The sequence below is a fragment of the Ochotona princeps genome, unplaced genomic scaffold, assembly GCF_030435755.1.
Source record: "Ochotona princeps isolate mOchPri1 unplaced genomic scaffold, mOchPri1.hap1 HAP1_SCAFFOLD_127, whole genome shotgun sequence".
In the NCBI taxonomy this organism is placed as follows: domain Eukaryota; kingdom Metazoa; phylum Chordata; class Mammalia; order Lagomorpha; family Ochotonidae; genus Ochotona; species Ochotona princeps.
In genome coordinates, this window is record NW_026698240.1 from 1,777 (window position 1) to 52,814 (window position 51,038).

The 51,038-nt window shown below is 40.7% G+C and overlaps 1 protein-coding gene across 1 annotated transcript; it reads left to right on the forward strand.

Moving 5' to 3' along the window:
* Positions 1-6,464: 6,464 nt before the first annotated feature.
* On the forward strand, positions 6,465-32,104 carry LOC131479074 (centrosomal protein of 128 kDa-like; the record flags this gene model as incomplete). Its single annotated transcript, XM_058659687.1, has 5 exons — positions 6,465-6,815; positions 26,548-26,621; positions 26,672-27,254; positions 31,717-31,881; positions 32,051-32,104. Coding segments are annotated over 5 exons (1,227 nt in total), but the record flags the coding sequence as incomplete, so codon positions are not given.
* Between the last annotated feature and the right edge of the window lie 18,934 nt (positions 32,105-51,038).

Genomic DNA, 51,038 nt, shown 5'->3' on the forward strand with positions numbered 1-51,038 from the left:
AAAACAGGAACCTTTCTTTGTTTTTCAAGTATTTTCTGACACTGAGGTCTGTGCAGCTTCTCATTCTTCAGGCTTCCTGGATCCCCAGCTTGACTAATTCTGAATGCTTCTTCTCACTGCAGTTTTTACTTTCTAGCTTCTCTCTTTAATAAACTGTGCTGTAAAAATAGGTATAAAATTTGAAGTCTGGTGACTACTTTTAGCTGTCAACAAATCTGAGAGCCTGAACACAACTCCCATCAACATTTTTCCCTGCTCGAAAAGAGAAAGATAAAAGAAAGGGAATTTAGATTTGAAAAGTTTGATGCTTGATTTGGGCTTTTATAAACCTTTTGGTAATATGTGGGAAGGGACTTTCCTGAACCATGCTGATATAGTAAGAAATAACAATGGGCTTAACTGGTATGAACTTTAACGATCCTACTTTTTAGCAGCTAGGATTCTTTCACATAGTGTAAATATAAAATGCTCTTGTGGTAGGGTACAAGATGTCTCCCGAAAATATATGTTGATAATAATAGAACTAAAAACATTAATAAATATGGAATAAAGAAGAAAAATGCTTTTTTGCTTAGCATTTTTTTAGTGCATGAGGAAGATACCATTTACAACTTATTCCTACAGTAAAACTTATTTACTGTAAATACCCTGAGAGGCCTTATCCCTGGATAGTGAAGATTGTACAGTTGCATTCTCTATCTGGCTCGCTCTCTCTCTCTCTCTCTCTCTCTCTCTCTCTCGCCCTCTCTCTCTGCTTGTGTACCTGTGTGTGTGACACATTATTATGAAGGTTCAATGTGTAATTTTTTGCTGAGAATCACTATAGTTGGATGATTCTGCCTAGTTATTTGAGAAGGTGGATTGAAGAATGTACTGGAACAATGGTTGGATAAGATCCATAGCAGAGAAATATAGGAAAGAATTCTTGACACATTTCATTTGAGGCATAATGCTGACTGATAGTAGCAAAATAATGACTACGTGTTTTCCATTCTCAGGGCAATTAGAGAACTGTGCTCATCAGTTCAGATTGAAAGCTGCTTTTCCATCAGTAGTGAAGCCACAGTTATTTCCAATAAGACCCACACCCTTGTCTGTTGATTTGCACTCATACAGCCAACCAATGACATGATATTTTCAAATACATTCACAGGGAGCTGTGTGCAGTTTTTAAATGTGGAAGCAAAGGTGTATATATGCTGAAGCTTTGGGCTTGTGAATGTTAACCACTTCTCACTGTAATTACTGAATAATTTATAATGAACTTGTTTCTCTGGGTTCATAGAGTTTGCTACAGAAATTTAAACAACTTTATACATTTTTGGGTCCATGTCTGTTGGAACCTTGTAACTGTTGATCCAAGCTTTAAAAATCCATCTTGTCCTTATTTGTTCCTTTCCCACAAAATAATTTCAGATCTTCTCATGGTATAAATATCTAATTTCACCTCCCACTTCTGTCTTCTTTCATTACAGAAAGGCTTCACTGACTTTAGTAGCACCATCTTTTGTTAGGAGTTTGACATTAATTAAATTCACTTTTTTGATATGCTATAGGGAACCTATGGAATATTGAAATATACAAAGTCATTATGTAATTCAACTCTGAAGCTTAGCGTCAGTTCGGTGATTGGCACTCACATCTCTGTCCCGTTGTTTACTCACCTACTAAGGATATTATATAGATGGGGTTATACTTAACACTGAAATCTTTTAAAGTTATACATTCAAGGATAAATAGGAGAAGAAACCCAGAGAGCAAATTCTGAAGGAACAGGAAATAGCAGAGAATTAGTGGAAAATGGTATCATGAAGGAGATACAAGAATGAACAAGACAGAATGGAACATTTCACATGCTACAGTCGGCGAGGAAAATTTTTAAAAATCTTTTGTATTTGGATATAGGTGATTTTTGGGGACCTTGTTGAGAACTTTTTACACTATATAATAGAAGTCTGAGGCCATTTACAGTAATCTAAGTGAATGAGAAGTAAAATTCTAAAACATGAAATATAGGCTACTCTTCAGTGATTTGAGCTTAAAAGTAGTATAGGGTGTTTGCACTGGGAATTGGAGTGCCTTTGGAGGCTGAGAACTCTGAGGTCACCCACCCCTGTTGGGATCTACCACATGGGATGGAAGAAGCCCAAATCCTTCCTCACAGGATCCAAGGTCATCAGAACAACATCCAGGAGCTCTGAGCGGTCTGTAGACACAGAGGAACAGTAAACTTCCTTCAGGACTAGCGAGAGGAGCTTTCTCTGGTCCTTACTTAGTTCCAACTTTGGATCCCCCATCCTCTCTTGCAATGACCATCAGGGTCGCTCTGGAGCCCCCCAAAACAAACAAACAAACAAAATTAGAACAGATAGACAAAGAACAACAAGGAAAGCTTAGAACGAGACAGGAAACAGCGTGGATTCACATATACCTTACTAGGTAGGACGCAGAGATTAGATACTCCTCACTGGGGAATGGAAGGTTTCTCTGCACACCCCTCCTAAAACAGTTCTACAGCTCAACTGTTGACATATGCCTTGCTAGAGTTATAAGCCAGTTTAGACTATCCTAAAATCTGCCAAGTTCCGTAGAATTATGCTTCAATGCTATAGACTGCTAAATATTAAAATGAGGATAGACATGAGACAGCTGAATAGTACCCTATAGCCATTTTAAGGTGTATAGCAGCCGGTTCTGTGTATGAATTAAAATTGAAATGTCAATGAAGTAGTCACAGGATGTGGTTAAGAACTTGCATCTTGTAACATATTGGTTACTCAATACCATAACAATTCTACATTGTTGTAAATTGTTGTTGATGTTACGTTGGGGCTTTTAATTGATCAGGATGATATTTTGCCAACTCTACCTTCAGACCAGAGATGATCTCCCCAAGAAACCGTTGAATGTAACTGGACAATAAGATGCTGGACTCTTTGCTGGTATATACTTGCAATGAAGGAATCTCAACTGAATTTGATCTGTAATACTGCAACAAGGTGGAGGAATCCACCATGGGGGAAGGGCATGGGGAGGGGTTGGCGGAATCCCAGAGCCTATGAGACAGTGTCACATAATGCAATGTAATTAATAAAAAAAAAGACAATTTACAGATGAATTAAGTTTTGTTTTGGTACAGTTTTATTTTCTAATCAATACTGTCACTTTTTTTAAGTTGAAAAGTAGAGCAGAATGATTCAGTTGGGAAGGAGAGATTCAAGACTTGGAAGAGGGAACTTCATTGCTGTAGATAGTAAGCTGTTAGTAGCTGTGGATGGAGACAGTTAAGTCAGGCTCATTTGTCAGAGTAGGAGGACCCTCCTTTTGCTCAGAGGGTGGGGAGAAAAGGAGAAGACACTACTGATAAATTTCAGGATGGGGCAAGTAAGACGTTTTGGGGAATCCTACACTGCCTCCATTTGCTCCTGCAGGAAGAATGATGGTAAGTGAGGGACAGAAGAGTCATTTTGTTAATAATGACCATTGTATGAGCTGGCTAGAGGCATAGGAATCTGTCAGTGTAAATTCTATCAGCTGATACTCCTGTGTGACTCTTGCAGGGAAACTAAGACTAATGCTTGTAGAAATTAGGGAATTTTTTAATCCCACCAGAGTTGGGAGTTGATGTAGAGGAGGCAGAGATGGAGGCAATGAGGAATAGGTCTAGCAGAAGGAAGGAAGTGTAAAGATAGATAGATGAATACTTAAAAGTCAGAAGTACAGGAAAGAAGAGGAGAGGAACTTTTTGCATCAAGAATGGCATTCTGATGCAAAAAAATTAGACAAACAATGGAAGTGGGTGACAAAAGTGATATGGAATTAGGGTTTTTTGGGAATCTGAAAATTTAGCCAAGGGTTGAAAAATGAGCTCTGGGATTAGACTTCGAATCTCTTCATTTATTCGGTATGTGATCTTGGCCAGATTCTTAACTGCAGTAATGTTGATTACTTATCACTGAAGTGGGGGTTGGTAAGAATAATAGTGCTTTACTTTTGTGGTGGGATTGAATGAAATGAGCTCTATTAAGTGTTTGTTCAATCTCTGCCAGGCTCCGTGTTCCGTAATTTTCCCTAGTAGTCATGGCTGTTTTATTATTACTGCCAGCTCCTTCTTTTTGTTTAGATCTTAGCTCATACATGACCTCCCCTAGAGCGACCCTTTCTACTCAGCACAGTGAAGAGCATGAGGCTGGTCCAGGTGACTCTGTTGTTTCAGTTCTGTCTACTCTGGAATTTGGCTGTTGGTGTGAATATTCCCAACCCCGTCTCCAAAGAGACATTAGTGTGTTTGGTATTGAAGCCACGTCTCATTAATCGTTCTATAGACCGTGTGCCAACACACAGCAAGTGTAGCCACTCTGAGTTGTTGTAAAAACAAAATATTGATTGCTGAGTGTCTCTCTCTCTCTCGGTACAGAATCATTCAATCAGGGCTTGTTGATAAGGTTGCTTTTGGCATATTGGCAAAACTTTCAGAATCAAGACAAAAGGTAAACCACAATCATTAGGGTTTTCTGATCTCACTTTTGAGTTTTCCACATAAACAAGTTTGTAGTTCTCAATTTATTATTTTGTTTGGGTGAAAGAAGGAGTGACTAATCTTTTCCAGGCTGTGTTGAATTTAACAAATTGAAGAAGTGCCAACTTACTACTTAGAAAATGAAATTTGTTTTTGAGGCATTATTTTAATTGTTGCTTTTCCTTTATGTCAAACATGACTTTAATTGTGGGAGATGATACATGAAGTTTTATTTGAGTCACAGATTATTCTGCTGTTGGGGCCAGAGGAACTTGGTAAATGTTATTACGCTTTTCATGTGTCAGTGTTGTGGTACAAAGTGAATGATAGATGCTGCTTATCCAGTTCACATGTTCATCTTCACTTATTTTTTACTTGAAAAGCATGGAGACAGAAAGACAAAAATGAGAGACAAAGATTTTCCATCCCCTGGTTCGCTACCCAAATGCCTGCAACAGCTGAGGCTAGGGCGAGTCGAATCAGGATCCCCCATCTCAGTCTGGTTTCCCATGTAGATGGCAAGAACCCTCTAGTACTGGGGCCATTACCTGCTGCCTGCAACATAAATATTAATAGGGGCCTTGGATCTAGGGGAACAGGAATTTAAACTCAGGCACCCTGATATGGTTTGTGAAATCCCAAGTAGTGTTTGAATTGCTGTCTCAAATGCCTGGCCCCGTGTTAGCTTCTTGAGATCTTTTAATTTGTAGCATCACCTTAAACCTTTTTTTAAAAGAAAGAATTATTTGAAAGGCAAAAAGAGAGAGAGGTAGAAGTAGAGAGAAAGAAATGGGGGAGGGGGAGAGAGCGAGCTAGCGAGCTACTGATCAGTTCTACATGCCTGTAACAGTTTAGGCTGTGCCACTTAGAAACCAGTAACTCAGTCACTTGGGTGCCAGGAACCCAAGTGTTTAGGTGGTCACCTTTTGTTAGGAGGGTATTCATTATGATGAAGTTGGATTCGGTCAACTGTGATATGGAAGGTAGATGTCCCAAGTGCTACCTTCAAGCTGTGCCAGACATGCGGTGCTGACACACGCATGACCTTGCTCTGTTGCTTGTGTGACGTCTTTGTATTTGGAAAGGAAGGCTCAGTCAAGAGCGACAGTTTCTGAATTTTTCATTTCTTTGCAACATTCGTAAGTTGCTCAGTGTTGATAATAATATCCTCTTATTTTTGGACTAAAAATAGACATTTCCTGGTTCTCAGTTAAAATATGTATGAATCACTGATGATTCTGTGTAATTTTCAAGCATATTAGTGACCATTGTCATTTTAGGGAAGCAAAATTTTAAGGTTCTTTTCTTGATTATACAAATAGTCCCACAGATTTTTATTTTCTTGAAAAATCTGTTCAGTATTGATTCATGACAGTCTGAGATAAATGATTCATGAATGACATGGTTGTTGTATCTGGAAATAATCCATCTAAAAGTATTTTGTCAGGGGCCATTTTATAAACTTTAAGTAATGATGCTTTTTTTGTTGTTACTGATTCTTTCTTTATTGTAATAAAATGTCATGTACTGCCAGGAGGTAGAAAGTTGCATATGATTGCTGCTGGTGGTTGCTGATAATCTGACAAGTTTAAGAACACTGCTATTTCGTCAGTTGCACAAGGCAATAAGTTCTAATTAAAACAAGTGTACTTTGTTTCTCTCAGCAATGCCTTCCTTTTTAGTGATAACTAGTTGAAAATAAATGTTTTCTTCCCTCACTGAATAACAGCTTAAAAGAGGTAATACTGCTGTAAAACATCATTCCCAAATAATGTGGTTATAAAACACACAGAAAAGGAGTCATGTTTTCTGAGTTGCTTTCTAATGAAATTTGGTATGGTTGATTTCCATTTCTGTGACATTTGAGATTGTTGTTTGATGAAATGTTACACATTGCCATTGACAAGAAAATTTTTCCTAATGTTTCATATGCTTTTATTCCTAGAATTTAACTCACGAGTTGGAGAGCAGGGAAAAACAACAGTTGCACATGCTGAATCAGCTCAGGGAGATCCAAAATCACTTTGAGACGAGCGAGGCTGAGCGCAAGCGAGCTGACCTCCAGATCGCGGAGCTGACGCAGCACGCCGAGGATGCCACCAAGCAGGCCAAACAGTACCTGGCTGAGCTGCGGCAGTCGGAGGCCCTGAGGGAGGAGGCTGAAAGACGCAGAGAAGACCTGAAGCTGAAAGCCCAGGAATCCATCAGGCAGTGGAAACTGAAGCATAAGAAACTAGAGCGAGCATTGGAGAAACAGTCTGAAACTCTTGATGACTTGACAGAAAAGAACAATCAGGTACAGATGTCAAATTCCTGGGGAGCAGGTTCTGCTGTCTCTAACATTCGATTCCTCCATTGCTTGAACAAACACTTGGGTGTCGGGCTCTACAGTCTCTCAGTTGTCTTTGAAGTGTCTTTCTGTCTTGGCTATATCAAGTAAAAAATAATTTATTTTTTCAAGGCTCTTTCAATGGTTTGTCATTCTATGGCTTTTCCCGAATTATCCCTTTAAATGAGTCATACTCTCTCCTTCCTCAGCTCTACGTCCCCATAAATCGACCTAATCGTTGATATCCTAATATTCAAATGGAAGAAAATCACTGTGTCACCATCTACCAGAATATCACATCGTTTTCCCCCGTACATCTTATTTGTTTTTTAAAATCCTTATTTTAAAATCTTACTTGATTATACATATTTCAGAGTAGGTATTAGTGAGATAGAAGCACTTAAAAAATGCAATAGTTACTACTGGTCTATTTTTCCTGCAACAAATATAATAGGCTTAGTTAAAGGAGTGACATTAACTAGCTCTCTCTGTAGTGTCACAAGATCATAAGCCTCCTTAAATCTGTTTTTATGCCCTTTCGGCAGCAACAGAAAGCATTTCACTGATCCTTGTATGCATGTCACATGAACTTTTCTCTTGTATAGTCAGTTATTTTGGATGGATTTTATGCTTCTCTATAGTTCTTAGCTGTATCTGTGGGTTGAATTAAGCCCGGGTGGTCTATGAGATAGTAAGCGGAAGAGTCATGATTGGTTTTCACTGATGTTTCATCTTGGTTTATCATTTGAGCTTTGTCATTTGTCACTTGTGAAGAACTCAAACATTACAGAAGACTATAATCGTTTTGATAAGTTGATTTCCTTGCAAAAGAAAAGAAAATGTAATGCAGTTATATTTTTAAAATCAATTGTCATCACTTTAGGAGTGACAGATACTTGTACATGAGCTGTCATGGTAAAGATGCTTTGCCTTTTACAAGGAATTTCTCAGAAAACGGAAGAGGTGCTCACTGTGCTCACTGTGGGTAGGCTTTCCTTTTCTTTTTTTAAATAAAAATGAACCTTGTTTATCAGGAATATAGACAAGTGTTATAAACAGTAATCGAGTAGGAGGATGACACTGCCTACATAGGGAAAGTTTTAAAATAATTATGGATCTCTAAAATGCAGTAGTATAACTTTCTTATCAATTAGTTTGATATGGGTGTTGAAGTTTGACAAACTGTGTTTGGAAATATTGATACATATGGGTATTTTTGTTTTGATTTTTTTGTGTTTTGATTGTTTTAATCTGTTTTTGAATTTTAGCCCCCCAAATATAAGGGCATACTGTATTTTCCTATGTCTGGTTTATTTCATTCAACATTATGTCTTCCAGTTGCATTCATTTTGCTGCATATGATAGAATTTTATTTTTTTTCTAGTTGAATAGTATTTCATTATGTGTATGTACATTCTTGGTACCCATTCATCTGATGATAAACAAATTTGGTTGATTTCATGGTTTGGATATTGTCAGCACTGCTGATGGTGGTGCAGATAAATAGCTGTTTGACACAACGTATTCCTGTCTTGGTATAGTCACAGAATACCACAGTGGTGGGATTGCTGGATCATATGGCAAGTCTTTTTGCCTTTTTAAGAAATCCCCACACTGTTTTCTAGTGTGATTGCGATAATTTACATTTCCACCCAGTGTATAGATGTTCCCCTTTTTCCACGTCCTCGAATTTGGTAATATTTCATTGTGGTTTGGATTTGCATTTCCCTGGTGACTTTTTTCTTTAAAGCTTCTTTAAAAGGTGAGGCGATCACAGATACATGATGGGCATGTTCAGAGTGGGCTCGGTCAGAGGGGAAAGGCAGGAGATAGGGAAATGTTTTTGCCGTTTCTTTCCATGTCCATGAGAAGGAAGAGATAGCCCCTCCACGTGGACAGTTTCTGGGGTAGGGGAGTGGTTTCATGATGTGGTGGCAGGTACCTGGTGAGGAAAGTATATCCCGAGGGTAGGGTAGTTTTATTGATCGGAAGGATTTCCAACCCTTAATCTAAGGGTGCTGAAGAGTGAATCAAATCTTCCATAGTTGTTTCCGGCTGCTTAGGAGTAGAGGGCTGGCCTATTCTGGGTTCAGAACCCTCTGTGTCATCTAATGGCTCCCTCTCCTTAGCTGGAGAACTCTAATCAGTGCCACTGGCTAGGTGTCCCACATCTTCATCATTACTCTGAAATGTCGTAGGCTTCTTTGCACAGGGGTGTAGTGTGTGGAACGAGGAGTCCAATGCATGCACACACCTACTGGTTCTGAGATCAGAGATCCTGATGTGTCTGAGGCTGGCATGCTGCTTGTCGATGCCAAAAGCCACTGGTGGGCCTCCTTGCCCAGAGGGTGCTGTTGTGTGGCCCATGGAGCCCCTGTGGACCAACTCCTTAGGGTCCCTGCCTGACTCACTGTGAGTCTTGGCTCTCATGTGTGCTGCCAGGTGCCTGGCCTGGGGAGGCCCTGTAGATTTCTGTCAGGCCCGACTGCCCTCAGCACTGGTACTCGCATATGCCCTTGGAATGGTTTATGGGGGGAGCTGTTGAGACCCTTCTTTCTGGCACATCTGAAGCTCCAGCTCCCATGTGTGCTGTCGACAGCCCTGGCTTTTGAGTATTCCTGTGAGTGTAGCAGCCTGGCCCAGGGTGGCCTGGGGTTGCATCTCTGTCCACATTGAAAGCTTGCCCAAGGACCCTGGCAAGCAGGTGGCAGCTGTCTGCTCCCCACTGCCCCTTCCATGGGGGTTTAATATTAACGAATAGGAACGTATTCACAGTTGTTATGAACCAGGCCCGCAATGCCAGTCAGCTATTGGCTTTTCCCCCCAGTCGTGTAACACTTGCCTAGGCACCAGGCAATCTAGACAGTTTCCTCCAGCTGCGGTGACTGGTGGTGTGGTGTTGAGCACTTTTTTTTTCTTTTCCATGTATTTGTCGGCCAGGTGGTATGCTTTCCATTTTAATCCATTTGCTAAACACTGACTGGCTGATTGCCCTGAGGAAAAATATACATCGGACTTGACTGTGAACTGATTGGATAACTGGAAATTGCTGTACTTTTTTTTTTTTTTTTTTTGCTTGAGTCAGCTTGGTCTGGCAACTGGTTCATTGAGGCTGCCTTTAAGGGAGTTAGTTGCAAAGCAGGGTGGTTTGAGGATACTGATTGATTGAGAATGTTCTAGGGACTTTCCTTAATTAGAGGAAATATGGAAGGATCTGTGTCATCAGACAGTATCCTAATCCACGGTGTGCTGAGAGTTTTCTAGATTAAATTTTCAGAATATTAAACTTGTTAAACAATCATTTATCAGAATACTTTTGATGTAATTACTTTTATCTCTTCGCATTGCTAATGATAAGTAAAGAAGTAGTTTTTTTTTTTTTTTTTTTAAAGATTTTATTCATTTTATTACAGCCAGATATATACAGAGGAGAGACAGAGAGGAAGATCTTCCGTCCGATGATTCACTCCCCAAGTGAGCCGCAACGGGCCGATGCGCGCCGATCCGAAGCCGGGAACCTGGAACCTCTTCCGGGTCTCCCACGCGGGTGCAGTGTCCCAATGCATTGGGCCGTCCTCGACTGCTTTCCCAGGCCACAAGCAGGGAGCTGGATGGGAAGTGGAGCTGCCGGGATTAGAACCGGCGTCCATATGGGATCCCGGGGCTTTCAAGGCGAGGACTTTAGCCGCTAGGCCACGCCGCCGGGCCCAAAGAAGTAGTTTTAAAGTGATTGCTACAGTTAGGATAGTATCATGTTATCACAGCAGGCGTTGTAATTTCTCCTTTTAAGAGCCTTTAAAATTAATGCAGCACATCACAGAGCAGTGGTTAATCAAGGAAGAAGGGATAGCAAATGTTTCACTGAAAATTCAAGTGTCCAGTAAATCTGTGAATATACATGATAAATAATGTTGCAAAAAGAGTATTTAAAAATAAAATCTTGAACATTACCTCTAAGGAATATTGAGTATTTAATAAAAACACAAATGCTCCGTAAGCCAATAGTATTGTAGTTAACATTTTTAAAAGGACTAATTACTTGCAGAAGTGACTTTGGGGTTTATTTGGAAGTATATATTAAAATAAATCTTGGCTTAGTTATTATGATACCTGCTGCCTGTATTGGAGCACCTGAGTGTGAAACATGGCTGTTCCTGTCTCCAGCGTCCTCCTGTTGAGGTTACTGAGCTCTCCCTACCCATGTGGGAGATGTTTGTGGGCCCATGTGAACTAGCTAATGCGGGTATGTGCCCTGTCTCTATTTCTCTCACTTTAAAATAAACAATTACATAATTTTAAAAAGTAAAAATGTATGTCCTTTGTATTTGCACAATGTTTTTGTACATCCATTTTTCTTTTTCTACTATAATCTGGTATCTTCTTTAATATTACATTAAATATTGTTTAATTTAATATATTGTCCTAAAAGACATATTAAGAGGCCAAAGCTTTCATTCCCTTCCAAATTGCTGATTTGTGCCTTTCTGTTGAGGTACATATGTTTGTGATATGTTGGTAAACTATCAGATATGTTATATAAAATTAATTAGTTACTGAATGGTATGTAATATTAGATAATTATCATATTACAGATGAAATAATTATATTACATAGTTCATATTATGTTTCAAATAATTTTACAGCAGTAGGAAAAAACAGAAAATCATATTCTATACTTTCTGAAATGATAATAGCATGGATATTTACATAGGGAATCATGATGTACATTACCGATGTATAGAAGAACACGTTTTTGGAAAGTTGAAAAGCTGCCACTGATAAAGGAAAGCATTTAAAGGTGTTCTCTGATCATTCTGCATGCTTTTTGATTGTTTCCCAGTGCTCTCATGGTTTTTTTTTTTTATAGTATTGGTAATGGCAGTGTTTCCTGGTCAGTCTGTCTGTCTGTCTGTCTTTTTTTATCTTCTGAATTGTTGGAGTAATTGGCTTGCCTAAGTGTTAGCTTTTTGCTTGGTAACATTTGACTTCAAGACTGTTAAATTGCCGTCTTTTCATTCTGTGTATTTCCCTCCCACTGAGAAAACAGCTACATGTATTATGTGCTTGTAAACTGGAAATTTCAATGGCTTAGAGTGAGAAAGCCCAGTGCTGAAGTGCTTTACCTGTGGAATGCGTATGTAATGCTAGTATATTGCAATTCAGAAAAGCTACTGGACTGACCTGTTAGGAAAATCCATCTAGAAATAGAATTTTTTTTAAAAGGTTCACCACCATCTACGTTTCAGTTAGATTTAAGAGCATCCTTACATAGTTTGGGTCAGGCCTTTAAGCATTTGTCTGTTGTTCCCAGAAACATCAAGGGTTAAGGCATTACCATCCTTAGGATTTTGCATAGCTTTATTCGTGCTCTTTTTCTATTATTATCCCTTTTGTTTCCTTTTCCTTGGAAGCTGAGCTTGCCAGTTTAGAAGTTTAGAACTTTTTTTTTTCTGTTCTTCTTTCTTACTGATGGTCACCCCTCACCCTTCCAAAATCCTTATGGATTTTGACATTGTGTAATTCCTGCTGTTGTGTTTAGTGACTTTAGATTTCAAGGCAGCAATCCATTGAGCTTTTTTTTTTTTTTTGAAATTTTTTCTTACTTTATTTTTTTTTAATTAATATTTAGCATTATATGACAGTTTCATAGGCTTTGGGAATCCCCCTCCCCCTCCCCTCCCCCCAGTGGATTCCTCCACCTTGATGCAGCATTACAGTTCAAATTCAATCAAGATTCTTTCCTTGCAAACATATACCAAGCATAGAGTCCAGCTACTTATTGTCCAAATGGGTTGAACAGTTTCTTGGGGAGACCATTTCTGGTCCGAAGTCAGAGCTGGTATAATATCATCACAGTCAATTAAGAGTCCCAATATAACATCAACAGCAATTTGCAATATTAAGGAATTGACATAGTTTTGAGTAACCAGTATGGTAAAGAAAAAAAAAAATAATAAAAAAAAAAAAACAAAGAACAAAATAACAAAAAAACAAGTCCTAACCACAACCTATGATTAGCTCATTGACATCTCAATTTTAGTTTATATACAGGACCGGACCGGCTGCTATATACCCCGAAAAGGCCACTGGGTACCATTCAGCTGTCTCATGTCTATTTCATTTTAGTATTTAGCCATTTGTTGTGTTGAAGTATAATTTTGTTGATCTTGGCAGATTTTGGGATAATCCTGACTGGCTTGTAACTCTAACAAGATATTTGTCAACATTTAAGGTGCAGAACATTTTTTGGGGGGGGGGGAGGGGTGTGCAGGGAAATCCTCAACACCATGGTGAGGAGTGACCAATCTTTGTGTCCCACCCAGCAAGGCATGAGCCAATCCATGCCAGCTCTTTCCTGTCAGATTTCAAGCTCTACTTTCTATTGTTTGTCTATTTATTTTAGGGTTTTTTTTTTTTTTTTTTAGTTTGTATGATTGTTTGTTTGCTGTGAGGGGTTTTCGAAGCAATCCCGATGGTCACTGCGAGGGAGGGCGGGGTCCAGAGGTGGAGCCAGGCTCGGACCAGAGAAAGCTCTCCTCCCTGGTCCTGAAGGACATTAATTGTTCTTCTGTGTCTGCTGACCACTCAGGGCTTCTGGCTGTCTTTCCGATGACGTTGGTTTCTGCACGGTAGTGTTTGGACTTCTTCCATCCGCTGCGGAAGCTCCAGTTGGGGGTGGGTGACCTCAGAGTACTCGGCCTCCGAGGGCATCCAATTCCCTGTGGCCTCCTTGGCAGTTGGGGTATAGTCCTTGTTGCTCGTATTAGTAGTTTGTGTTGAAGATCTGGGAGTCTTCATGGTTGGGATCCAAGCTTCCTCCTTACCACCTGCTCCACTCTGGAGTGCTCCCCTGCTCCACGCACATGACCTCCTGTTAAGAGGTTGTCAGGATCGCACCCGATTCCCCCCTCATGCATTGGTATAGTAGTTTTATTGTTGTTTAGTGCCGCATTGAGTCTGCTGTCTATGAAATACCAGATTTGACCTTGATAAGCTATATTGTACTTTTTTTTCTCTCACTCTTTTTATGGTCTTGAAAGATTTCCCTGCACTCCCTCCCCATTACAGGTTAACATAGCATATTGAGGGTTTAGTAGGTTTTACACTTTTTTGATGTAGATCTTAAGTATTCTGACATTAATTGTTGGTTTATAGATTATATCGCATTATCTTATTGCATTGGATACAGGTTGTTAGAGATTGCACTAATATTACAATATACAGGTACTATCTTTCAAGTTGTCATCTTTTCATCTCAGATTAAGGCGAACATGTGGTATTTAACCTTTTGGGATTGGTTCATTTCTCTTAGCATGATGGATTCCAGTTGGGCCCATTTGTCCACAAAGAACTGCATTTCATTTTTTTTAATAGCTGAGTAGTATTCCATAGAGTAGATGAACCATAGCTTTCTTATCCAGTCTTCTATTGATGGGCATTTTGGCTGCTTCCAGGTTTTTGCAATTGTAGATAGTGCTGCTATGAACATAGGCGTGCATGTTGGTTTCTTGTGTAGGAGATCTTTTGGATATATTCCTAGGAGTGCTATTGCTGGATCATATGGTATGCTGATTTTCAGTTGTTTGAGTATTCGCCAAACTGATTCCCATAGAGGCTGTACAAGTCTGCAGTCCCACCAGCAGTGGAGAAGGGTTCCCTTTTCCCCACAGCCTCGTCAGCAAGTGTTGGTGGTATTATGTATGTGTGCCATCCTTACTGGAGTTAGGTGGTACCTCATTGTTGTCTTCATTTGGATTTCCCTTATTGCCAAGGAACTTGAGCATTTTTTTATATGCTTGTTTGCCATTTGGGTTTGTTCTTTTGTGAAATGTCTGCCCATTTCCCGTGCCCATTTCTTGAGCAGTTTGTTTGTTCTGTTGTTTTGGTTTCTCTGGAGATCTTTGTATATTCTGGAGATCAGCCTTCTATCTCCTATGTAGTGTGCAAAGATCTTCTCCCATTCTGTAGGTTGCCTTTTTACTTTGTTGATTGTTTCTCTAGCTGTACAGAAGCTTCTTAGTTTGATGAGGTCCCAATTGTTTATTTTGGTCTTGATTTCTACTGCATTTGGAGTCTTTTTTAGGAAGTGAGGGCCTACCCCTAAGTGTTCCAGTGTATTTCCAACATTTTCTTCCAAAAGTTTGAAGGTTTCTGGATGTAGGTTTAGATCTTTTATCCATTTAGATTCGATCTTGGTGTATGGTGAGAGATGTGGGTCTATCTTTTTGTTTCTGCAGGCTATCAACCAGTTGTCCCAACAGCATTTATTGAACAGACCTTTCCATTTGCTTGGGTTGTTGTCTATCTTTTTGTCGAAGATTAATTGACCGTATCTGTGTGGGTTTCCATCTGTTGTTTCTATTCTGCTCCACTGATCTTCCTCTCTATCTTTGTGCCAGTACCAGGCTGTTTTGATGACCACTGCCCTATAGTATGTCCATAGATCCGGTACTGTGATTCCCCCTGTTAAGTGTCTGTTCTTCAGAGTGGTTCTGGCTATTCGTGGTTTTTTGTGTTTCCAGATGAATCTGTGTATGATTTTTTCCAGTTCGATGAAGAATGCTGTGGGTAATTTGATTGGGATTGCATTGAATGTATATATTGCTTTTGGTAGTATAGACATTTTGATGATATTAATTTTGCCTATCCAGGAGCATGGGATGTTGTTCCATCTTTCGAGGTCTTGTTCTATTTGTTTTTTGAGTGTTTTGTAGTTTTCTTCATAAAGGTCATCTACGCTTTTGGTTAAATTTATTCCCAGATATTTCATGCTTTTCTCTGTTATTTTGAATGGTAGCTTGTTGGTTAGATCTTCTTCCATCTTGCGGCCATTTGCATACACCATGGCTATTGATTTTTGTTCATTAATTTTGTATCCTGCCACTCTGCCAAATTCTCGTATGAGTTCTAGGAGTCTTTGTATTGAGTTTTTTGGTTCTTCTATGTAGAGAATCATGTCGTCTGCGAATAGTGAGAGCTTGACTTCTTCATTTCCAATTTGGATTCCTTTGATTTCTTTGTCTTGTCTTATGGCTTCTGCAAGTACCTCTAGGACTATATTGAATAGCAGTGGTGATAGTGGGCAGCCTTGTCTTGTTCCAGATCTCAGTGGGAAGGGATCCAGTTTTTCTCCATTTAGTATGATGCTGGCATTGGGTTTTTCATATATTGCTTTGATTATGTTGTGGATTGTTCCTTCTATCCCCACCCTGGTTAGGGTTTTTAACATGAAGTGGTGTTGAATTTTGTCGAAGGCTTTTTCTGCATCTATTGATACTATTATATGGTTTTTGTTTTTCAGTTTTTGGATGTGATGTATCACATTTATGGATTTTCTTATGTTGAACCATCCCTGCATTCCCTGGATGAAACCTACTTGATCTGGATGGATGATCTGTCTGATGTTTTTTTGTATTCTATTGGCTAGGATTTTGTTGAGAATCTTAGCGTCAACATTCATCAGGGAGATCGGTCTGTAGTTTTCCTTCTCTGTTAATTCTCTGTTCGGTTTGGGGATTAAGGTGACATTGGCTTCATAGAATGAGTTTGGAAGAACTGCTTCCTTTTCTATTGTTTTGAAGAGCTTGTAAAGGATTGGGGCTAGCTCTGGTTGGAATGTTTTGTAGAATTCTGTGGTAAAACCATCTGGGCCTGGGCTTTTCTTTGTTGGGAGCTCTTTAATCACTGATTCTATTTCTGATTCAGTAATGGGTTTATTCAGGTCTTCTGTTGCTTCTGGGGTGAGTTTTGGTAATTGGTGGGATTCTAAAAATCTTTCCATTTCCAAGTGGTTATCGGATTTGTTGGCGTATAGTTCTTTGTAATAATTTCTAATTATTTCCTTAATGGTAGTAGTGTCTGTTGTTATGTTGCCTTTTTCATCTTTGATGCTGCTAATTCTTGCTTTGTCTTGTTTTTTTCTTTGTCAGTCGGGCCAGTGGGGTATCTATTTTGTTTATCCTCTCAAAGAACCAGCTTTTTGATTAATTTATTTTCTGAATGGTTTTTTTAATTTCTTTCTGATTTAGTTCTTGTCTTGTTTTGATAATTTCTTGTTTCCTCTTGTTTGTGGGGTCCTTCTGCTGTTGCTTTTCCAGTTCCTGGAGGTGTGTGCTTAATTCCTGCATTTGTTGCCTTTCTTGAGCTTTGACGTGCGTGCTAATTGCAATAAACTTACCATGTAACACTGCTTTGGCGGTGTCCCATAAGTTTTGGACATTTGTATCTGGGTTTTCGTTGGTTTCCATAAATTTTTTGATCTCGTCTTTAATTTCTTCTCTAACCCATTGTTCGTTTAGTAGCATATTGTTCAGCCTCCAGGAGTTTACATGTTTCCTGGGACATTTTGAGTTGTTGATTTCCAGTTTCACTCCGTGATGGTCTGAGAAGGTACATGGTATGATTCTGATATTTTTGTAGTTAGTTAAACTTGCTTTGTGTCCTATTATGTGGTCTATCCTGGAGAAGGTACCATGCACTGCTGAGAAGAAGGTGTAGTCTGTGGCCTTAGAATGAAATATTCTATAGATGTCTACTAGGTCCAGTTGTTCTATTGTTTGTGTGAGTTCTGTGGCTTCTCTGTTGAGCTTTTGCTGCGTTGATCTATCTATTGGTGTTAGTGGGGTGTTCAGATCTCCCAGAATTATCGTATGTTCATCTATGTCTCCCTTTAAGTCCAAAAGTAGTTGTTTCACGTAGCTGGGTGCATCTGGGCTAGGAGCATATATGTTAAGAATTGCGATTGGTTCTTGTTGGATCCTCCCTTTCAAGAGGATGTAGCGCCCTTCCCTGTCCTTTTTGACGTTTGTTACTTTGAAGTCCGTATCATCTGAGAATAGGACTGCCACGCCAGCCTTTTTTTCTCGTCCATTGGCATGGAATATTTGTTTCCATCCTTTCACTTTGAGTTTCCTGAAGTTTCTTCTGGTTAGATGCGTTTCTTGCAAGCAGCATATAGTTGGGTCCTGATTTTTAACCCAGTCTGCTAATCGGTGCCTTTTCAGTGATGAATTTAAGCCATTTGTGTTGAGGGTTAATATTGAGAAATTATAATTTTGCCGTGACATATGCCTGTGTTTTTGAGGTTGTTGGTAATTGATTGTCGTTTCTGTGGATGGACTTTATTGAGATCTCCCTGATTGCTATCCTTGCTTATGGCTTGCTTCCTTTTTCTCTGGGAGTAGCGCATTTCTAAGGAGATTTTGTAGAGTTGGTTTTGTGTTGGCATATTCTTCTAATTTCTCTTTGCTGTGGAAGTATCTAGTTTCGTTCTCGTATACAAATGAAATCTTTGCTGGGTAGAGTATTCTTGGTTGACAGTTGTTCTCTTTCAGTACTTGAAAGATTTTGTTCCACTCCCTTCTTGCCTGGAGCGTCTGTTCTGAGAAGTCGGCAGTGATTCTGATGGTCCTGCCCCTAAATGTAAGCTTCTCTTTGGATCATGCTAACCTTAGGATTCTTTCTTTGTATTCATTGGAGGGTAGCTTGATTACCACGTGTCTTGGGGAGGATCGTTTTGGGTCCACCCTGTGGGGAGTCCTCTGGCCTTCCTGAATTTGGATTGGACTCATGTTCCAGGTATTTTGGAAGTTCTCCTGCATAATTTCCTCAAGTACTGGTTGTATGCCTGTTTCTCTTTCCACTCCTTCTGGGAGCCCCATGATTCTGATATTTGACTTCTTGATGTTGTCATTCATCTCCTGGATCGTCTTGGTTGCCTTGTGTAGTTGTGACTCTAGTTGGTTAATAATCTGCCTGCTTTCATTCTGGGAATCTTCTAAGTCGGATATCCTGTCTTCTGCTGCTGTAATTCTGTTGGCTAAGCTCTCAACTTTATTCTTCAAGTCCAGGATCTCGTTTTTGAGTGATTTTGTTTCTGTGATTATGTGGTTTTTAAAATTTTTGAGCTCGTCCCATCGTTTTTCATTGTCTCTGAAGAGTTTTATAATTATTTTTCTGAACGCCTTATCAGAGACGTCTTCAATTTCTTCATCTGTAATCTCTGCGATCGACCAGGCTTTATGGTGGCTTTTTGGGATGGCATTAGCTGCATCTACCTCACTGGCTCTCCTATTGCGCCTCATGCTTGTGGCCCCAGGTGTTGCTGAATTCTCACCCTTGACCTCTGTTGCCACCTAGTGGGTGTCCTGAGGTCTTGCTAGCCTAGGTTTTTGTTTTCCTTTGGCCCAGGGAGTTGTTTTTGTTTCCCTTCTGGGTTTCAGGTTTCAGCGCCTTAGGTTTCAGCCTTAGGTTTCAGCGCCTAGGATTTTTTTTGTTGTTGTTTTACTTTGGTTTTTTGTCTGAGGCACGGCCGCTTTCCTTCGGCCTGGGTTGGCCCAGAATTTAGTTTAGCTGTGGTCCCGGGGTAGCTGCCGGCTACCGCACTTCAGGATCCTAGCGCCCTTCCGGTACCGTAGCGTTCGTTATGTGGGAATGTGTGTTACTTAGCCGTCCCTGTCTTTGCCTGGGTCCCACCAAGGTCACTAATATCGCCACCAGTGCTAGAGGTTTCAGCACTCCTGCAGTTTCCAGCCGCCACTGGCGGGGCCTTGTGCAACGATCTCCCAAAGTTGGCTGTTCAAAACTCCCGCCGGCCTTCCCCCCCCCCCCCCCCCCGCTGGGTTCCCAACTCACCCGTTTTCGAGCTGCGGTGAGACTGAGCCGGCCGCTGAGCGCTTCCTTGGTTTATTTGTTGTTATTTTTGGTTGATTCTCCAAATTGCGTGGATCTTGTTGATTCCTCAGTGTCCTGTGGGATTCGCACACCCGTGTATACTATTTTTAACTAGACTTGCTCCTTCTTCTGGCACTTTTTGGCCCTCTCTCTCTGCCTTCCCCTTTACATCAACCCTCCGTGGTCGGCCATTTTCTCGAGCTCCCCAATCCATTGAGCTTTTTGTCCTTGCAGTTCATACTAATTTTCTGTTTATGATGACCTTCAAATGACTGCTTCGGCCCATTTCAGTGGTTGATACTTGAATTCATGTGTTGTACTATGCTCAAACTCTCAGGTCTAATATCTGTTCTGTTCTTCCAAGGACGTTTTATTTCCTTTTTTTCTTTTTTTTAACCATTAACAACTGGTTAATGGATTTTGATCTTCCTACTTTCCTTTGGTTGCCCAGCCATTTCCTGGATTCAGTTTTTCCTATCAGATTGTACTTTATTAAAAACTACGTTGATAGTGCTGCTGCTGCGAGTTGCAGGCTAATCCTCCACCTGTGGCACCAGCAGCTCAGATGGGTATTGGTTTCGCTTCCTCACCTGCCTTGGGGAAGCAGTGGAGGATGGCTCAAGTCCTCGGGCACTGCCCCCATGTGGGACACCTACCTGGAACAGCCTCCTGCCTCCTTGCTTTTGATTCCCTTAGCTCTGGCTGTCTCAGCCATTTGGGGAGTGGACTGGCAGATGGGAGCTCTCCCTCTCATTGTCTTTCGCTTCCCCTCTCTAACTCTGATTTTCAAGTCTGAGTGTTACAGCTGGAGTGACTGAGGCACTCTTGTTACTACCATTCTGAGAATAAAGGTAAGAGGTAGGTAGGTATTGCTTGGAAAATTGTGGAGGTGGAGATGGAGGTTTAATATATTGTCTGGATCTGTTCTGCCTGAAGTGGTAAGACATTTCCTTGTCATTTAAGTCAGTCTAAAGTTTTGTCTGTCAGCGGAAGAAATGCCACTGACAGCCAAGTCAGTTTCCTCTATAGACACTGGTTCATGTTCTGGCTGCTCCCTGACAGATCCAACTCCCTGCCAATAGCTTGGAAAGTGGTGGAAGATGACCCAAGTGTTTAGATCCTTACAGCTTTGTTGGAGACCTGGATGAATCACTTGGCTCCTGGATTTGACCTGGTTCAATCCTGTTGCAGCAACCTCCAGTGACCCAGAGCCTGGAGAAATTGATCTCTCTCTCTCTAGCTGTGACCATCAAATAAATAAATAAGTGTTGAAAATTGATATTCTAGGAGTTAGGAACTCTGACTTTAAAAATTCCTTCAATTGTAGGATTAACTGAATTTGGGTGCAGCAGTGGGATGAGGGATGAGTATGATCTTACCCTTGTGAAGGGAAAGTCGAAAATCCTTGCTAAGCAGTTGGAAGCCTTTGGTTATAGTGTTTATCTGCGCCTGGTTCCTACGACAGCACACCTAGGAGAAGCTAACTTTATTTACCTTATGGAGTTTCATTGGCGCAGCACCTGCTGTAGTATCCCAGTATCTGTTGGGAGAATGTCCAGGTAGCACAAAGCATCGCATGGCATGAGTGAGCATCCATATCCTTGTCTGTCCTTGGAAATCCACCATGATTCCCTGATAGGTGCTGTATACTAATAAGCCAGGCTCCTCCAGCCACTTCTCAAAGACCCCACCTCTAAACACTGCAACTAAGTTTGCATTCTGTAAGTACCATTAGCATTAGGCTAGCAGGATCAAGCTTGTTAACACATGCTTCTTTCAAAGACACTGCAACTAATATTCAAATCATAGCATGGAGGATTGGGTACTGTGAATTCAATGATCAGTAATGTGTCTGTAGGTTGTTGTAATATGTTGTGTTCATATTTCAGCTGTCTGGTATGACTAAAAACAGAGAGAGGGTTTTGTTTTTTGGGGTGGGACGCCTGAAGCCTGCGCTATTGAATCTGGCTTTTAAACTGAGTCTGATGATTTAGAACTTTTTCGTTTAAAAGGGGCTGGAGGAGGGTACGATTATGTTGCTCTAATGTTAGAAAATTCTTTCACTCAGAGCTTTATTAAGCTTTCCTGACCAGACAAAACGAATCTGAATCCATTATTTTGAATTATCTCATGACAAGCTATTCAGCTGCGAACCCCTGGCATTGTCCAGGATATTGAGGTTTTAATATTTTCAGGCCCCAAGACAACATCTAGAAAACTTGCACTCTTGCTGCTAGCCATACAATTAAAGAGTAACAAATTAATGGAGGTTATTTAGCTCTTATGGTCTATATCGCCAGACAAATTTCAAACTTGACCAACGTAGTCTGTGACTATCTTCAGACTCCTGTTTTTTAATGAAGCCAAGAGATGCTTGAAATCCTGGGATGGATAAAGTAGCAGCGCTTGACTTTCGAAGGACTGCACTTGAACCACCCTACTGTCTGTTTCTTATTACTTGAGAAAAGTAAATATCCTTGTTACTGAAACCAATTTTGGGAAGACATAATATTTTGTATTCAGACATATTCTGATTTTAAATTGGGGCTGTGTAGGAGTGTCCTAACTCATAACCGGACAGCTGTATTATCTGTTCTAAATGTTCTTTGTTTAAGCCACCCCCCTTCACCTTACTGAGGCTCCTCCCACATGCTCTTTTTCTAATTAAAAAAAATTTTTTTTCTTTTTTACTTTTTTATTATCATTTTATGATATAGTTCCACAGGCCCTGGGATTTCTTTTACCTCCTCCTCAAGACTTCTACCCCTGTACTGCATTCCCCTGAAGCATTACTCTAGTATAGTTCTTCATAACCAATCATATGCCCATCATTGCAGGCATGGACAATGGCAGAGTCCAGCCATCCTATTGTCAAGATATACTTAACAGTTTTTCTGGGAGTCCTTTTTTGATCTGGAAGTAGAGATGCATACTACATTGTATGCTCACATCTGGATATGATAGTTTCCATTGCAGTTACTATACATCCCCTTCGGTGAAAAGCCACAATACAAAATCAACAACAGGAGAAAAAAATAGAAATTTGAAACACAATGAAGGTCCCAGCATGGTGGCCTAGCAGCTAAAGTCCTCGCCTTGAATGCACCAGGATCCCTTATGGGCACCGGTTCTAAACCTGACAGCTCCACTTCCCCTCCAACTCCCTGCTTGTGGCCAGGGAAAGCAGTTGAGGACGGCCTAAAGTGTTGGGACCCTGCACCTACATGGGAGACCTGGAAGAGCCCCTGGGTCCTGGCTTTGTATCGGCACAGCACCGACCGTTGTGCTCACTTGGGGAGTGAATCATTGGATGGAAGATCTTCCTCTCTGTCTCTCCTCCTCTCTGTGTATCTGACTTTATAATAAAAATAAATAAATCTTTAAAAAAATCACCATGAAGTTAAATATCATGCTTCTGGATATGACAGTCTCCATTACACTGTTAATGAATGTGCATCCTCTAAATGAAAAGCCACAAAACAATACAACAGGAAGAAAAATAGAAATTGAAAACGCCATGAAGTTAAATAACATGCTACTGAATGACTAATGTGTTGCTGAAGAAGAAAAAGAAAATCAAGAATCTTCTTGAAGAAAATGATGCTGCTGAATGATCTATGGGTCAGTGAAGAATTTAATGAGAAAGTGTTTTGAAGAGATGAAACTACTAAAAAAAATAAAAATCCATGAGATACAGTTTCCGCTGATTTTTGTTGGTGAAATGTGTCTCCTGTAGGCAATAAATAGATGGATTTTGTTTTTTAATCCAGTCTACTTATGACATATGATGAGTTTAAGCCATTTCATTCAGGGCTAATATGAATGGGTGGTAATTTGGTCTTGTCATTTTAACAATGGGCTGTTCATTGATTTAGTCTTCTGTTAGTTTACTGGGATGTTCTTCACATTTGCCTTTGGCTTTGTGGATGCTATTGTTGTTCTCTGTCAAGAGCACATCTATAAGTACCCTTTGTAGGGCAGGTTTGGACGAGGCATATTCTTTTTACTGTGGAAGCATTTCATTTTGAAAGATGAAGGAAAGCTTTGCTGCATATATTATCCTGGACCAACAACTTTTTGCTTTCAGAATCTGGAATATGTTGCTCCATTCTCTTCTGGCCTGTAGAATTTCCTTTGAGAGGTCTGCTATGAATTTAACTGACATTCCTTTAATATGTCAATTGATTTTTTTTCCACATGCACATTTAAGGATCTTTTCCTTATGTTCAATTGAAGAGAGCTTGATTATCATGTGTCATGGTGAAGATCATTTTTTGTAAAACCTTTGGTGCTCTGTGCCTCTCCTGGGTGTTGTTTCCCAATTCTTTCTCTAGATTAGGGAAATTTTCCCTTGTTATTTCATTAAATATGTTTGTAAACCCAGCTTCTCTTTCTGCACCTTCTGCACCTTCCCATAGCTCTTATATTTGGCATTTCATAGTGTCTTTCAGTTCTTGAATACTTTTTTCTTTAGCTTCCCCAGCTCTGCTTCCAGGTTTCCCTCCCTCCCTCCTGGTGACAGGAAAAATCTTTCAATTCCGAGATCCTTTCTTCTGCTTCCTTCATTCTATTTTGGAGACTCACTACTGTACTTTTAATTTACTTCACTGTATTCTTCATTTCTGATATATCAGCTTTCATTTGACTCATTTTCTGTGTGACAGGTTCCTTAAATTTATTGAACTCCTGTGTTATGTGCTTCCCATTGTTGATAAGTTTTTTAACAAGTGTTTGGATTTCTGTATCCCCCATTTTCTCACTGTCTTTCTCAGTTAACTCTGTGATTGGCAAAGGTTTTTTCTCCTTTGCAGGGGACTCTTCAGTAATATTCATTGTGTTTTTGTCTTTTCTTTTGCTCTTGTTCATTGTACTTCTTCTCTTTGGGGTAGGTTTCTAAGCTGTGTTCCCCACAGGTCTACAATTCAGTTTTCCTTATTGTGGTTAGTTCGTTGTTTGCAGTTACTTGTGCCACTCCCTCCAGCAAGTTCCTGGTCTGGGTTCTTATGTTAGAATTCCACCATGGTCTCCGTAGCCCCAGCTCCTGGCTCACCAGTCTCCACTTCCTGTGATACCGTGCTGAGGCTGCACTGTTGTTGTACAGCTCCTCTCTCATGTTCTTATAGCCACACTTGCTGCATTTGGTTTCTGTCTTTTCTGATGAGTTGAGTAGAATCCTTGGAACCTGTCATAACTTCCATGATCATATTGGTCCAGTTGATTTTAATGAGTTTATGTGGCGGTCTTAAGTCAATTCTATGAAGCTTAGAAGAGAGTTGTCCTCCCTCCCCCCACCCCCCCCCCCGCCAGTTGATGGGAGCAGGGGAAGTCAGACTGAAGCAGAAGCAGGATTCATTGTGTTAATGCTGCCTTTGAAGGTGGCACAGTGTCTGGTGCCTCCTGGAGGCTCAGCATAACACGTTGCCAAAAGCTGGTGAGGAAATAGGGACCCAAGCCCTTATACCACATGAGTGAACTTGAAAGTGGAGTCTCCTCCAAAGCTTCCATGTAAAGTTCTGTGGTAGCTGATAACTTGGTTTTGGTATTCGGTGACCCTTGCTTAATACCCCGACTGTCCTTTTGACTCTGCTAATAGAGTGATGCAGGAATATTGTTCTAACTAACGAACATTCTTGGAAATTTTTTTATAGTCGTAATAATAATAAGAAGAATATTTACCCTTAAGCTTATCTGTATTTTCATCATTTTTTCTGATTTATGTTCATTGAAAGGTAAACTTATTCCTCTGTGCTCTAGAGTACCTCTCTATCAGGGAAATTACTGGACCAGTTAATTCTTGTTTATGCAGTTTTTAAGATACATCTCTTAGACCCTTCCTCCTTGAACTTCAGTTTCACCCCGCAATTTGTTTTATTTTCGTGTTAATGTTTGTCACAACCCAAAAACTTTGTTATTATCATTATGATGGTAAATTGTTTCCATAACATTACATGGTTGGAGTGAGAATCAAGTCCAATTCTCTTTGTCCCATACTTGGCAGCTTAATGAAATGGTTTTACTATTTCTCATTTATTTGGTACTGTTTCTTCTGACTTGCCAAAGTTAAGAGGAATTTGAGGAAACTTTGTGTGGAGTGGTTAACTGATTACATTTTATCATATATTGTTTCACACTGAGGTATACTATGAAAGTATAGAAATGCATCAGAAATATTTGCATTTTAATTCATTATTTCTAATTCTGAAATCAGATTTGGTGCATTTTTTTTCCCTGAATGGGGAACATGGGAGCCTGAAGTCAGGGTGGCATTAGTAAGCAGGCACAGGTAGACCGTATCCTTGGTACCAGTTTTGAAGAGAAAAAGAATCATGGCTGCCTTGAGTGTCCACATGTCCATTTGCAGTGATTGACCGGATGGAGGGCTGATTCAGGGCTCTGAGGATTAGTGATTGGCTTCTGTCCTTCGGTGTGTTACTAAGTCTTACAACTGGCAGAGGCTGGTGGACATCTTGTTCTTTGGCTTTTCTCTGGAGTGCCTTCCAAGCCTCCCCTTCAACAAATGCCATTTGTACCTTCAGTCCTCTGTTTTGCATATTTCTGTATCTACTGTTGACATTAAAAAAAGGTTATTTTTTTATAACCTCTCTTAGATAGTATTCGCATACTTCTCATTTTTTTCCTATGTCTGTTTTGAGTTTTCTCCTGGTAGTTGTTTCATTAGGATGAACATAACTGTTACTTTTGGTAGTGTGTTATTTCAACTTCTGATGAATGTTCTTTTTCTTTTCTCCATTTCTCTGCTTTATTTTATATGAGATTTAACTAATTTTTAAAAGTTCTGGTTGATGTAAGTTTTGATAAAAATCTGGAATGTATTTCAGTATGGTACTCTATTGTAGTAACTATTTACCCCTCCTTTTTATCTTCAAAATAATAGTCATTCAAAAATGGAAAATTACAAAGCATTATTTAAATAATTTTTTTTTGGCTCAGTAGGTTGAAATTCTATTATCTGGCACTTTTGGGGGGAATTTAATAGTAATGTTTCTTCATGTTTTTAATCTGATAGATTTTAAAAGAAAAGGAGGAATTGAAAAGCCAGCTTTATACAGCCTTACAACAAACAGAGAATCTGAGAAAGGAGTTGAATCTGAGAATCTTTATACAGCCTTACAACAAACAGAGAATCTGAGAAAGGAGTTGAATGATGTCATAAGTAAGCGCATCCTTCAAGAGGAGGAGCTTCACTCCAAGGAAAAGAAGTTAAATGATGTTGAATCTCATCAAGCTGAACTTGAACTAGAAGTCAAGAATTCGCTAGAGAACATCCATAGATTAGAAAGTGAATTGAAAAAACACAGTAAGATTCAAAGACAGATGAAAGCTGAGAAAGCCCACCTGGAGGAGGAAATCACTGAGCTGAGGAAGAGCCAGGCTCAGGACAAGGCGAAACTCCTTGAGATGCAAGAGTCCATCAAGGACTTGAGTGCCATTCGAGCAGATCTTGCTAACAAATTGGCTGAGGAAGAGCGAGCCAAGAGAGCGGTGCTTAAGGACCTTGCTGACCTCACCACACAGGCCAAGTGCAAGGATGAAGAAACAGCTACGGTCATCACACAGTTAAAGCTAGAACGAGATGTTCACCAGAGGGAGCTGGAGGATCTCACAGCCTCATTGCAGAGCGTGAAAACGAAGCACGAACAAAATATCCAGGAGCTGATGAAGCACTTTAAGAAAGAAAAGACCGAAGCGGAGCATCACATTAGGACGCTGAAGGTACCTGTACTGAGTTCTCCTGATAACGCTCAAGGAGTTGTTTTCTGGTGGCTCATGAAGTTGATAAAGTGTAAATGTTTAGAGATGATTTCTGTATTCCCAGGCACCGTAGGGAAGATAAAACCAACAATAATGAGGTTTACTCATGCCTGTTGGGCCAGGTAGAGTTATCGCAGCACCTATTTCAGAACACTGAAACCATTTAAAAAGAACAGTTAGCTATTTGGGGAGATCAGGAAAGGCAGAGATGGCAGTAAGTTGTTGATTCATTCAACATTTATTTTCTCCTAAAATATAAAGAGGCAAAGACTTGTTAAGGCCATAACAACCCAAATCACAGTTCCTTGTTAGTGTTGTAACTAAGGTATCAGCTTATGGGCTGTGTAAATTGGAGCTTTTTGAGATTTATCTCTTGTTTGCCAAATCAGAGATGCTGCATAAATGCCTCATGGAGCTCTGGTTTTGGGGAATGTTTCTAAGGTGTTGCCATTGTGTAATAGAATCATTTCGCACTGTGATTCCCAGTGGTGTGATAGATCTACCTGTACCCTGTTTTATTTTCCCCATAATATTTAGCATATCATAGGCTCCATGTGAAAAATGAATTTTTATCTTTGTTAAAATGAAAATCCTGTAATAACTGAGCTTTGAAAGCACTGCGTTTATAGTGAATGTATTTTGTTTATAGCTGTATCCCAAATACTTAGAGCAGTTTCTAAAACACAGCACATAACTGTTGGATAGAATGAGTGGGCAAATCTTAAGGCTCATTTATAATTACTTTTTGCAAAAGTTTGAAGTGTAGCTGCTACCTTAAGAGTATTTATGATGCATGATAGAAATATATTGGGAAAAATGAAATTTGTATACACTATATTATTTTATAAATTGTTTCCTAATCTTATATTGCCTCTGGTAGTATTGAATGTGGGGGGAAAATCCTAATACTTGGAGGCCCGATGAATTCTTTACCTCTTTTATGGATCCACAAAATTTCAACAAACCTCAGCTGTGGCTGGAATAAGGCTCGATTGCAATTGATCCAAATCTCTCTCCTGTTTCCATTGTGCTGTATTGATATCTCTGATACGGCACGCGTAGGTTGCCTTGTACTTCCGTTGGCTGTCTGTTTTTAAAGGAGGAATGAGCATTGTGTCTTAGCCATTTTTATATCCCTGCTTCTTAGAGTAGTTAGCACAATGTTCTGCACTTACATAACTGGCTCCGTGGCTATTGGGTTGACATATTTAAATAGCTGAAAATGAAAAGACTTGCTCTGTGATCTGCTTAGCTTGAAATTTTCCATGTAATGTGGAAAATTGATTTTTTTGTTTTCTTTAAGAAGTTTTTAAATTCAATTATAGTAAATGACAATAAAGGCTTGCTAAATGAACTGTGTCAAAAATTATGACTTTCTCATACTTTTTTGAATCTTCTGAAATCTTAAGGCCTTTTGGTTTTTTAGTTGGAAGAACTAGAGTCTAAGAAGTGAAGTGTAGCTGTTCTAATGTGGCCTGGCAGTGGCACACACACCAGGAGCAGACGAGCTTAAGGAAGAATCAGAGTTTGGGACAGCACAGTTGTTTGCTTTGAAAGCAAATAAATTACCCATTGTCTCAATCTCATGCTATTGTATTGCTGTATTCCTATATTTTTACTTTTTTTTAAAGGATGTATTTGTTTTTATTACAAAGTCAGATACACAGAGAGGAGGAGATATAGAGAGGAAGATCTTCTGTCCAATGATTCACTCCCCAAGTGACCATAACAGCTGGAGCTGAGCCGATCCAAAACCAGGAGCCAGGAGCTTCTTCCAGGTCTCCCATGCGGGTGCAGGGTTCCAAGGCTTTGGGCAGTGCTCAACTGCTTTCCCAGGCCACAAGCAGGGAGCTGGAGGGGAAGTGGAGCTGCTGGGATTAGAACCAGTGTCTGTATGGGATCCTGGCACATTCAAGGCGAGGAGTTTAATTGCTAGGCCACTGCAGCATGCTCAATATATTCTTATATTTTTACTTTTTATATTCATTAGAAGTTAACAGTGTTCCTACTCAGATTTAGTATACTTAAGTATACACAATGAGGCTTTGGATAAGTAGCTTTGTATATTTGTCAGCTTTACATGGAGTTCATTACTTTTTCTAGGTTTTGGTTCATCATATATATATGTGTGTGTGTATGTCTGATTAATAGGCATATGCATGTGCTTGCGTGCACACGCAAATACTTTGATCTGTTGGTTCATTCATCTAAAGCTCACAACATCCTGAAGCCAAAAATTCTGTCTGCGTCTCCCACATGGGTGAGAAGGCCCTGAGAAAGGAACCGTTTTCTGCTGCCCTCTCAGATATATTCATAGGGAGCTGGCTTGAAATCAGAGTAGCCAGTAGGACTTGAATAAGCATTCTGAAATGGGATGCCATCGTCCCTAGCGGCAGCTTAACTGGCTGCACCACAATGTGAGCTGTCACCTGTGTACTTTTCCCTGTGCAAGCTGAGTGTATATTTTTGCTATCCAGCATCATTCTTCTCCTACCTTAACTGAAAGTATTGCAATGGCCTCCTGGAACTGCTAATATTTTCAGAATATGCCACTGTTACCTCATTGTGATTTCAGCAGTTTTGTAGAGCACCTCTTCCTGGAATCAGGGATGGAGGGTTGGAATTATGTACTTTTTTTCACTTGCTGGCTACACGATGTTGGTCAAATTACTTGCCCTTTTTATGATTCATCAGTTCCATAGGAGAAGGAATGTCTTGTTGCTAATGCAACATAAATTTGTAGTCCTGAACACAAAATGTGACTAATAAAAATTGCAGGAATAACTCAGGTTTTTTTGGTGAAACTTAGCGAATGCTGAGGTAATACATGTGTAAGAGTAGGCTGCCTGGTGGAAAAACATGTCTGACCCGTAGGCCGTATTTCCTGGTGTAGAGCTTCCCATCCTGGCTGATTTTAGGATGTCTAATGAGACCCCCTAGAGGAAAGAACTTGGTAGGAGATGAACATCACCAGCTCTTGAGATTCTCAGCGAGCTGCAGCCAGCCATCTGATGACCACGTGAGGAAATCTTATTTACCTGAGCTTTCTCTAGGATAGGAAAGTGAAAGAATTCCGGTTGAAAACACTGTGATTGGCCAGTTATCCTGATGACAGGCTTTATTTTGTAACTTTATTTTTGGGCTGTGAATACAAGATTGCTCATAAAAGAAAATCAGTTCCTTTGTTAGTTCTAAATGATATCAGCTCTTAGGTGAGTTTTATGGGGTAAATGAAATATAAATTGTCTTGAACTGACAAAATATTCTTTGTGTAGGAAACTTTCAGATGATTGTGGTCCCACGTTAGCAATTTAACAAATGTAATAAACTTAGAAGTAAAAGAAGCAGATGTATTTTAGGCATAAACATGTATATCTTAATGAGATTGTGTGTAGTTTCTTTCACAGTTAATAATTGTGGGCAGCTGACACTGTAAGTTGCCTCTCTGTGATGTTTGTAAACCTTATGATATTGTGCTTTTTGGAGGCCATATGTCATAGTGGTCAAATGCATAAATGGCAGAAAGAATTTTGGGGCTCAATTTCTGATTCTGCATTTTCCCATTATAAACCTTTGGGCAAGTTATTGTTTCTCTTTGTTTCAGTTTCACAAAAGAGGCAGTCAAGCAATAATAATGGCTTTCTTGGCAAGTTTTTATGAAGATAAGATAAAGAGAATCTGAATATCCAGAGGTCTTAGAATAGTGCCTGACACAAAGTCTTTCCATTGCTGTTGTCATTTGAAATGTCTTTAAGTTGACATCTGTGGGATACTCACTGAATCTCATCTACACAACAGATTATTCTAATGTTCATTTTTGCAAAGCTCTTTCCAATTTTATTTCATGTAAGTTGGTTAATGTTATTTCACGATATTGAAAGAAGTCAGTGGTAAACTCTGATAGTAAGTTGCTAAGTTGCTTGGCTAGTAAAATCTATACTGTTATCTCAACAAAAAAAGATATCAGCAATTACATTATATAAAATGCTCATAATTTATTTCCTAAAATTGAGGTAGCAGAGGAAATTTCCTCCCTGTGTGGAAGAGGACGTTGCTCAGTCAGCAATACCCTCTCACTGTTTTTCCCTGTGGGTGTGCTTCTCTAATAATTCGATCCCCTTTTAGTGGCATTGGTATCTCTTTGGATTGCCACAATACCTGGTTACTACATTAACTAAGCACTCCTCATTCAGTGCCTTTTGTATCTGTTCCCTTTGCTTCTAGTCCAGTACCTGTCACTTAGTAATTCTTGCTAAGTTCTCATCAGTGCTTCAATAAATGAACATTTTATTGGTGTTTAGTTTATTTTTTACATAATACTTTGAGGTAGCTAAAAGCTGGACTCTTTCACCATTGATAAAGTGTGTAATTTGCTTGGTGTAATTTGTGGTCATTAAATTTTTTCTTTTTTACTTTTTCTCAGGCCGAAAGTGCAGAAGATAAGAATATAGCTAAAGCCCATCGTTGTCAGCTGGAGAAGTTGAAGTCACAGTGTGAGAAACTGACAGAGGAATTAAGCCAGAATGAAAATGAGAATAAGAAATTGAAGCTAAAATATCAATGTTTGAAGGATCAACTAGAAGAGAAGGTAAACATTTTATTCTAATTTAAAAGACTTCCGTTTGTTTGTTCTTTTAGGGCATAATTGTAGTCTTTCATAGAAAAAATGGTAATTTATTAGAATACTGTGAATTTTACTCTTTCAGGCAATTTGTTACTTTTGAATGCTTTTCAAGTTTCTTCTGTGTCTTAAATAGGCATTTAGAGGCATGGTGGGAAAGAAAGGAATGATGTTTTATGGAGGAATTTAATCCACTCATTTAATTCTTATAACTTTGAGTTGGTGTTTTACTCTGAGCTGTGTAACATACTGAGTGACTTAAAAGCAATAGAAGTTCATTTCTCATGGCTTTAGAGCTTGATAAGTTCAAGGTCAGGATGTTAGAAGCATCAGAGTCGGTGGTGCCCGTTTTTAGGTTCATAGATAATACCTTTCAGAAGGGGCCAGGGAACTCTCTGGGGTCTGCTTACTAATGGCATTGAGCTCATTGCTGAGGGCACTACCTGAACATACCAATCACCTGCTACTATCATTGCTTTGGGGATTAGGGGATTAGGTGTCAACATTTGAGTTCTGGATGGACATTAACATTCTGTAGCAGATTTAAAAACAAAATTCCTTGGATTTATGAAGAGACTGAAGATCAACATAAAATCGTTAACGCGCAAGTGTTCACTATGTGCTAAGTATTGTAACTTTTAATCCTCAGATTAGTTTTGTTTTTAATTGAAATGATTATGCTCATTTTAGTGAAGGCAAAGTGAGGGTTACGAAGATTGTAATTTTGATACTTCCCCACCAAGCTCACTGTCTTAACATTTTGAGTGATTGCCATATATCGTGTGATGGGTAGAGTACTAGAAATTGTTAGAACTCACTACTTTGGAGATTCTTTTGTGACAAAAAGTCATCTAAGAATTGAATATATTCTGTTTAAATTTTCTTTGTATGTCTTCTACTAATTTCCTAAAAGGATTTGCAAGGGGGTGTGACAGAAGTCAGGAGTAAAAACAAGCAGTAAAGGAGGGACAAAAAGGGTGAGACAGTACAGACAAGGTCCCAGTGAATGCTGGGTTTGTTCATTGTTGGAGTCTATGATGAGGGATCCGTTAAGAAACGGTATGTTACAGAAGTGTCAATAGCCTTCTAGAATACCTTGCTTATGTTTGCTGTTTTCTTCATAAGGCTTAACACACACTTATATATAAATAAAGCCTCTTTCAGTTTTTAAATCTAAGGAAATTAAATATAGGTTAATGTGTAGCTTGAGTTGTTGCATGTTTGTCCATAGTGACAATAGCTGTAATTTTGTTTTTGTGTCATGCTTTGTTGTGATTGTGTGTAATGTAATGTGTATGTTTCCAGGATGAAATTTCTGTAGAGATAATGAATTTTCCAACTTTTCCATAAGTCAATTTTAGCTGAAAGATTTTATTACTGTTTTAGATTTCCATATCTGCATTTAAGAAACTGTTCCAAATTATGATACATTGAAATTATTGTTTTCTTTGCTTTACCTGAAATCATTTGGTCCCCGATTCTGTTTGTGATGTTCCAGATGTTTGTGTTACCACACATTCAAATAGATGCAGAATTCACCTTAGATCAGTTTGAAGATTCCATCATTTTACTGTGCTGCTTTGTGTTACGTATCTTTGTGGCAGTCCTTGTGCAGGGTCCTGAGAATAAAATAGAGATAGGACACAGATCTGCCATCAGTCAGCACATACAGTCACTCCAGCTTCCTCCTAAAACTGGAGGAGGAGGATGAGTTTTTGGTGCAATGATCAAGTCGCTGCCTGGGATTCCTGCCTCCTCTATAAGAGTTCCAGGATGTCAGAGAGCTTGGGTTTAACTCCTGGCTTCACTCTACATTCAGCTTCTCCGTAATGTGTGCCCTGGGTTGCAAGAGCAACCATGGAAGTGGTTGGATCCCACCCATCCACATGAGAAAGTCAAATTGATTTCCAGTCTTTTTCCTTTGGTGTGGCCCAACCCTGGCTGGCTGTTGTGGACACATGGAGGGTGGACCAACAGATAAGAGATGCGTTTCATTGTTTTCGTTTCAAAAAAACACAAAAAAAGAAAGAAAGAAAATAATTGAATTTTAGGAGGATACTTCACAAAGATCATAGAAAATGGAATTAAAAGATAACTTTATTGTGGTGCATACAATTTTGGAAATCTGTGTCTAGCCTTTTCATAACATGGATTTCCATGAAGTGATCTCTGTCACCTGTAATAGTCTGTTACCATGGTCACCCACAAACAATCTCAGGTGATTGTTTCCAGTATCTCCACTGATGCCCCAAGTCCTCTGTGCAATAGAGCCTTCACGCATCCCCCATATACTTTAACTCCTCTCTAGATTATTTATATTATCTAATCTAATGTAGACGTTATGCAGCTAGTTACTGTATTGTTTAGGGAATGATGACAAGAAAGAAAAATTTGTACTTACTCTGAACGGAAAAATTTTTTGCCCAATGTTTCTAATCTGTGGTTGATTGAAATACTGAAAGTCCAGTTGTAAAGCTTGTATGCTTACTTTTCTTTCACATTTATTTTGGCTAAATATGATTCTGTGTTTTTGATTTATTTAATTATATGTGTTGACTCATTCTTGGGTGCAATGATTATGAATCTCAATTTCATCGGGTCAAGCCATCTCTTATATAGTATCTTTTTTCTTTAAAAGGTAGTGCAGCATTAGTGGACATGGGCAAATCCTTGAGTTTGAATTCTTTTCTAGATTTAGGTGAGTTGCCTAAATTCAAATAAGTGTGTTATTATAGGACTAATTGTAAAAAAAAAAATATTAAGTGTGTGTACAGTTTTTGGGATCAAATAAGATTCTAGTTAATGAGAGCTGCTCTGTTTTGTTACTGCTTGATTCTAAATATATGACGATTAGTCTTCCTTCCAAGAAGTCAACCAATCGGCAAGTATTGATTGACCACATATGTGTTGCCTAATGATCTGGTAATAATGATGATGTACCTAAGATCTTCCAAATAGAAAAGCCACAGAGCTGTGGTTATTGGGGGTTTAGAGCCCGATTATGTTGCATCATTTTAGACAGATGGTCCACAAAGAAAGTATTCATGGGAAAAGAGTTGGCAGTTTTGTCAAAGTGATTGAAGTCATGATGTTACATAAAGTAACAGGTGAGCAGTTTGTAATTTTACTTGTTATTTGAGCAGAAAAATCACATTTTGTTTCATTTTTCACCTCTAAAATAAGGGACTGAACCTGCATGATTTGTAGGTAAACTGTGGAAAAAGAGTATTTCAAAGAGGATGTAGGAAAGTAGAATTAATTCAAATGTAAGTGTTTTTTTGGCACAAAATATTTTTGAAATCTATGCATAATTTTTTCATGACATGTATTTTTTATGAATTTTTTGAAGACCCAGTATATAAACATGTCTCCAGGTACCTCACATCTTCACACCGAGGGAACTAACACAAACAAAACCGTACAAATTCATTGCCGCAGGAAGAAAACTGGCTACCTGTCCCTGTGTTACTCTGTGAGCCGTGCAGTGAGCTTTATTTAGTAAATGGAGCATGTGATTGAAGATAGTTTATATAATGCAGCCTTGCTTTTCTAAGAAGGGAAACATTTCTTGTTTTCTCAGCAAAGTGGTATTCTGGCATAGTTAACTGGCATAATGAGGTGATGCTACTTGGGCAAATACATGCATTTTTTAAAAGAAAAAGATTGTATTACGTTGTATCTTTTGTGTCAAGTTATGTTTCTTGTCATGTTGATTGGCTTATAAACTAAGAAGTGTTTTAACAGCATCAATGTAAAATATTAGCATTAGGGGTTAACAGGAATCACGGGTAGAAGATTGTTGTAAGAATAGATGGGTAGGATAACTAGTTTCACAGCTTTTCCCTTATATTCAGTGAAGATATGAGGTAATGAAATGCGTTGTTTTCAACATCTGATTTTGCTTTACCAAATGTTAGTTTTCAATTTAATATCACAAAAAGAACCAACAGAATTTTTGCATATGGATTTTATTATGAGCACCTTCCCTAGCAGAATGCTCTTAAAACGTTACAGGAAGAATTTTTATTATGACTTTTGCTTAAATTTTATAGGAAAATATTTGCTTTCCTCTCTTGTTTCAAAAGATTTTTGTGAAATCACCCTTTGAAATTTTTCTATCATTTATCTATAAATTCAAAATGCTATATATTGGAGATATATATATATATGTGTGTATATGTTGGATTCACAGTAATCTGTACATCAAGTTAATGGATATTCAAATAATTTTGATCAGCAAATCAGTATCAAACGTTGCATAGTGTAAGCTTCAAATATTCTGACCTATACAGATCTGTATCTTATGTTGTTTAAAAAAGTTTTTTGGGCCTGATGCAGTAGCCTAGTGGCTAAAGTCCTTTTCTTGCACATGCTGGGATCCCATATGGGTGCCATTTTGTGTCCCAGCAGCCCTGTTTCCCATCCAGCTCCCTGCTTGTGGCGTGGGAAAGCAGCTGAGGATGGTCCAAAGCTTTTGGGCCCTGCACCCATGTGGGAGACCTGGGAGAGGCTCCTGGCTTTGGATTGGCTCATGTCTGGATGCCTCGGCCACTTGGGGAGTGAGTCATCAGATGGAAGATGTTTCTCTCTGTTACTCATTCTCTCTGTAGATCTGACTTTCCAAAGAAAATAAATAAATCTTCATAAAAAAAGTTCTTCATAGTCAGCTAGGTATAAGGTTTGATAAACTGCTTGCCGCATGGATGAGGGAAGTTTCTTCTGCCAAATACCATTTGTATGTTTGTAACATCATCTGAGGTCCGTACAATATTATCAACCCCTGTGTGCCACTACATTATACTGTCTATAGGTTGAACACCCCCCACTCCTCTTGGAGGTGTCAAGTAATTCCGTAGTAAACTTATTTAAAAATATTCATTAATTCTGAATATGCTCTTAGATTCTATTATTAGCTTGTGCCTAAATTGAAGACTGTATTATTTTGTTGGTTATTCTATTGCACCATATGTGTTCTCTTGGTCCTTGTGTTTTATAGGTGTGGAGATATTATACAAAGTATAAAGGATATTTTGCACAGATGTATGCAAGAAGCACACGCAAGGACACAAATGGTACAAAATGATAGAAACATTCTGATATTATTTTTGTGAGTTCGGCACAGACATAATAAAGATACTTATTTTCCAATATAATTAAAAGAACAGCGTGATTTTCTGATTACTGGTTTTAAGTGTATAAGAAAATGAGACTGTGCAGCACAGACAAGTGCTCTTCAAAAATATCGAAAATGACAGATTGAAACCATGGCTTGCTTCCTGTGTATGAACTACCATAGCTAGTATGAAAAACACATTGACTACAAGTGAACAGCGTATGAAACCTTTCTGTATTTCACTAACATATGCTTAACCATGGTGGTGAGCGGGGCAAGAAATAAAGGTAGACGAAGCACTTCTCTTCACCATGTTCTCATTATTACTTCGGCAGTGACTTCTTCCCAGCCTTTACAACCACAGCGGTTGATTTGAATTGATGTGGGAGCAAAGTCGGTGGGTCAGTCTTACTGACTCGTGGCTTAGACTTGATTGGAAGGCCTGTGATTTAATCTTTAAGTCACTGAATGTGTGACGGTAGCACCCGAGAGAATTACATTACCCAGCCATCCCTTGCTGCTACAAATCTCTGTGTTGCTCAGTATTCCTGGAGAAGATTGTAAAATGCTGAAGGCAAGAATAATTTCCTTAGATGATGATAAAAATTTGTATTTGAATTTCTAATGTTTTAATGATTTATTTATTTATATTGGAAAGTTGGATTTACAGAGAGGAAGATTTTCTGTTCGATGATTCATTCCCCAAGCAACCATAACGGCTGGAGCTGAGCCAATCCAAACCAGGAGCCAGGAGATTCTTCCAGGTCTCCCATGTGGTTGCAGCGTCCCAAGGCTTTGGGTCATCCTTGACTGCTTTCCCAGGCCACAAGCAGAGAGCTGGAGGGGAAGTGGAACATGTGGAACATAAACTGGTACCCATATGGAACCCTGGCTATTGTAAGGTGAGGATTCAGCCACTAGGCTACCACATGGCATTGCATCTAGTTAGTTTCTAGTACTGCCAGAGCTCTCATTTAGCAACATGTCCTATACTGACAGTGATGGGACGTTTCCATTCTGACGATTGCTCTTTATTTGAAAATTAATCTATAACCAAGCCAACTTAGTAGAGCACCAAACCTTATCTGGGCTCAGAACTTCTCTTCAGAATTGCATGATAGGACTCTACAGAGCTGACACATGGAGAATACAATTAAAAATATGTATGAGTAAAATAAGGGCATTCATATTCCAGAAGGATGTATTGATTGTGACATGAGGCACTCTAATAAATCATGGAATAAAAATACTGCTTCAGAAGCATTCACTTTCTCCAAGGGATGTGGATGTACAGACACATACAATAGTAAGTCATGTAATACGGACTTGTGTAAGGTGCCGTGGGACACAGAGAAGTAGCCCGTTGTCTTGTGAAACCTTGGGTTGTCTGCTCTCAGTGCCACATCCACGTGGGAGGGAAAGGAGGCTCCTGCTGTTCGCCTTTTACGAATGGAAACCTCACTAAATGGCTTCCCTGCTGCTCTTTTCTCGGGAGCATTGCTGGTCCCACAAAGGGCCAAGCGTGCATGAAGATGGAGCTGTGAGAGACTTACTCAAATTAGTCAGAAGTCTTTTGTTCAAACTTGCTGTGTAATGCGTTTTAAATGTTTGATACTGAGTGATAGTCTTTATAAGTATTAACACTCGAGATATTAGAAAATCATTATTGTTATTCGTTTGAAAGGCAGTGTTGCAGAGAGAGAGAGGCAGAGGGAAAGAGAAATCTTCCATGTACTTATTCAGTCCCCAGATGGTAATGACAATGGGCAGTTTATCTGGGGGTCCCACATGGCTATATGAGCCCAGGTCCTTGGGCTGCCTGCTTTTCTCCAGCCGTTCACAGAAGCTGTCCCGGAAGTGGAATAGCTGGCACTTGAGCTGGACCCATTTAGGATGATGACATTGCACAGGGCAGTTTAACATGCTCTACCACAGTGCTGGGCCAAACATCTATCTTTAAGAGTTTGATGAAGGTAATTATATCATGTGAACAGCAGTAAATATTTATTTGTTTAGTAACTTAGGCCATTTCACAAGACAGTTGGAAGTTCACTGTGATAGTTTTCCAGATTAAATTCTGAACAGATTTAGTATAATCTCCATAGTAGATTCCTTCTGTTTTCGTTGTGCTGTAGTTACTTCCCTGATTGACAATTCGTATTCTGACTTAACTTTCCTGTAACCAAGTTAACTATTGGTGTAGGAAGTGTGAAATATAGTTAGAGTCAGACAAAATGGCTTCCAGACAAATGCAATTTTTGTTGAGGTGAATTTACTAATTTATCCTGTAGTACCAGGGTCTTAGATTTAAAGCTTAGGTATAATATTATCTTGGCTTCTAGAGGTTTCCTTCCTCAGAAGTTTTTAGGCGTTGCATGGAAGTCTGCAGGTCTCTACCAACTAGGCACAGTTTGAAGAAATAAATGTATTTGCACTAGTTTTAATTTTGACCTTTCATACATATTATTACCCTTTCCACCATTCATAACTTCCGTATTAAGGATTTATTTATTATTTGAAAGGAAGATTTGAAAGAGAAAGGAGAAAGATTGAGAGAGAGAGATTTTCCATCTGCTAACTTACTCCCCAAATGGCTGCAATGGATGCAGCTGAGCCGATCCAAAGCCAGGGGTTTTGTCTGGGTCTCCCACGTAGGTATGGGGGTCCAAGGACTTGAAACATCCTCTGCTGCTTTCCAAGCCCATAAGCAAGTAGCAGGATGGGCGTGGAGCATCCAGGACACGAAACGGTGGCCATTCAGATGCCAGTGCAGCAGGTGGAGGATTGGCATGCTGTGCGACCACACCGCCCCCACCCCCTCATAACTGATGTATTAAAGATGACCTTGAAGCTGAAACATTGTTTTACTTGCTTGCCCGACTGAATTTTCAGTAATGGAAAAATATTTTTCTAAATGGATTGTTCAATCCTGTGAGTGCAGCTCAATGGGATACTTTTGCTAAGTTGCGTGAAGAGCTGTTTTTGTTCAATGTTACAGTTATCTTTGATGTGAAGTGTCACTTCTGGAACTCTTGAAGATGTTTGAAGGAACTGTATAAATCTTACCAAAGGTGTCCCATTTTGGATAAGCTCTGGTTGTATTGAATAAATATGCTTTTTCTTTCGGATCTTATTTCCTTAAATTCTTTTGAGGTTCTGAATAAGCCTGTACTCTGTATTATATAGGATATACTGAAAGGTAAATGTAATTACAACTGCCTTTCTAATCCTTGGAATTCAGAGATCAGCTGATCAAGTCAGTCAGCAGTTTGTGTGTGTGCGTGTGTGTGTGCGTGTGCTTGTCATGAGGTTATGAGCAGTCTTAGTTTTTTCTGTAGAGATGATAGTGATATGTAATATTAAATTTCTTTTTCTAAAATGGAAATGTTGCAAACCTCTGCCTTCTGAACAATGGAACAGCTTTGTGTCTGGTCAGTACACATTGAGCTAAAACTGACCAAGCGCATGTTTTATGTGTGTGTACATCTGTAGGGTGGAGGAGGCCAAGAATGTGGGTTTAGGTTGTTTGTCTTTGGTCAGGTTATTTATTTTTTTCTTTGGGGGCTTTACATCCCTGATACATGAAATTAAGTGTTGAGTTTGTCTTGAGGATTCCTTCTCAAGTCTCGCCAAGGACGTCTCCTGGGCTTCCCTCCACTGACACAGACTACTTCATCTTTCATCCTTGCTGCTTCAGGAGAGGCTCTTTACATCCGTAGCCTTGAGCATCTGCCCATTTGCTCTGCAACATTAAAGTGGGACTGTGTCTTCAGATTTCTAAACACTGTCTAAAATACCTGTGTCTTATCTCTGATGACCTAGAATGTTACTTTTTGTTAGTCTTATTTATGGGATCATGTAATAACTTCCTGACTGAATTTACAAGAAGAATGGAGAATACTGCAAAAAATGCCTAAATATCATCATCTGTCCATATTAATTAGATGTTTCCAAGTCTGACCGAAAGTTTGAATTGACATCAGCCATTTTTTTGGCCACATTTCTTCCTTGCAATTAGCTGTGATTTCTCAGTTGCTATAGATGTTTTTGCTCAAATAGAATTGTCCTGGATGAAGAAATAGTTTCTTTTGTTTTTTGGAAGTCAGATTTACAGAGAGGTTGAGAAACAGAGAGAAGGATCTTCCGTCTCTTGGTTCACTTCCCAAGTGGCCAGAGCAGCCAAAGCTGAGCCGATGTGAAGTCAGAAGTGTCATCAGGGTTTCCCACAGTGTTGCATAGTCCCAAGGCTTTGGGCCGTCCTTGTTCATTTGATACCTAATAGTTACTTTGTAACAGATTAGATTATGTATCCAAAAGTGAATTTCAGCACTAATGTATAGTATCTAATTTTATAGTTAAATCAAATTCAAAATAGTTCTTGGCATTTTCAAATGCTTCTGGCCCTTGGCATTCCCAGGGAGAGATGGTTCTGCTCGAAACATGCCATTTCTACTTGCCCACAAAATGGTGCCTTGTGTTGTAAAGACATGGTCATAGCTGAACTAGAGAGGGGACTTGTTCTGCACAATTAGATGTCTTTGGGTCGTTCTCAGCCACGTCCTTCAGCACGCTTTGGTGAACCAAGGCAAAGACCAAGTTCAGCTCTTATGAATCCTGGGTCATATTTGGGACCCACGGTCAGTTACTGTGAGGCTGAGAGAATTCAGTATAGCCAGGTAGGATCTCAGGAGCCTGGGGACTTTCGCACTGCTACCATCCATCTTAGTTATGGCTGATGCAGAAAGAGGTTGGCTCTGGAGTCCTCAGTAGAGCGGTCAGGGATCACCTCTGAAATGATTTAGGGTTCCCAAAGGATCATGGGTTCATGCATTTTGTGCTTGTCTCGACCGTTCCAGATTGAGGGAATCACTTCTCTTCCCTTTATAGATGACACTGATACTTTACAGTGCTCTGATTCATGCCACCCTGTTTTGTTTCTTATTCCCAGGATGCAGCATTAGAAAACTGTGGATTGGGCCCAGCGGCATGGCCTAGTGGCTAAAGTCCTCACCTTGAACGTGCCAGGATCCCATATGGGCGCCGGTTCTGGTCCCGGCAGCTGCACTTCCCATCCAGCTCCCTGCTTGTGGCCTGGGAAAGCAGTTGAGGACGGCCCAATGCATTGGGACTCTGCACCCGCGTGGGAGACCTGGAAGAGGTTCCAGGTTCCCAGCATCGGATCGGCGCGCACCGGCCCGTTGTGGCTCACTTGGGGAGTGAATCATCGGACGGAAGATCTTCCTCTCTGTCTCTCCTCCTCTGTGTATATCTGGCTGTAATAAAATGAATAAATCTTTTAAAAAAAAAGAAGAAAACTGTGGATTGAACGCAAGCCCCTAAACTCGGCTCTGCATGTGTCTAATTCACCTTACACTCTGTGCTGCCATTCATTGTGATGAATAATCACAGAGCACTCAAGGAAGGATATTAGATTTTAAAATGATTCTTTCCTATTAATCAGATGAATATTCAACAGGAAGAAAGAATCCGCTGGTACTAACAATTTATTAAAATTGATTTTTATGATTTAGAAAATTGACAAACAATTCTACGGAAGAATCATTACCAATTCTATTTCTTCAGGATGAGAACTGTCTTGTATTTTTTTCTATCAGCTAAATATACTATGAAATTAGGGCCTGGCACAGTAGCCTAGAGGCTAAAGTCCTCATCTTGAAGGTGCTGGGATCCCATGTGGGTGCTGGTTCTAATCCCGGCAGCTCCACTTCCCATCCAGCTCCCTGCTTGTGGCCTGGGAAAGCAGTAGAGGATGACCCAAAGCCTCGGGACCCTGCACCCGCATGGGAGTCCTGGAGGAAAGTTCCTGGCTCTTGGCTTTGGATGAGTGCAGCATCAGCAGTTGCGCTCACTTGGGGAGTGAATCGTTGGATGGAAGATTTTCCTCTCTGTCTCTCCTCCTCTCTGTATATCTGACTTTCCAATAAAAAATGCATACATACATACATACGTAAATCTACAAAAAATAAAACTATAAAATTAACAGTCCTTAGAAGATTTATTTATTTATATTGGAAAGGTAGATTCGACTTACAGAGAGGAGAGACAGAGAGCAACATCTTCCATCCACTGACAAATTCCCCAAATGGCCACAACAGCTAGAGTTGAGTTGATCCGAAGCCAGGAGTTAGGAGTTTCTTCCGAGTCTCCCATGCAGATGCAGGGTTCCAAAGACTTGAGCCATCTTCCATTGTTATCTCAGGCCATAAGCAGGGAACTGGATGGGAAGTGGAGCAGCCAGGTCATAAACCAGTGTCCACATGGAGAACCAGCACATGCAAGGCGAGGACTTTAGCCACCAGGCTACCACACCAGGTCCAATAATGTATCTTTTTTTTTAATTACTTATTTTTATTTGAAAGACAAATTTTCTACAAAATAGGATAGACAGAGAGAAGGTTCTATCCACTGGTAAAATCATCATATGGCTGCACTAGCCAGAGCTGAACTGAGCCAAGCAGAGGGCCAGGGACTGGTTCTTGGTCTTCTACTTGGTTGCAGGGTCAAAAGCACTTAGGCCTTCCTATGCTGCTTTCCCAGGCCATAAACACAGAGCTGGATTGGAAGTCGAGCAGCCAGAACATGAACTGGTGCCCACATGGGATGCTGGCATCACAGGATGGATGCTTAGCCAGATGCACCACCATGATAGTCCCATGCTCTACTTTCAACATAGCTCTCTGCTAATGTACCTCAGAAAGGAGAAGATGGCTCAGATGCTTGAGCCTCCACTTTCATGTGGGAGATCCAGATAAGGTTTCAGGTCTGGTTTTCACCTGACCTAGCTTCAACCACTGTGATCATTCATGCAGTCAAATAGTAGACAGATGATCTCTCTTGGCATCTCCTCCTCCCTATAACACATTCAAATAATTATTTGAAATGTTTGTAAAAAAAAAATACTCAGTATCACTGGTCATCAAGATATCATCTCAGTGCAATTGAAATGGCATAATAAGAAAGCAATAAGAAACACTGGTGACAAAATGAATTGAGTTTGCAAACATGCAAATTAGTATGTGCATTATGGAGAACAATATGGAGTTTCCTGTAAACCAACAAACAAAAAACTAACTAAAATTGATCTATATGTATCACTGGTACTCATGTACTGACTATACCCAAAGGAAACAGAATCAACATACCAAATACTCATTTGCATGCCTATGTTTTTTGCAGTACTATCCACACATCCAAGATGTGAAAACACCCTAGATGTCAACGCAGCAATATATCAAAAGCAAAATGGGATGCACAGGCAAAATGGACCACTTAGACATGAGCAACACTTCATTTGCAAACAATGTAAATGGAGATCCCAAAGAAAAATAAGCCAAACAGAAAAAAATATGCTTAAACAAGCAATTCTAAAATGTAGAAAGGGTTGGAGAAAAATTAAGTAGGTTGAATATACACAGAAACAACTTGAAGTATCAAGTTCCTAGGTTTCTCAGAACAGTTGAACACAATGTTTTATGTATTATATACTGAGTACATCATTTTGAAATATTTATTATTGAATATATGGTAATTTGAATCGAAGAACTGGAAAAGACTGCAAACACAAAGAAAACTAAAGGCTAAGTGCTTGGTTTGCTTGCATAAATTATGTATTTTTTTCATTTTTATTTTTGATGATGATTGCATGGTATATCAGGGTGGGAAGGATTGAGGATTATGGAAAAGTGGGTGAAATCATTGTTTCCGGATTTTCTATTTCTTCTTGACTCTGGGGGAAGGGGAAAGACAAAGGAGCAAGCCACACGCAGCCTCTCAAATGTCCCAGTACTCAGGGATGGGGAACGGCCATCTGGTATCAACCCATGGCACCGATGTGGTGCATGTTCTGAGGGTTCGGAACAAGTGGTCTGGATAGTTCTGAGATGCTGTTGATTTTGTCATTGGCTAACAGAGTTACTTCAAGTCTCCATTCACCCAGATTTTTGCTGTCATCGTTTGCTGGGGTAGTTGTCCAACTTTTTCTGTTCTTCCTCTGCGTTGGTACCAAATGGGCTACCATGTTCTCCATGTGCAACAGGCTCTGCATCTACTGCTCCATCTTTTTAACTCACAGGCAGGTCCAAGGACTTGTGCCAGGTGACCTGAACGCAAACAGATCCCCAGCTGCCAGGGCTCACTAACTTGGCACCCACCATGCAGGAAGGTCAAGAGACTAGGACAAGAACTGAGCCCAGTCAGCTACCATGCCCCTGGGGCTCATGAACCCAGCACCCACCTCGCAGGCAGAACCCAGGACCCAGGCCAGGTGACCCGAGCCCTGCTGCATCCTCTGTACCCAGGCCTCATGTCCTGTCACTGAACTTGCTGGAAGGCCTGCTCCTGGGACTAATGAACCCGCACCAACTGACTCCAGGCTGGCATGACCCACCTCACATTAGCATCCACTATGTGTTGCACAGCCTGGCTCAGTCCAGCAGGCCCCAGTTCCAGCTCTTACTGGTGAGTGCTGCAGCCTAGCCCAGTACAGCCAGAACCCAGTCCTGGCCCCAGTGTGAACTGGCTGGTGTTGCACCCTGACTTGGCCCTTTTCTCACTCTGTATTGGTTCTCAGATATGCAGTGGATGTTATGAACTGGCCCAGCCTGGTCTATGCCCAGATCTGACACACATGTATGCCAGTGGGTACTATATCCTGATATGATTTTAGTTGCTCCTTGCCTTGGTTCTTTTATTCACTACATCCCAATGAAGGAGTTTCTCAAGCTCCTCTGTCAGGGCTCTTCCCAGAGGCAGATCTTGCACACACCAGTGGGTCCTTGGCCCAGGCTGACTTGGCCCATCTTCTGTCCTGGCAGGAATAGTGGCCTTACTCAATCAGTCCACACCCATTCTGGTTCTTACTATTGGGTGTTGCAGTCTACCCATACCTTGTCCACACCCAGACGGCTTTTGCGCGGCCTGGCAGGGGCAAAGACTTAGCCCAGCCCATTCTACACCCATCTTGGGTCTCATGAGTACCACTGAGTGCTGGAGTGTAGCCCAGTATATTGCTCCCCAGACCCAGTCCACACCCTTGCCGAGGTAGGCTATAGCCAAGTCCAGTCCAGCCTGCTGCCCTCAGTCTGGCTCTCATGCTTACCAGTGGGAACCCCAACCCAACTGGGGAATCCCCTTAGCTATCCAGCCAGGCCTGTTCCCATCCTCAGTTCTTAGGCATGCCAGTGGAGACTGCCATTCCACAGGGGTGAGCACACACATCCTCCACATTCTGCCAACAGACCCAATTCTCTCACATGCTAATTATTGTCATGGCCCATCCGAACTTCACCCTTCCCCTGTTCTAAATCTCACTGGTGGTTAGTGTGATCTTACCCTGTCACATAGGCCCCAGCCTTAGCTTAAGAGTGTGCCAGTGAGTGTTATTTGGTGATGGTTGATGCTAACTACCTAACTACCCCAGCTCAGGTCTGCCACGTGTGCTGGTGCTTTGGACTGGTCTCTAAAGGTCTTCCCATTCCCCCCTCCAAACTACATGGTCTCAGCACCCTTGCTTACCTGAAAGTACAGTGGCCTTGTCTGTAGATGTCTCCCAATAAGTCATTTCTCTCCTGGACATGAACCCCAGCGTCCTGCTCAGTCTCACTTGTGTCATAGCCCATACGCCATGTACATCACACCTTCAAGTCCCTAGGGCATGATGCTGTCAGGTGGCCTCTGGACTTTGTCCAGTGCCACTGGTGCCTGGGCAGCCCAATCTGGAGTCATCTCTGCCATTGTTGAATGAGCACAAGCAGGAGGACCCCATGTGTACATCACCTGTTTCAAAAGACTTCTCTGGTCCATAAAAATACATAATATGTGCTTATCAAAGGTTGGACATGTGACCTAGAATATCTGGTGTTCCAAAAATGTCTGTTCTCAGTTTTCAAAAACCCTAGGGACAGAACTGGTGGCTGTTCAAGTGAATTACTGACTTCAAGGTTATAGGATTAGAGTTAGTGCTCTAAATCAAAAGTGGTGATTGATCTTGCTGCTGTTTTAATGGATTAGGCTCAAATATGCCAGTTTTCATAAGGGTCAGTTTCCCATTGGAGCAATAATACAGGAGACATGGCAGAGATCTCTGCCCTTCAAAGGGTATAACAGGCATCTCTGCTTCTTCCTTCCCACTCCAGAAAAAGCTGCATGTGTATTGTTCCTTAGTCTTCTGGATTTTCCCTGCATAGTCTGTAGGGTATAGGCCGTGGGTTTCCAGAACTAACTAGTATAACCTACACAATTCCCTAGAATCCTGGACTTCTGCAGTGTCAGCTGTGAGGAGACATTCAGCTGTATACTATTTGGATCCACCGTGTGATCCATCTCTGATCATCCCTAATTCTCCTTTGCAAAACGTTATTTTTATTTGGGTAGAACTCCCTTCTTAATCTCTATTTTGGCCTGGCAATGTCTGACTGTTCAATGTTTAGCTGGCCTGAACCTGTCTTCTCATGTTTAAAGAACTGACCTTTGGTTGATCCTGCCAACTTGGGCAGAGCAAGAGCACCTGTTTATACTTTTCTCCCTCCTTCTTTTTAGCTGGCTGTGACTGTTTCAGTCCTGAACACCTCTACATGAAGAGGAAAGCAACTTTAAAGCACAACAGAACTTCACTTTCACGTGTTTTTGCTTTGGAGGAATTAAATAGTAAACAGATAAATAATTTTTACACAGTTGTAAATTACTAATGTGTTTCCAACCCTAGGAATCTCAGAAAAATCTTGTGTTTTTTAAAGATTTATATATTTTTATTTGAAAGGCGGATATACAGAGAGGAGGAGAGACAGAGAGAAAGATCCTACATCCGATGATTCAGTCCCCAAGTGACCGCAACAGCCAGGGATTAGAACCGACGACCATATGGGATCCCAGCACATGCAAAGCGAGGACCCTAACCACTAAGTTATCATGCCAGGCCCTCAGGAAAATCTTTCAAGCTAGAAGGCAAAGCATGTAAGTCTACAGTCAACAAATCTTGCTGAAAGACATAGTTCTCTAATTATAATTACAAATATATTCAGAAAATCAAACTGTGGATGAAGATTATTTTAAATGATCATGATCAAAAGAACAACTCAGCAGTTCACAGCATTAAAAAAAAAAAAAAAAACAAAGGCATAGTTTTCCTGACTATTCTCTTATGTCTTAACACCTACACTGGAAAGCACTGCTGATCACAAATGGAGATTAACAAAGTATACATTGGCCCCACTACTTTTAAAACAGAGGGACCAAAATAAGTGGGCAGAGAAGCGATCACAACCGGTCAGGTGAGAAAATCAGAACCTTTTGGATCACAATGACTAGAAGGTCACTTTTGCAAGAATGCAAAAAAAGAGAGAATTTAGATAAAATGGCCCTACAAGGAGCCTTCTTGGTGGCAAAAAAAAAAGCAGTTTAAAATGAACCAGTGAATTATTCCTGGCAGTGGTCTTTTGTTTTTGTTTTTGTTTTTGTTTTGTGGCAGCAAGAGAGGAGGTGGAAATGAGGCATGTGTCATCTTTAGTACGGAGAACTAATAGAGACCAGACACTGGAAGCTGGTTTCACAGATGCAAAATTGCTCCATTTTTCAACATTTGAGATGAAAAGGGTTAGTGAGCAGGCACTGGCAGCTCAGGGAAAAGAGCCGCAGCCATGAGGACACTGAGACACAGAAAGAGAAAGATAGATAGTTTGGAAGACACTAAGTTGTCCTTGCTCTCTTGTACGACAGTCATGCACAAGTTGGCACAGAAACCTTGGCTGCGACAGAGCATGCAGTAGCCTAGTGACTAGTTTCAAAGAAAGTGGCCTGTCTCCAAGACATAGTGAGGAGACATTTTTGCTTGCCAGAATGCACACAGGAGAAATGAAAAACAACAGCTATTGGAACAATCGACTCAATTCCCCATTTTCCCCACAAAATCCCAAGCTTTGGCAACAGGAGTTAATAAAGAGCTAGAATTCCACACCTCGCCACGTGAATAACAGCCAGGAGATTCCAGCTCTCCAGCCAAGAAAGCCCAGACCTCCTCCTCCTCAGGGTCCTTCAGAACGGGCACAGAGCCTTGTGGGAAATGTAGTCTTTCCCGATGACGTCACCTGCTCCCGGCCGCGGAAAGCATCTGCTGGGTCCTTCTGTTCATATGCTGCACCGCCCACTCCTGACATCAAATTCTTCCCGCTGCTTGGGCTGCTGGGCGGTCCTGGGGTTGGCATCTGTTGTGGTCCCAGTTCCTTCGCGAGTGAGGAGGGAGGCCCGCGGCCCTGGTGAGGGGCTTGTGGGCGCACGGAGGTGAAGGGCTGTTGGGCTGCGCTTCCTGGGCGGCAGCCGTGGGATCCCCAGGTGGGGCGCTCGGGGCGGGGTTCCCGGGGCTGCGCCCTGTGAGGATCCGGTCAGAAGACTGCGGAGGGCAGGTCGGTGGGCCCGGCCGACTTGGGGGAGCTGTGTCCGCAGGCTGCGAGGTGGCTGGGGCTGGAGAGTGTGCAGTGCCAGCCCCGCTGCTGCTGTGCGGCCCCTGCAGGGGCGCGGCAGGGCCAGGGAGACCCATTGCAGGCGGGTCTCCCCAAGGGGCAGTTGGGTTGGTGAAGTTCCTGGTGCAACGGGGAGTCTGCTGGAGTGCGATTTGCTGTAGAGTTACTTTCCAAGGTCGGTGGGTTGCCAGAAGGGGTGCAAACTGGAAGTTGGTCCTGTCTTATTTGGGGTAACGAAGGTGTGGCCAAGTGGATGCACCTGTAGTTAGTAATCCCCCCACCCCCGGAAGGAACATCTCTGGGGTCTGAACCTTCACTGGCTCCACAGAAGAGGCAGAATGGGCACTCAGAAAGGTGGAGATCGCAACGCTGCACGGCCCACGCAATTGTTAATCCTGAGACATATCAAAGACTGAGCGACCTGGAAGATTGAGGCCAGTTGTCATAAATGGGGGATGCGGGTGACTAAGTGGAATAGGCAGGGACCTAGAAATGTGACCTACTTTAGGGGTGTTGAGGGATACAGGGCCTGCCTGTCAGGAGGAGCGCTCTCCAGGGTGTAGAATTCACTTCCAGGCATTCAGTGTTCCCTCATTGTTTCTGGAGGCAGAGTCTTCTCAGATCAGCTACGGCCAAATTTGGCCTCTTGGAATCTGTTACTAATGTTCCCTCTATGCTGGCTGTGTTTGTAGTAGTTAAGGGAAAGCTTGCCAGGTTCTTCTGCCATTTAAGAGGAATTTCAATTTATTGATTTTTTTTTTCTTTGAAGGTTTACTTATTTTTATTGGAAAGGTGGATAAAGAGAGAGGAGGAAGACAGAGAGGAAGATCTTCCAGCCAGTGGTTCACTCCTCAAGCTTCTGCAACAGCTGGAGGTAAGAAAACCTGAATCCTGGAGCCAGGAACTGCTTCTGGGTCTACCACACAGGTGCAGGGTCCCTAAGATTTGGGCCACTTCCTGAGGCCACAAGGCAGGGAGCTGGGACTAGAACTGGCGCCCCTATGGGATCCTGGCACATTCAAAGCCAGGACTTTAACTACTTCTCTATTGTGCTGGGCCCCAATGTATTGATTTATTTTTTATTTGAAAGGAAGAGTTGGAGACCTTCCATTTACTGGTTCACTCCACACATGCCCACAACAGCTGGAGCTGAGCAAGTCCCAAGCCAGAAGCCCCCTCTAGGTCTCCCATGTGGGTGCAAGAGCCCGAGGACTTCCAACATGGACCATTGCTTTCTCAGCCTGTAACCAGGGAACTGGATAGGAAGCAGAGCAGGCAAGACATGTGGAAGCTTAGCCTACTATACCATGGTGTTGACTCCCACATTTATCGTTTTGATGTTTCTGTAAAAGAAAAAGAGTGTCCGGTTTTGTGTGTTGAGATGTGTCAGCATTTACTGTAAAGTGAACCAGCTGAGACTACTGACCAAAGAAAATCCAGTCTTCACTATAGATCTGTGGCTCCACATTTTGGGGTGGGCATGGCTGGGCAATTGGGATGACTAACTGAAGTGTTAGTGTTCTGGTGCCTAGGCTGAT